We start from the raw sequence: 54,298 nt of genomic DNA on the forward strand, positions 1-54,298 counted from the left end.
GAGCAAGAAAACGAAGAAACCAACACACACACACACAAAGAAACCAACACAAAAATATACAAGAAAATTTCCCAGAACCAAAGGCTATGAGTCTCCAGATTGAAAGGACAGACTTAGGGTCAGAATGATTAATGAATAAAAGCTACAGTGAGGCACATCCTCATGAAATTTCAGAACCAGAGAAAGTGAGAAGATCCCAAAAGCTTCCAGAATAAAGCAAGTCAAATACAAGTTCAAAGCAGAGGGAGAATGGAAACAAATCTGAGGGGAAAAAAAACCAAACAAACAGGTTTCCTTTGTTATCCAAACTTGCATTCCGACTTAGGAAGAAAATAGATTTGAGTGACAAGGGATACATAAATTTCCAACCTAGAATTTTATACCCAGCCAAACTATAATAAAGTTGGAGAATAAAATGAAGATATATTAAGTCATGCAAAAACTCAAAAATCTTTACCTCTTCCTCTCCCTTTTAAGGGAACGACTGGAGCATGTGCTCCAGCAAAATGAAGAGTCAACAAAGAAAGATAGACATGGAATCGAGGAAACAATATCCAACACAGGGAAGTCCAGGATAGCTTAGTGTAGGCCTAGAAAGCATCAAGTCCACATTCAAGTAGGAGAGAGGACTTTAGGAGGGAGGAAAAAAAGCTTGAGTGAGCTGTTAGTAATACGGACGATTCCATGGAACATTTGAAAAAGATTAAGTATAGGTGCAAATAAAATTAAGCAAGTGACAAAGGTAAATTTAATTCTCAAAAATTTAGAAGTTTGTGAAGAGAAAATTCTAATATACTGCATGGCTCTGCAGTGAAAACATATTTACATATCACAACATTTAAAAAACTATTGATTGATATAAAAATTATGATTTCATTGAGGAGAGGGAAAGTAGAGTCAGATTAATAGACCTCAGACCTCATCTACTATACCAGGAAATCAGTAGAGAATGTCTAAAATTGAGAAATCAAGAAATAGCAATGCCAGCACGTTTAGAAACATACAAGAAAATACCAGAGGAAAAAAAAAAAAAAAAAAAAAGAAAATACCAGAGGAAACAGCTATAGCAGTTGAAAGTGGTGGCCTCTGGAAAGCAGATGGGAGTAGGGAGAGGTAGCAGGAGGACTGTTTTTCTTCATTACAAATATCTTAGTACCAGTACCATTTGATTTTTAAAGTGTATTCATGAAAATTAATCGGCAGTGATAGAAGCGGCTACCCCTTATGGGGAGGAGACATGCATATATTGACTGCGAAGAGGCACAGTGGAACTTCTGGATGATTGAGATGTATATCAGCTTTACTCACTAGAACTTTCTGGTATGATGAAAATGTTCTCTATCTGCACTGTCCAAAATGGTAGCCACTAGCCACATGTAGCTACTGAGCACTTGAAAAGTGGCTAGTGTGACTGAGGAATTGAATCCTTAATTTTTATTTAATTTAAATTAATTAAAAATAATTAAAATTCCCACGTGAGCTGTTTTGGACACTGCAGACAATGACAATGTTGAAGTTTTATGATTTGTAAAGAAATACAAATCAGAAGAGAGAAAGGCTTCTGATTTGTCAAAAATCTTCAAGGGGAAGTTTATGAAATAAAAAAGTGGAGAAGAAGCAAAGGAAAATCACTCTTCAGGGTCAGACCCTCAAAAAGTCCACATGGATTTCCAGTAGATAAAGCCCTGTTGAAGATGATCTCACAATGCATAATTTCAATACACATGAGGAAACAAGCCACCGTGAGTGAGAGCCTGCGGACACACCAAACTACAGGAGGAGATGGTACCAAACTTCAGATGATAGAATTATCAGACATTTTATGTCTTTAAGCTTAAGGACGCTTAAAAAGAAGAATCCAAAACATGAAAAAAAGGTCAAGACACTACCAAAAAAAAAAAAAAAAAGCAGCCATATTTGAAAGAGGAAGGATTGGATTCACATGAGGGAAATCCCTTCTAAAGGGGCTACTTTAAGACTGGTTTACCAAAACTAGTAACAATGAGGAGAATTATTAAGTCAGAATGGAGTTCGAAGAGATGGAAGTCAATTTCTGTGCAAACTACCTTTATTTATAATGAAAAACGTCCCCATTCTGTTATAAAACTGGCACTGTGTAAAGGCACTTGACTGGGGAGAGAGGGGGCAGGGATGCTGATAGAGACTAATATGCCTCACCTGGCCCCTGAAGGCTGTTGGTAGAGATAGTGGCGGAGGTGACTCCTGGGAAAATCCAGTGGCGGTGACCCACTCCAGGCTCCGCTGGGATGGTGGGTTGCCTTGTTTTTCGGCGGGGGGGGGGGGGGGGGGCAGTAGGAGCAGGAGGCACTTTGGACAGGATGTGACTTGGCAAATGGTGTGTGTGTGGGGGTCTCTCTTGCCCCCAGTGATTCCCAGCCCCACCACAACCTCCCACAGCTAAGGCAGTTTTCTAAATTTAAGGCTGGGATTCTCCTTCTCCCCAGGGCTTCCAGGGAAGCAGAGAGGTGTTGGCAAGGACCTCGTCCCTGCCAGGATTGGGGGCGCAGAGAGATGCAGCAGTAAAGGGAGGAGGAGTTCTGGAATGAAGGCAGCTGCTGCTTTCTCCTGTCTCCCTTCGAAAAGTCCTTCTCTCCAGCTAGACCTTATTCCTCTGCGGCTTCACCCTGGGGAAGAGCTGAGGGAAGACAGGCTCTTCAGACACCAGGAGCTCCCACCCCTTCATTCCACCCCAAACTTAATACAGTCACCTGATCCACCCCCAAACACGTGGACTGTCTCCATCCTCCCATCCCTTCCTAATGGACCCTCTCAGTATCTCCCAAACCACACCAGAATCCCCTGTCAGCTGCAAGCACCAGCTGGAGCCTTCCAATCGGCAGCTGGCTTGATGAAATGGAGTATTTCCGAGTCTCCCATACGGCCATAAAAAAGACGCCCGCCTCTCCCTACCACCATGGCTGCCTGGTTGGGACCCACCTCCACCTATTCCCCAATTAAAGGAATCATCTTCTCTCCCAGGAATATAATGGGATCTTCCTGGTCTCCTCCCCTAACCTAGTAGCATCTCCCTCAGTTCTACGGCGATTTTATTAATGGATTCGTCCTCACCCTGCCCAAGGCAGTGTAACAAAAGCTTCCATGCCTGTAATACACGATTCTTTAACTGCCCCCATCACCAAGATGGGATTCTTCACGACTCCCCTTGGCTAGAACACATTCTTCTTTACCTCCCCATGAATATTAGGAATAATAAAAATATTTGATTGAGCACGAACCAATCAAATCACTAGGAAGGCAGTACTGGTGAGTACCCCACGAAGTACCACCAGTAAGTGGCTCTTCCTCCCCTAACTAAAAGGGGATCTCCCTTACCTCCCCCGTTATTATAATGGGCTCATCCTCACCTCCCCACAACCGATAATGGACTCTTCTGACCTCCCCTCCTCCCCAATGTAATGCACCGTCTCGCTTGCCCTTTTTCCCGTGGGATCACCCCTTTCCTCACAATATCGCTTCTGGGCTCACCCCGAAGTAGTTACGGGGCACGTAGCCCTCCTGGCCGTGCAGCGCGGCCCACCACCAGTCCGTCTCCTCTGGCCCATCCCTCCGCAGCACGGTGACCGACTCGCCCTCGCGGAAGGACAGCTCGTCTCCAAACTCAGCGCTGTAATTCCAGAGAGCGTACACCACCCCGTTGTACATCAGCCCCATGCTCTGCTCCACGTCTGAAACATGAAACCGCAGGGATCGTCAGCGCCCGGTTCAGGGGGGCCGGGAACACTCAGGGATACGACGCGCTGGGGACAGGGACAGACCCTGAGATTCGGCGCCAGCCTCACCTCGGGGAATGAGCCCCTTGAAAAGTTGTGTACCCCTGTCTGGAGAGGGGGGCCTGAGCTGGAGTCAGCTGCCAGGACTGACAGTCTCTAAAACACTGGGGTGCATCAAGCCGGCCCACCAACCCCCGAGGCAGGGTCATTTCCACTTATATCTGGTTAAGTCCCTGTATCACTCCTAGAAGTGCAGTCGTCTGCACCCCACCCCCCCGTAAGTGGTCCAGTCTCCATAGATGACTCAACTCCTCCTTCAGATGGTTCAGCCCTACTGCTCCCCACAAAGCGGTCCCAACTCCCCCTTTCCAGATGGTGCAGTGCACACTGCGCCCCCTCCCCAAAAGATAGTCTCAAAGAGGATGTGATAATTTTCCAGATAGTATAGGGACCCGAACCCCCCTTTAATCCCATCAAGGATTTAGCCCCCTTTCCAGATGGTACAGTCCACCATGCTCCCCCCCCTTTAATGGTTCAGTCCACCGTGTTCCAGTTTCTCCTCCTCTCCACCACCCCTCCCCCCCCAGCAAGTGTGCTGTTCAATCTCTACTTCATCCTCACAGAACTCTCCAAGTCCAGGCAGGTAGGAGGTACAATCTTCTTATCTCATAGGCCTCATCTACCTGTGACAAAGGTGGTCACAATCCCCCTTCCCAAAGCTTCAGCGGACGGTCTATTTCCCGCCCCAGCGGTCCTGGTCTGCCGCTGCTCACCACTAAGGCAGGTGTTACAGCCCCACGGCTCCCACCCACTTTCTGCCACAGCACAGCAGGCTGTCGTGTAGTCCCTCCAGGCTCACCTCCCAAATACATTGGCCCACCCCCAGGTCCTACAGCCTGCCTTACCCCAACTCTCGGAGGTCCCAACCCCGCCTTATGATAGAGTTGGCCCCTCCAGGTGAGCGCTACAGACGCTAGGCACTTCCCCAGGATACGGCCTACCTAGTTCCTCCCATCACCTGTTTAAGTGATGTGCACCCCCCCCCCCACACCGGAGATATATGGTACAGCCTCCTGTCTCACTAGGAGTGGAAGAGTCCCCAAGCTCCTCCCCAGAAGCCATGGCCTGCTCACCTCTCACCTGTGTGGTGCTGTATTTCCCACAGGTAGCACAGCCCATGTGCCCAGCCCTAGGCCAGGTAGATGGTATAGTTGGAACGTCCAACTCCCCACCCCCGTGGATGAGAAAGCGGCGCAGTCTCCACACCTGCTCTTCTCCCTACAGGTGTCCAGCTTGCGTGGCATAGTTCCCCTGTCCCCCTCTCCCTCGAAGGTGGCACAGTCTGCTGCGCCCACACACCCTTCTTGCACCTGTCAGGTGGGAGGCCCAGTGCCCCACCCCTGCAGGTGGTCCATCCCGCCGGCCCCTCCTCGGTGATGCTGCCACAAGGTTGGTACAGCCCCCCGCGTCCTCTCTCAGGAGCCGCAGTCTGCCGCCTTCCCCCGCCCAACATCTACCAGCTGGGCGTCCCAGTCCCCGCGACGCCCTCCCCCAGAGGTGGCCCAGCCCGCCCACCGAGGCGCCCCAGCCCTGCCTCGCACCTGCCAGGTAAGTGGCGCAGTCGACGTAACCCTCGCGGTAGGGATCGCACTTCTCGATGGCGGTGGCACCGTCACTGAGCGTGGTGGCGAAGATTGCCGCGCCGTGCTGCACCAGCGCCATGCAGATGGCCGTGTCGTTGCAGGACGCCGCGCAGTGCAACGGTGTCCTAGGCGAGGGAGGCAGGCGTGAGAGGCCGCGCTGGGGCCCGCAGCGCCTTCCCCGCCCCACGCCGGCCGCGCGAGGTCAGGACTCACCAGCCGTGGCTGTCGGGTGAGTTGACGTTGGCACCCGCCGCGATTAGGAAGTCCACGATGGGGTAGTTGGCGCCGCAGATGGCGTTATGCAGGGCGGTGATGCCCTCCTCGTTGGGCTGGCTCGGGTCGTTCATCTGGACGGGCCGGGGGACGGAGAGGCTCAGTCCCGCGGCTGCTATCCAGCGTCTGCCGCCCCCACCCCGCCCGCCCTTCTGTCCGGCAGCACTCACCTCCTTCACCGCCTGCTGCACCACGTCCAGCTCCCCGGTCAGCGCGGCGTCCAGCAGCAGCACGAGCGGGCTGAGGCGCGCGCGACGGACCTTGCGCGGGGAGCCGGCCTTCCGCAGCACCGAGCGCATCTCCTGGGGGACAGAACCGGGGCTTCAGTGGCTTGACGGGGATTGCTAATATACCCATTCCTCAGAGCGGGGAAACAGAGGCTCAGGGACCAGGCGGCCACTCCAGGTCATCCAACTAGACAGGGCTGAGCTTGGAACCCAGGAACGTACGTACACATAGCCTGAGTCCAGAGGGCCATGAGAAGGAGGGTCCCTCAGTTCTATAGCCCAAGGTTCCCTGCAACACTCAGGGAATCGGGTGATTTTGGAATCTTGGGCCCTGAGACCTGAGAGGAAGCTTGGAGACCACGAGGTTGATGATTGTGGAAGCCAGATATTCAATCCATAGTTTCATTTCTTTTATGTATTAAAAAAAAATGCTAGGAAGCACACCTGACAAGATGTTACCAAGTGTTAATTTCAGATGTTTGGAATTAGAATATATATTTTTAAATTATGTACTTTTATTTATAGAAATTTATTCTAAAGAGATAATTAGTAATTTCGGAAATTAGAATATTTATCATATTATTCCTTGTGCCTTCTTATTTTTGATTTTCAAGTGTCCTACAAAATTCACTTATTCTGAGCATACAGCATTTGTGATTCTGGTCTTCGATGTCAATGATTTCAAGATTCTGGAATTTGAAGATCCCACGAGCCACCCATTTAAAAATTCTCTGATGCTAATTTTCCAATATGTGTGAGTCCAGAAATGCTAAGTTGCGCCATTTCAAATTGCTGAGGACCCAGGACGTTGCATTCCCAAGATTCTATGATTGAGAACTTGAATATTTCATGGTGAGAATTTCATTCCAAAAGATTGGAAGGAAATACTCAAAATGTTAATCGTGGTTCTCTCTGAATGCTGTTATTTGGGCCTCTTTATTCTACGTTTATCTATTTCTTCCTAGTTACTATGTTTGTGTGTTCCTTTCTAGTGGAAAATGTTCACTTAAAATAAAATTCTGTATTATAACATATTCGTGCACTAATCTATGATTTAAGTTTCAAATGATGAGTCTTTAGTTTTCAGTTCTGGGGACTTCAAGAATCAGTAATAACCAGGGTTTGCGTTACTAACTTCTTAATTCTAAGATCCTGTGCAAACCTTCAGTGTTCTGGAATTCTGAAATTTCACTCTTCTGAGTTTGTGATGTCAGAATTTAATTTTTGAATTCTGTGAGTGTTCAGGTTTCTCTGTGGCCAGAACTTTGTGATTCTGCAATGAGGCAACTTGACCGTTTCAAGACACTGTCATTCTTCCATTCTTGATTTCAAGATCCTGAGCCTCAACATTTCTTGGCTCCACCCTCAGGAGGGCCTGGGAATACGCATGTGGGGGTCCACCTGGCCCCCACGTCTTCTCTGAGAATTGTTCTCCTCCATCTGTCTACCCACACTGAGCAATCAGGATTGTTCCATGTGATTACACCCCGCTCCCTCCAAGCCACGATGCAGAAACCAGACCGAGATCAGCAGGAGAGCAGCCCCCGGTCAAATGATAACAATAATAGTAAAGTGCCAGGCACTATTCTAAGCACTATATTCAGGTATTAAATCCTCACAGCAACCCTGTGCTTATTTTCATCCCCATTCTACAGATGAGGAAACTGAGGCACAGAGAGACTATGTGTCTGGCCCAAGGTTGCACAGCTGATAAGTGCTGTGGAGCTGGGATTTGAACCCAGGCAGCCTAGCTCTGCCACTGGTGCACTTAACTACGACACCCACAACCTCAGAGACCAGAGACTTGTTCTTGAAAATCTGAATGGAAGAAGCTCTGACCAGAGTCAGAGGACACCGTGGACTTGAACTGAGAGGTCATGTTGAGTCAGGGCCGGGTGGGCCATTTCTAACCATGGCACAGGCTTGCTGAGGTGTAAGAGGAGAGAGCAGCTCCCCAGAGAAGGCGGACATGAGAGGCTGTGGCAACTAGGGAGAGAAATGGTGACTGCCTTGATTCAGGCAGGCTTTTCAGACCCCAGAATAAACCCTCTGTCATGCCAAGACAAAGTCATTTCCAGGTTGGAAGACTCTAAGATTCCTGAAGGGAAGCCCTGGGGGGACAGGTTACTGGAGAGGAGCAGAGAAAATCTCGATGTGGCCAAGACTTCTGAATGCCCCTCCATATATGTTCTCCCTTTCTTCTGAGCACAGATACACTTCGATGTAAAACTACATTTCTCAGCTTCCCTTGCAGCTGGGCTCCCGGCCAGTGGAATGCGCCAGACGTGATGTGTGCAATTTCCAGGTTCCGTCCTAAAAGGGAAGGGATGCTTCCACATGCTGAGTCACATACCCCAGTTTCCTCCTCTATTACTTACCATGCTCTGCGGCTGCTCCGGTGGGCTGCTCTGGAGAGGGGCTGGAGGTGGTATGGGAGCTGGTGGGGCTGGAGCAGGGGGCCCTGCCCTGGCCTCAGGTCCCTCAGTGATGGGACACAGCTCAGGCTCGGGCCCCCCAGGCCCACCGTGACGATGGAAGAGGCGGCTGATGATCTGCTGGTACTGCTTCTTGTGGGTGGGGGGCAGGGCTATAGTAGGGCTCTGCTCCATGGAGCCCCTGCGTTTGAGGGGCCGTGGAATTTCTGCCAGCACCCGTGCCACCTCCTCCAGCTCGGGCACTGACTGTGCCTCGGGCGGCAGTGCTGGCTGCAGCCGTGTGGGACTAAGGGGCCGAGTTACAGCGCCTTCATCTGCATCACCAGCCTCCAGCCCTGGTGTCAGCAGCCCCTCCAGCTCCGGCTCAGGCTCCAGCTCAGTGGGAGGTTTGGGGAAGCCTAGAAGGAGCAAGAGCCCCATCAAAGCAGGGGTCCCAAGAGACCCGAGAGACTCCCTCCCCACAACTTCCAGGACTTGCAGCAAACGCCTGATTTGCTGTGTGACCTCAGGGCAGTGCCTTGCTTTCTCTGGGCTAAACTTTCCCTGGGTTGTGAATAATAGACAATTATGACATCCCCCATTTAACAAGCACTTAGCATGTGCCTCGTGCTTTACATGCCTATCACTGAACTCTCACCACTACCTTGTGACGTTGATATGGCTAACATCTCATTATTACAGAAAGGGAAACAGAGTCTCAGAGAAGGCAAGTCAGTTGCCTGAAGCCACACAGCTGGGATTTGAACTCAGTCCTATCTGACTCCAGAATCTCTGCTCCTACCATTATGATAAACTTGACTTTCTAAGATTGTAAGAATTTCCTCTCCTAACATCTCAGGCAGAAAAATTGCTGAGGACTTCCCTGGTGGCGCAGGGGTTAAGAATCTGTCTGCCAATGCAGGGGACACGGTTCAATCCCTGGTCCGGGAAGATCTCACATGCCGTGGAGCAACTAAGCCCGTGCGCCCCAACTACTGAGCCCATGCGCCACAACTACTGGAGCCCGGGCTCGGAATAAGAGAAGCCACCACAGTGAGAAGCCTGCACACCGCCCCTGCTCACTGTCATTAGAGAAAGCCCGCGCGCTGCAAGGAAGACCTGAGGCAGCCAAAAATAAATACAGAAAGAAAGAAAATTGCTGGGACTAGAATCTTGGTACTTGTTGGTCTTTTCTCTCTGTTTCTTGCCTTTCTGTCAGAGCTTCTAAAGCAGGTAGAAATATACAATTTTATATATATATATATATATATATATTTTTTTTTTTTTTTCTGTACGCGGGCCTCTCACTGCTGTGGCCTCTCCTGTTGCAGAGCACAGGCTCCGGACGCGCAGACTCAGCGGCCATGGCTCACGGGCCCAGCCGCTCTGCGGCATGTGGGATCTTCCCGGACCGGGGCACGAACCCGTGTCCCCTGCATCGGCAGGCGGACTCTCAACCACTGCGGCACCAGGGAAGCCCTACAATGATCATTTTATACATGATCTCATTGACTGTCCATCGTAATCTATGAAGTAAATGTTATTAATCTCTCTTCACAGATGAGAAAATGTAAGCGCAGATGGGTTAATTAATTTATCCTCAGTCACACAGCATGTCAATGGTAGAGAGGGGATCAAAACCCACTCTGCTTAAATCCAGGCCCTGCGCTGGTCTCACACCAAAAACTATTAATAATGATTAATATGATAGCTATTGAGGGCTTTCTATACATCAGGCCCTATTTTAAGGACTTCATATGGATTAAATAATCTAGTACCATAACCCAGTAAGGTAGGTTCTATCATTATTCACCTTTTACATTTAAGGAAATTGAGGTCCAGAGAGGTTAACTGACTTGCCAAAGGTCACACAGTGTGGAGCCAGCCAGTCTGACTCCAGGGTCCATGCTTAAGCACTGTGCTATCCCTAGTTCCTGAGCAAATCCCCAAGCTCATGTGGCCTTGCTCTCTGCAGGGACAATGTCTGGAAACAGGTGTTTGGTTGTGATGGGACCCCAAGCTGGTTTGGTCCCCAGCCATCTGCCCTCCCTTCACCCATCCCTCCGGAACCCCCATTGCTGACTCACCTTCACTCACAGCGGACCAAGTCTCTTGGGGGGGTTGGGGGACGGGGGCAAGGGCTTGAAGCTGGGGCTGAGGCTGTAATTGTGGCTGGGACTGTGGAGGCAGCTGGGGCTGGGGAAGCAGCTTAGGCGGGGGAGCTCGAGAGAAGATGGGGGAGCCAGGGAGCATGGCCCTGCTGGCTCCGTGCTCCCAAAAGGCATTCTGCAGCTTGAATATCATGCTGAGGGGGATGGGGCGATGGCGGGGGGCACTTCGGGGCTGGGGGCTGGTAGGAGGCATGGGGATGCGGCTGACAGGCTGCCAGCTTCGGGGCAAAGTGCCTGATGAGCCCGCGGAGCCCAGCGATCGGCGGTAGCTGTCCATATCAGAACGCCTGTCGTTGGTCAGAAGGGAGACCTTGTAATTGCGGGGCAGAGTGGCACTGGTGAAGTTGTCCTGGGGGAGAAAGAGGGAAGGAAGGAAGATAGAAGGGGCTCAGGTGGGAGGAGATAGGCATAAGGGAATGAATGATAAGGGAGTGGAGGAAAGGAGGAGGGAGGTAAAGGCAAAAGGTGGGAAGGGAGAGAAGGAGGGGAGGGAAGACAGAGGGAGGGAAAGGAAAGACGGTCAGGGAGGGGGTGGAAATCCAGGATAAAGGAAGAGCCTGGGGAAGGGTACGGAAACTGCGGGCGCAGCCAGGAGGGGAAGACTAGCCCTGACTCCACCCTTGCCCACCAGCCCCCTCCCCAAGTTCCTCCGGCCCCTCACCTTCCCGGGGGCCCCCAGCCCATCCAGGCTGCTCTCTCTCCAGGGTAACAGCTGCAGGCCTGGTGAAGCAGGCCGCGCGAAGACATCGAGTCCTGTGAGGCGGGAATCATTAGGGTCTGGGGGAGGCCTCTCCGGGTCCCCCACTCCTTTGGCCTCGCACCACTCACGTTCATAGCTCGCCGTCTGCGAGGACTTCTTCTCATATGCCACGTCCAGGTCAGACTCGTTCCAGGCTTTGGGGGGGCGCCGCCGAAGCGTTAGGTCGTCTGCAGGGAGGTTGCCCATGAGGATGTGGGGGGCGGGCGGGGGGGGGGCCGAAGCTGGTCCCGGACCTTGCGCCACTCCCACCCGCCAAGTTCGGCCCCCTGGTTCACCTTGCGCGCGCAGAGGTGGGGCGAAGGCGCTGACGCCAGGGCCCAGCAGGGGGCTCCCAAAGGCAGTCGGCGCATCGTAGGCTGCGGTCGGGATGCGAGGCGAGGGCCCGCGCTCAGGAAAGAAGGCCTGGGGCCCTTCGGCCAGGGGGCTGACACGGGGGGAGCGGGCACGGGCCACGAAGTCAAAGGGCGTGGGGGAACCCTGCTGTCTGAGCGGGCCGGGGCGAGGGGAGGGCGAACGGCCGTGGGGGCTGCCTGCTCCATCGAAGGTGCGGGGCCGGGGTGAGGGCGCGCGGTCCAGGCTGCTGTAGGCATCCGGCTGCAGGTAGAACTGGGTGCGCGGTGACGACGGCCGGCCCTTAGGGGACAGCGAGCTGTAGGGGAGCAGAGCTGGGGCGCTCTCGGAGCGTCCGAACGAGATGTCTGCGCTGTCGGTGGTCGCCTTCCGGGGAGACCCGCGGCAGCCCAAGGGCTCGGGGACAGGGCTGAGGCTGTAACGGGACAGCTGTAGGGAGGTCGGGACATTGAGGGGTCAAAGGAGACAATAGTAGAGGGTTGGTAGGTCAATAGAGGTGATCGAAAATCAACCCTGGAGAGTTGGACGGAGCTAGAGATTCAGGCATAGGGAGCCCTGCAATCAGGGCTGGGGCTCACATGTACTGTGCCTTTGTGCCGCTTAGAAAAAAACCCTTTTCTTCCGAGGGTCCTGACAGACGTCCACTTCCACTGATCCCCACTTCCACTAATCCCACAAGTAGCTTTAAATAGCCCACAGCCTGCACAGCCCCGTGGGACAGGCTTGCCTGAACTCCTGGAGGAAAGAACCTGACTTTGGGGGCTCGGGTGGGGACCAGGGCAAGCAGGCTCACCCTAGCCGGCGCTCTGGCCTGCGAGCCAAGAGACGCCGCCGGCAAGTCTGACCACAGCGACTCCAACTGCTTGGTCAGTTCGTCCACCTTGGCCGCCGCCGTGTCCAGCTCCGCATTCTTCAGGTCCATGTGCTTCGCGGCTAGAGCTGGGCGGCCGGTAGTAGCAGTGAGGACCCGGATTTCTGGGCAGGGCCCAGGTTCCCCCCCAGCCCCGCCCCGAGGGCCCCGCCCCACCAAGCCCCGCCCCCTACCCCAGCTCACACTGGAAGTTCAGGTCCAGAAGGTTCCGCGAGCTCTGGAACGCCTCGCTGTCCATGGTGCCGGCTGGCCGCAGCGGGGCGCCTGCGTTTGGGGAGGGGGAGCGGGGGAGAGCCTGCTCGGAGCCCGCCCACAGGGAACCTGGGGCCTTGAGGAGCGGGACGGGGCCTTTACTCTCCTACTTCCTTCCACTGGAAGCGCTATGACCCACCACTTCCCCTGCTGGGAAACGCCAATTCCTGCGAAGCCCTCCAGGAAGGCTAAGGACGATTCACTCTCTTTACGTGGCTCCGACTCCATCTCTCTATCTCAGCCCTAATAAGACGTGATCATTCCTTCAACAATTATCCATTGACCACCTACTATGTGACAGACATTATAGTGAACAGAGGCTGCAATAATAATAACTATCAATTACTGAATGCCTACTAGGGACCAAGAGACACTGTGCTAGATGCTGGGGATCTTTTCAAAAATAATGACGGTGCTGCCTACTATGTGCCAGGACCTTTGCTAGTTACCCGAGGGTATAATGAAATAAAACAACCATTTATTGAGAGAACACTGCCCCCTAGAATTGTGCCAAGTGCTTTACAGCTAATACCTTATCCCATGATCAAAATCTCCATGGCAGAAAAAGAAAGTGGGGCTCAGAAACATTTGTTCCAGGTCACCCTGCAAGAAGGCGGCATACTAGATTTCACACCTGTACCTAACTTGTTATTCTGGGGCATCTCCGTCAGTCTGGAGGGGCTCCAGAGGACGAGGACCACTCAGCTCTCTCTTCCCAGAGTCCCCACCCAGAGGAGACTCAGCGTGTTCACACAGACCCGGCGTCAACAGGAAGAACAGGGAGTTGGCCAGGGATGGCTGGGCCACTGTGGCCGCCAACGCAGTGGGAAGGAGCCAGGCCACCAGGAACTAGTCAGGCCAGCACCACGCCCATCTCCATGGTAGCCACCACACCCACCAGCTCTGCCACCTCCCCACTACATCAACCGACCACTTAGCTTTGACTTGGGGTGCAGGCGTGGGCAGCAGGGCAGGCTGGGGCATGCTGATTCTGGCCTCAGTCTGGGAAGCCTCGGAACAGAACCTGTTGGGGCTGGTGGCTCATTTGGGTGTGTTAGGATTGTGTGACCTTGGGCTAAGAGTCCCCTCCACTCCTCGGGCCTCAGTTTCCCCAATTGTGAAAGGAGGAGGCAAATCAGCTATTCTGAGAGGCCTCCTCAATCTCTAAGAGGCCTAGATTCTGAAATTATAAGGGCCTTGAGGTTGTAATTAAATTTCGATAGAGGCTAAAACCCTCGACTTGAGAGTCTGTTGTTTCAAAGTTCTCAGTCCCAGATTCTATCTTTGGAACATTCTAGAATTCTCCCCTTTGGCTAGCCTAGATTTCTCTGTCTTCCTGCACTGAGTTCTATCTATCCCAGGATTCCGAAGTCCTAAAAGTCTAGGTGAATGTCTGGTACAGTGGAGTTGCTAAAAGCACAATTAAGGAGGGTTCAAATCTGGTGGCACCATTGTCCCACCCGACCAGACTGCCTCAGTTTCCTGATCTGTAAAATGAGGATAAATAGCAGTCTACCTCAGAGGACAGTTGTGACGATCCAACTGGCCAGAAGGTGCAAGAGGAATCAAGGCTCTGAGAATTGAGGCCTCAACAAGTAGAGACTATAGGGGACTTCCCTGGCGGTGCAGTGGTTAAGACTCTGAGCTCTCACTGCAGGGGGCACAGAGTTCGATCCCTGGTCCAGGTAAGACCCCGCATTAGAATCTCAGAGATACACAGGAAACCGTCTGTGTTCGTTAAAATATAAAAATGAACAATCTATGCTACCTCCAGGGCCAGCATTCTGGTAGCGAATGGTTCTTTTGGAGATTTCATGATCCCCAAATTCTAAGACGCTGACATCCTCTGGGTCTAAGGAAATGCCAAGGCTAGGCGTGGGCCCATCCCGGGTCTGAGGGGGGCGAAACGGGCGTCAGGGCCGCCAGGGGACGCTCCAGGTCACGGCCCGACCGCAGGGGGGCGGACGGACAGCTCCTGAGCTCAGAGCAGGGGAATGCGGGGCGGGCCCGGGCAGGTGCCGCACCTCCCGCGGCAGGGGAGCGGGGGCCCGGCGGGGGGTCAAGGGTGGCGCAGGCCGCGCCTCTGCTCCAGGCCCCTGTCCTCCACCCCCACGTCCTCTCCGCCGGGCTCCCCTCTCCTCCGCCCTTAGGTCTCCCTCCCCGGCATCTTCTGCACCCCAGTCAGGTTCTTTGGGGTTAAAAATCAGGGGCGGGGGGTTCCTGGAGGAATCATCCTGAGTAGGAACAGGGTCAGAGCGCCAGGCTAGTTTGGGAATACCCATATTGGAATCCCCCAGCTCTGTCCGCATAGACAGACGTTGGGAGAGGCTCCACCCTGTCTGGGACTTGGTTTCCCCGCTCTGTGGACGTCTGTACAATGAGCTAGGGCCTTCCCCCTCTTTAAATCTCTACCTTCGGCTATTTAGCTTCTCTGTGCCTCAGTTTCCTTGTGTGTATAATGGGGGAATTAATACCTTCACCTCAAAGAAGTGTGAGGTTTGAATGACATAATTTATGTATAGAGTTTAGAACAGGGAAGGGTACAAAATAAAGTTCACACGTATAAGATTCCTAATTCCCAGGCCTGGAACAGACTGAGGGCTCAAAGCCAAAGTAATTTTTTTCCTCCAAAACAGCCCTTTCAAATCTTTCTGAGATTCTAAAAGCCCTGAGCTTTAACCCCTGGAATCTTGACTTCAGCCCTTGGATCTCAGAATGCTAAATTCTCCCCTGCTTTCCTGAGTTCTAGCCATCCCCAGTGCTGGCCCATTCCAGGGCATAGGAATCCCTGGAAGATTCCAGACAGAAGGTGGCAAAAGCCTAGGGTGTGCGTTGTGCCCGCACTCCAGCCTCAGTTTCCCCATTGGACTAGAAAGAAGTCATTCCCTGGGCTGGGCTCAGCAAACCTCAATGGAAGTGAGACCTTTGGGCAGTTGCCGGAGACTTCTGTAGACAATGGGAACCATCCATTACCTGCCAGCCCTGAGCCTGGCACGCTGTGAGCTCTGTCTTGGCAGCCACAGTTATTATTTTTTATTTCATCTCAGGCTACCACCAAATGCCCTTCAAGCCCAGACATTAGGAAGTTCTTCCCTCTCTCATCAGAACCCCCTGCCCCACCCCTTGTTTAATCCCTTCACATGACTCATGGGGATGGAGAGAAGGGGGAGTCGGGCGGAGGGAGGTGCCAAGCCCTGCCCTCCCCCAGCTTCAAGGACAGACACACACCTCCAGAATTAGCCTCTATCCTCCCTTATCTCCCACACTACCTCAGGTCAGACAGATGGGAGTGGAGGTGACATTTTTCACCTCAGGGTCAGGGCCAGGAGCCCTAGGAGAGAAGTGAGTCAGAAAATCCCGTGGGAGTGGATGGTATCCCGATGCCCAGAGAGTGGCTGTGGAAGGGGGAGGGCAAATCCTGACCCTCAACTCTGCTGCCAGTGTGACCCCTAAGCTTCAGTTTACCTCCGTCCTCTCTGTAATGGCTGTATTGTGCCATCCATGCAAGCCCCCCAGAATCCAACCCCACCTTCTGGAATTCTGCCCTGGATTCTAGAACGCCCTTTGCAAATCCCAGATATCTCCCCCCTTTATGGGACAATAGGAGGTTCCCCACCCCCGCCAGGGGGCGCCCTGGGACGGAGGTCACTCCTCTGCTTAGGCAGGTCTGACGCCCCGGTTAATGACATGTTGGGGATCGCGCAGCAGCACAGGGGAGGTTGGAGATCTGTCCCACTCCCCTCCTGCCATCTTGGCCCCGGCCCCAGAGCCAGAAAGTGGGGGGAATGTCGGGACACAGCCTCCAGAGGGACCCTGGGTGTTTGTTCTGCTTAATTTCAGGAACCCGGGTTCCACTATCCCCACCCCACCCCTAATTCTGCTCGGAGACCTAAAGGCTCGGTCGAGAAGGCAGCTGAAGGGTGGTAGGGATGGCCGCCCATTCCAGAGCCCCAGCAGTTCGAGTCTCCCATTTCTCCCCAAGAGATCTAATACCCCAGTTCTACTCAAGGACTCAGGCGTCCGAGAGCCCCCATTTCGAGGGACTGAAACGTCCCGAGGTTTCCGAACGTCTCCGAACGTCTCCCCGGGACCAAGGTGTCTGAGCCCTCCATTCCAAGAACTCAGGCATCCGAGCCCCTTTTCCTTCTGCCCAGTAAATCTGGCATCCAAGTTCTAGCTTTTAACGTTCTTGGAGTCCCCCAGCTCCGCCCTGGGACCTGGCGTCCGAGTCTCCTCCCGACCCTCCCAGGGACGCCAGTGTCGGGCTCCACCGGGGCTGCTGAACCCCTGGTGGGGGGGTGTAACTCACGGATCCGGGGCAGATCTTGGCACCAGGGGTCCTCCTCCGGCTCCGGCTCCGGCTGCGGAGAGCGGAGGACGGGGCGGGGCAGGCGCCGGGAACAGGTTAGACAACGTGACTCGGACCGGAGGGAGGCGGGTCCCGGAGGGGAGGGGGAGCCGGGGTCGCCTCGAGCACCTTGGGACTTGTAGTCCCGGAGGGGCAGGACGTAGATGGGTACGTTCCCATTTGGATTGACCCAAAGTCCATTTCACAGACCCGAAGGTCGAAAGGCCAAGGGTGACCTGGCTACGTAAATCGTAAATAGAATCCAGACTCTTACCTCGCTGTGGCTGCAGGAGATGAACTCCTGAGTCCCTGCCCCACTCCTCCAGGCTCAGTTTCCCCCTTCTTGAAAGAAGATTTGGACGCCACCAGAGAGGTAGAAGGTTATAGAGTCTGGGGGAGACTCACAAATCCCGCCCCCAAGACGAGAAGAGGGCCTCGCTAAAATCAGTATCCCCTCGGGTCTCTGCGCCTCAATCTCTCCGTCGGTAAAAAGGGTGGTTGGGATCTTTACAGAATTTCCCACCAACGGCTCCCAAAGTTGGAGGCTGGGACTACGATTCCCAGCAGCTTCCACGACCGACGTAGGGCGCCTCCCAACCTCGCGTCCTCTGGGAATTGTAGTCCCGGAGCCCGCAGGGGCAGGGCCCGGGTGTCTCGCCCACGCGCGGGAACTGTCTGGCGATCCCGGGAGGAGACAACACGTCCTCTTCCCCTGACCCTCCTCCTCTCTGAGCAGCCGCTGGCTCGCTGAGAAGGTGGGCGCCCCAGTTCTAAAGTAGGATCCGAAATCTCGGCAGAGGGGGCGGAAATCAGCGCTGACACACCGGTCAGGAATGCAGTCGGATCACCCAGTCTAGCCACCGTCTCGCGGCTCCGCCCGTCCCCCTACGCTGTGCAGTCCCTGTGTGAAGGGGCGTGGGCGTGTCCCCCAAATCTGCGTTCACGTGCCGCTGCTTACACGCACCCCAGGGCAAGGAAGGGGCGCTAGTCAGGACGTCTACTCTCTCTCCCTTCCTCAAGGCCTTTGGAAATGTCCCCCCACGCACGAGACTAAATCCTCGAGGGCATCTACCCGTCTTTTGGGCCACAGCCCCGCCCCTTAGTCGCACCGCCCCACGCGTGTCCAGCTCGGGAGTCCAGAGGCTCCGCCCTGGGATCCACAGGCTCCTCCCCCTATATTTCCCGCTCCCCTGGAGCCCAGAGCCCCGCCCCTGGCTGATAGTTAACGCCCTCGGGAGGAATTACCCCCATTCCTCCGTTTTCCCACCTCTCTCACTCAAGTTCTGAATTTCTGAGGCATCTGGGCCTCCCTAGAAGGGACTGTAACACTGAAAGCACAGTCCTGCCGACCTAGACTCTTACCTGCCTCTCTAAGAATTTCAGTCCAATCGATCTTCCTGTCTCTTTAAGAGTAGGGTCCTGTGAATGTGGCTGCCCCTTTAAGGCAACGTTGGAGCAAATCATGTCTGAGACTGTGGGGATACCCTCCGGGACCTGGTGAGGCTCTAACTCCCGCCAAACAGGCGAGTCGGCTGCTTTTGGGAGCAGACTTTGGGTAAAAGATGGCTTTCTCGGTAGTCTGCTGTGTACAAGTGGAAATTTCCCCCACTTGTGCTCACAGAGCGAGGGGGCTCCGAGCGACACCTCCCGCGCCCTGGTGCCACATGGACGCTCCCAGATGAGGCCCCACCCCTTTGGTTCCACGTGGTCGGCGGTGGGGCCTGAGTGGCTCTGGCTGCTAGGTCTGAGGCGTGGGTCCCGGGATGGCGGGGACCACGTCCGGCGGTGAGTTGCTTCATGGCGGGCCGACGGGGTGCAGAGAGTTGTCTGGCGGGAAGAGAAAAAGGGGTACCCTGGAGCGTTCGGACGGAAAAAGGGACATCCTCGGAGGCAGGATCAGCGGAGAGTGTATCCCCCGGGGGATGGCGGGCAGGGGGGTCGGGGAATTAGAATAGAGAGAAGATATTTTGGTGGGGGGCGGGAACAGCAGTGGAGAGAACAAGGGTTGGGTCGGCGGATATAGGTGCGCCTCTGGTGGACAGACGGGAGAGAGGAAAGTCGCCGTTAGAGGACTGGGACCCTCAGGAAGTTGGGACCAATGGACCAATAGGCGCCCTGGAGGATTGGACCAGCAATTAAGTGTCAGCAGACTCCCGTTTACCCTTCTGCAGGTGCTGCTCGGTTTTCTTGTCCCCCCAACTTTACTGCGACACCCCCAGCCTCAGAGCACACTCATTTCTCTTTGGAGGCGTTGACCGGCCCAGATACAGAACTGTGGCTTATCCAGGCCCCTGTAGACTTCGCCCCAGACTGGTGAGTGGTCCCATGCCACTTAGCAGGAATACTCCTCACCCCAGTGGCTGAACCTGGGGGGAATTTAGAGGGGCTCTCCTGGGGAACCCACAAATGCTGCTTCTCAGCTGCTGCCCCGTCTCACCAAAAGAATCTGACCAAGTTTCTGCCCTCCCCCTTTCTCCCTTCAGCCTCAATGGGCGACTCGTGCCTCTCTCTGGCTCCCGTATCTTGAAGGGCAAGTTGGCAGGCAAGCGGCACCGCTACCGGGTCCTCAGCAGCAGTGGCCCTCAGGCTGGAGGAGGAGCAACCCTGCTGGCCCCGTCAGCAGAGGCGGGAGGGGGACTCACCTCTGCCCCGGCGCTACAGGGCAGCCTGAGGATTTTTGAGGGTCCCCAGGAATCCCTAACAGGGACTGTGCTGCAGCCCATTCCAGCAAATCCCCCACCACAGATCCCCCCTGGCCTGAAGCCTCGGTTCTGTGCCTTTGGAGGCAGCCCACCAGTCACAGGGCCTGGGTCAGTCTTGGCGTTGAAGTCACTGGCTTCCGGGAAGAGGAAAAAGAAGAGGCATGTGCCAGAGGCCTCAGTTCTTCAGGAGGCAGTGAATGAGCCTGGGGCCCTGGAGGTGGACACAGCTTTGAGGTCCTCAGAGGTGGACGTGGGGAAGAAGAAAAAAAAGCAGCAGCTGAAAGACCTGGAGGTGACAGAGCCACTGGCAACAGAGCCTGCTGCTGAGATGTTGGAGCCTCTGGGAGCACTGTCCCCAGCCACCACCAAGAAGAGGAAAAAGAAGCCCAAAGAGGTAGAAATGGTCAAGCCAGAAATGGGGGTGCTGGAGTCAGAAGAAAAGACAGTGGAGCTGGAACTCATGGTTAAAAGTGAGCCTCTGGAAGAGACAGTCCTATCCCCCAGCAAGAAGAGGAAGCAGCAGACGGGGACAGAAGGGATGGAGCCGGTGGAGGGGATAATAGTTGAGCCTCAGCTGCAGATGAAGATGGAGCCACAGGAGGAAGCCATCCCACTGCCGTCCTCGAAGAAGAAGAAAAAAGAAAAGGGGTACAAAGTGATGAGGGAGCCAGGGACTGAGGTTACAGAGCCAGAGATGAAACCTCTGGAGCTCCCGGGGGAGATGATAGAGCCTGAGCTGCCACATGAAGTGGAGCCACAGGCTGAGGCAGTTCTGGCATCCCCCAGAAAGAGAAGGAAGAAAGAAAAACGACAGAATGCAATGATGGAGCCAGGGACAGAGGGGGTGGGGCCACAGGAAGAGGTGATGGAGCCCGAGCCTCAGGCAGCTCTAGCATCCACCAAGAAAAAGAAGAAGAAAGAAAGAGGGCACAAAGCGACAGAGCCAGGGACTGAGATGAGTAACCCACAAGGTGAGATGATGGAGCCTGAGCTGCCACATGAGGGGCAGTCTGAGGCCGGGGCCGATCCGGCATCTACCAAGAAGAAGAAAAAGCGGGGCCGGGAAAGCTGGGTGCCAGAGACAGCATCCCAGGAGGAGATGCCAGAGCCGCTGCTGAACCCCGAGTCTGGGGAGGTGGCTCCCACGGGACAGGAGAGGAAGAGGAAGAAGAAGCCGCAGCAGGATCCCGTGTAAGTCTCCGCCAGCGAAACTGATGACTGCAACTCAGACAAGCTGAAAGTGGCCACCTGGGCCCTCAGAAGGCGAGAGCAGAGAAGACCCCCACTCCCACTGACCACACCAGCACACCAGCCTGAGCCTGGACCAGGAAAGTGCTTTATTGTTACACCAAGGGCCTCCTTGGCAGCAGAGGTCATCGGGGCACTTTCAAGAAGGGCTCGTGTAAGACATCAAACAACCTTCGAGCCTGGAGGGGAGGGAGAAAGAAAAGGAAGCGGTCATTAAATGAGCCATTTGTTTGATACATCAGAGTGGGCTTTTGGTTCTTTTCCTCCTAGCTTGGAGGGGACTCGGGGGGCTAGGAGAGAAGTAGCCTGATCTGGATTCTATCCCAGACTGGCTGTGTGAGGTTGGGCTGGTCCACACCCTCTCTGGGCCTCGGTTTTCCCCATCTGTAGGAGAGGCACTGTGGGCCTTCTGAAACCTCAGAACTTTGAGGTTTGAGGTCCCATTTATTTGGGGCTCCCTCCTGCCCCCAACCCCTCAAGCCCATTCCCAGGGCTCTTACCTTCTGGGGCCCCAGGCCTGGGCACAAGGCCAGATCTTCCCGCGATGCAGCTATGAGCTGTTCCAGAGACTGAGGAAGGTAGGAGCGAACGATCAGGGGAGATGAACACAAAACTCTCCCCTGCCCCAGCTGATGAGGGGTGTAAAATATTCCTGGAAGGAACTGATATCCTGCAGGAAGGATGGGGGAGAGGACAGGGAGGTAGAAGGGACGCAGGGGGCTTCCTCAAAAAGCAAAGGGGGTAGAAATGCCAGTCGGCACAAGGGAATTGTTCGTTACCCCAAAAGTAGTCAGGAGGGTCTGACTGTCCGTTTTGTTGACTGACTTCACGGTGGTCAGACATTCAGTCACCTGGAAGGGAAGGAGGGGGCAGAGGTGGATTGGAAGAAAGGAGAACAAGACTGAGTCTGTGAGGGCGGCACTGGGTCGCTGCTGTATCCCCAGACTGCCCTGCATGCGGGAGGAGCTCAGTAAATGCTTTGGGGGCATGTTTTTTGATTATGTGTTCTGATGATTAAAAGGTCATCTCAGGGACTTCCCTGGTGGCACAGAGGTTAAGAATCCACCTGCCAAGGCAGGGGACATGGGTTCGAGCCCTGGTCCGGGAAGATCCCACATGCCACGGAGCAACTAAGCCCGTGCACCACAACTACTGAGCCTGTGCTCTAGAGCCTGCGAGCCACAACTACTGAAGCCTGCTCACCTAGAGCCCATGCTCTGCAATAAGAGAAGCCACTGCAATGAGAAGCCTGTGCACCACAACGAAGAGTAGCCCCCGCTCGCCGCAACTAGAGAAAGCCCGTGCGTAGCAACAAAGACCCAACACAGCCAAAACTAAATAATAATTAATTTTAAAAAAAAAAGGTCATCTCAGAGTGATCCCCAACTAGCTGAGAGGGTGTTGGTCATGTGATTCGAAGATAAACGCCATTTATCTTGAGTTGGTTCTGCCCTGGGCACAGACCATAGGCTCTGAAGTTGGACCCGAGTTCAAAACCAGGCCCCACTGCTTACTCCCTGTGACACCCTGGGCAAGGGAACTGACCTCTTTGGGCCTCCGTTTGCAGGCAAATGGGGGTCCTCATAGTACCCACCTCAGGGGTGGCTGTGGACATCCTCCATTACTCTATCATTGGAGCCCAGATTCAACAGTTCGTTCAGCAAATATTCCCTGAGCACTCACTGAGTGTTCAGTGGTGCTGGGGACACAGCAGGGATCGAGACAGCCCCAGCCCTGCCCTCCTGGGGCTCCCAGCCCAGTTCGGGAGACAAATCAGTTCCAGACATGGTGACCCAGATAGGGCTGGGACTGAGGGAGCCCAGCGGGGGGCCCTTGACCTGGCCTGGGTATCCGGGAGGACTTCCTGGAGAAGGAAGCATTAGAGCTGAGATGGGGGAAAGATGGGATTAGGCATCTAATCAAGGCAGAGGGAACAGGCACAGAGAAGCGACAGAATGCGGGGGCGGGGGCAGACGGGGCTGCCGGGTCAAATAGGCAAGGCCTTGGAGAGCATGGTGAGGGCACTGGGGAGCCACGGGAGGGTTTTGAGCAGGAAAGGGCAGGATCAGGTTTGTGCTTAGGAAGACCCCTCTCGCTGCTGTTTGGGCAGGAGAAAGGACTGGAAGCTGAGGGTGGGGTCGGGGAGGGAGAGGTATGACTCGAGATCAGAACTGCAGCTCATACCCCCAAGGAGGAGCTAGGGGGAGGCCCAGGCAGGGAGGTGAGGTGGCCTCACCCGGGAGAGGAAGTCCTGCTCCAGCTTTTCCATCAGGAGGTCCGCCGGCTTCTGCTCGTAAGCCTTGTATGTCTCCAGGTACCGCCCGGCCTCCTCAGGGCTGGGGTGAGAGACATTCGGGTCAGGGGAAGGAGGGGTCATGTTTTAGATTAATTTCATTTGCTGACTCCAAGAATTCCAGACTCTAATGTACAGAGGAATGAACGTTCTCAACCTCCCCCAAGATGCCCCCTGGCGGTAACCCTTGCTTGGTGCATCTTAACACATCTTTTCTGACTAAGGGCCAGAGGATGGGAGCCTGACCAGTTAGGTTCAGGCCCCACTTCCCACCTGAGTTACCCTGGGCCAATGGTTTTCATCTCTCTGGGCCTCGGTTTCCTCATCTGTAAAGTGGGGGACAATTGACAATTAAGCTGACAATTAAATGAGTCAACGCTAAGTGCCACGCCTGGCGCTTAGAAGTCTATTTAAGAAATGTTAGCTCTTCTGGGAGGGAGGTCGGTGCACAGAGTTTGGCCGGGTTCGAGAGAGAGAGAAACCAAAAGTACCATTTCTTTTCCCAACCACAGGAAGACAACCTCAGGAAGCAGTCAGCTCCCACTACCAAGAAAAATGGAGCTTTGAAGGTCTTTCACGTAGCGCACCTTCAGAAGGAAAGCGCTCCGGACCCTGACTGCTGAATCTTTTACCACAACTAACCCAACTTCACGATCGCCATTCATTTTCCCATTAGGCACTGGGGTTTTTTTGACACGTAATTAACTGTTTCAAAGGTAGTTGAAACAACTAAATCATTAAAAGGGACTGTCTGTGTGTGGAATAAAGGAACAGGAAAAAGCTGGTCTTTTTTCTCTTTGGAACTCGAGGATATTGAGTTGAGTGGAAATAAATAAAGTATTTGTCTTGAGGCATTTTCTTAGCCTTCAGAGTCTAGCTAGTGAGCAATGTTTGTTGATTAAACGTTGATTTATATTTTTGAAAGGAACACTCAGTTTTCTAATTCTGTGTTTTTTCCATGGGCTTTGTTGCTTTCCTCTCACTGTAGCGGGGATTATTATTGTTATTGTTATTCATCATTTGTTCAGGACACACAAGTTAGCGCGCTGTATCCGCTTCCTTGCTTTCACTTTTGCTCCAAGTACAACCAGGACGTCCTTCCACATCCACAGACGGAGGTCAATCTCATTTACTTAATGGGTCCAAAACATTCCCTAGTTTGGACGTGAAGACATGGGAAATATACCCTGTGTGGGGTCCCAGCTGCATTCCAGGCACTGTCCAAAGCCCTTTATGTTCAGAAGCTCTCCTGAGAGATCCTATAAGGCAGTTATTTTCAATCCATTACGCGGAGGGGGGAAACAGACCAGCATTGCCCAAGATCACACAGCGAGGAGGAGAGACAGCTCCTTCAGTGGGTCTGTCTCACCTGGCTGGGCTCTCTATACTCCACTGTGTTACTTCCCACAGCAAAAAGAGCAATTTTTATACTTGCTTTTGTTTTAATATACAATTAATACATAAATACATTTTTCCAAATAGTCAAACAGTGTAGAGGTAACACACCCCCAGGGAGGGCACAGAATTACAAATACATTTACCCTTTGGCCTAAATACCCATTCCTGGGGTTCAGGGCAGTAGTGGGAGTGTTGCTGGTACCAGCAAAAGCTTGGAAATCCACCCAAGTGTCCACCATTAGGGGGCTACAGAGCTGGTCCATCTACACGGTAGAATATTATACAGCTGAAAATGAAAATACTATATAGCTGAAATAGCAAAAGAATTACCAAGATACGAAAAGACATAGGAGGAACCTTAAAAGCCTATTGCTAGGACTTCCCTGGTGGCGCAGTGGTTAAGAAATCGCCTGCCAGGGCTTCCCTGGTGGCGCAGTGGTTGAGAGTCCGCCTGCCTACACAGGGGACGTGGGTTCATACCCCGGTCCAAGAAGATCCTACATGCCGTGGAGCGGCTGGGCCTGTGAGCCGTGGCCGCTGAGCCTGCACGTCCGGAGCCTGTGTTCTGCAACGGGAGAGGCCACAACAGTGAGAGGCCCGCGTACCGCATAAAAAAAAAAAAAAAAAAAAAAAAGAATCCGTCTGCCAATGCAGGGGACACGGGTTCGAGCCCTGGTCCGGGAAGATCCCACATGCCGCAGAGCAACTGAGCCCGTGTGCCAGACTACTGAGCCTGTGCTCTAGAGCCCGCGAGCCACAACTACTGAAGCCCGTGCTCCGCAACAAGAGAAGCCACCGCAATGAGAAGCCCACACACCGCAACAAAGAGTAGCCCCCGCTCGCCGCAACTAGACCAAGCCCGTGCGCAGCAACGAAGATCCAACGAAGCCAAAAAGGCACAGAGCTCCGAACCCTTGTAAATTCCTAAGTGATAAGAACGCCAGGAGCATCTTTTGTTCCTCTGAGGTGACTCTGGATGGCTCCTGGATGGGGGCTGGTAGCCAGAAAGTCCAAGCCAGGATTAGAAGCTTGGAATTTTCAGCCCCACCCCCGATCCTCCAGAGGGGAGAGGGGCTGGAAATGGAGTTAATAAGTGATCATGCCTACGTGAGAAGCCTCCATAAAATCCCAACACTAGTACCGGGGTTTGGGGAGCTTCCAGGCTGGCGAACACATCCACACCGGGAGAGTGACACACCCCAGCTCCACAGGGGCTCAGGCCCCTCCCAGACCTTGCCCTGTGTACCTCTTCATCCATGTCCTTTATCATATCCTTTAATGAACTGGTAAGCAGAAGTGTTTCCCTGAGTTCTGTGAGCTGCGCTAGCAAAATAATCAAACCTGAGCAAGGGGTCATTGGAGGTCCTGACCTATAGCCGGCTGGTCAGAGCACCTGGGCTTGCGACTGGCGCCTGCAGTGTGTGTGTGATGGGGCAGCGCTGCGAGCCCTTAACCTGTGGGATCTGACGGTATCTCCAGGTAGACAGTGTCAGAACTGAGCTAAACTGTAGGACACCCAGCTGGCAGAGAACTGCTTGGTGTGGGGAAAATCCTCCACATATTTGGTGGCCAGCAGTGAAGGGCTTTGTGTGAGGAGTAAAGGAGACGCACAGGATGAAGAACTGGGCTTTCCAAACACGAGGAGAACTGTGGATTTTTCTATTTCAGCTACATACTGTATGATTCCAACTATATGACATTCTAGAAAAGGCAAAGCTACAGAGACAGTAAAAAGGTCAGAGGTTGCCAGGGGTTGGGGGAAGAAAGGGATGAAAAGGGTGAGCACAGAGGACCTTTCAGGGCAGTGAAATTATTCTGTAAAATAGTAACTATGGACACATCACACCCATAGCATGTAAACACAAAGAGAGAACCCTAATGTAAACTGTGGACTTCAGTTAATAATAACGGTATCTCAATATTAGTTCATCAGTTGTAACAAATGTACCGCACTAATTAATACAAGATATAAATAATTGCACAAACTGTGTGCAGGGGGAGAGGGGGTATGTGGGAACTCTCTGTACTTTCCAATCAATTTTTCTACAAACTTAAAATTTCTCTAAAAAAAAGTCTATTAGTTTTTTTATGTGGACACTATTAGAATACTACACAGCTATAAAAAATAAAAAATAATGAGGCTGCTCTCTACACTGATATAGATATAGATATAGAAATGACACGACCACACAAGGCACAGAACAGTATATATACTAGGCTTACTTCTGTCTAAGAAAGAAAATTAACATGTTTTCACACGTGTTTGTGTTTTATAGAAATGTTGGAAGGAAATAAAGAAACCAACAATAATGGTGACCTGTAAGGGTGAGGGGAGCAGAGTGGGAGGGAAGGGGCAGAAGAGAGAGACTTTTAAGGGCATATACTACCATCTATATATATACTGTATACACATATACAGTATCTGAAAGCAATATAAAAATGGTATATATATATATATATTATATATGCAGTTCAGAACTCAGAAGTGATTATATATCTTAATATATATACTTATATGATAGAGGTATATATTATATATACTTATAAAATATATTATATAACTTATATAAATGTATTATACTTATATATTACTTATGTATATGCTCATATATACTTATATAAACTTATATTTATATACTTACATTTTATAATACTTATACATACTTATATAATATATATACAGTATATATATAATCACCTCTGATTTTTTAACTACATGAACATGCTACCTATTCTTTAACAAAAGAAACTAACCATTTCATGTTCAGAAGAAAAGAGAAGGGCAGAGGATAGAAGTCTCCCTCCCCTCAGGACCTCCCCTTGTGCCATTCCCAAGGTTCAACGCTGTTCACAGCTTGGAGCCCCTGCAGTTTGTTCACATCTGTATCTGTTCATAAACACGGCTCACTTTCCTTCCTTTTATACATAAATTAAACGATCACGCTCTTTGGTCCTGCAGCTCACTGCACGGATGGTGCCAGGAAGGCCCACGCCACTGCGGATCTGCACACCCAGCGAGGGATGATCGAAGCGGAGACATTCCGAGTGGGGGAATTTCTGCGTTGAAGAGTGTGTCTATTTCCTGTTTCAATAGCCAGTGAAGTCTCCTGCCAACCAGACATGCAGGTGCCCCTTTCATATTATCCATCTGATGTTTTCACCAAATTAATGGGTGAAAAATAACACCTCATTCTTTGAAAATTTACTTTTCCTGATAAGCTGTGTGGCTGATAGTTTTTTCATGTGTTCTTGGCAACCTGCGTTAGACTTTTAAAAATCGGGCTTTTTTTTTTTTTACTGAATTGTAAGAGGCTGTTTATATATATATATATATATATATATATATATATATATATATACACACACACATATATACATATATTTGCATATATATGTGTGTATATATATACACATATATATGCAAATATATGTATATATACACGTAAATATGTAATAAATGTTTAAATATACTCCTATGAATATAAACATTTATATATATTTGAACTGTATAAATATAAAATTTATATATACATATATAAATTAGGGATCATAAGTCTTTGTTTTATATATATATAACAAGTATTTTCTCTTAGTTTGTCACTTGTCTTTTAACTTTGTTTACAGTATCTCTTACCATCTGGAAGTTTTAAATTTTTAATTTACTCAAATTGGGTAACCTTTTCCTTTATGGTGTCTAGGTTTTGGGTCTTGTTTTGGAAGACTTTCCCTACCACAGGATCCTAATAAATATATATATATTTTATAAGATTTCTTTGAATACTTTTTCTGTAGTTTTGCTTTTTGTGTCTATAATTATCAAGATTTTGTTCTGATTATGGTGTGAGGAAGGGATGTCTTCTTTTCCCTATTGGAGAGCCAATCAAAATAGTCTTTAGAAACCTAGACTTGAAATTAATTATTCAGCCAGATTTTATGTCTAACTCATAAGTGCCTATATGGTCCTGGGATTTGATGTACGTCAAAGATATTAAGACCCTACTTTACAGATAAAGAAACTGAAGCCCAGAGAGGCAGTGCCTGGACCAGACTCACACAGGGAGTTCGTGGGAGGAAGAAGGGCTGGGAAGATTTGGGGGCAGAAGGGGCAGTAACTCTCAGGATAGAGCCTGACCTGGGAGGGGGGCCTCCATCTCACCTCCAGGCGAGGATCAGGGTGCAGTCGGCCAGGATGCACATCTTAGCCAGTTCCTTGAGGGCCTGCTGAGGGTCTTTCTGAGCAGAGAAGAAAATTAGAATGAGGGATCTGGGAGAAAGCAAAGAATTATAGTCTTGGAAGCAGAGCAGCTTAGGGTGCCAAGAGCCTATCACTCAACTGACACTCCCTAATCTCCAACTGGGTGCCCAGCCTGTGCAGGACCCAGCAGTGACCGGGACAGCCCTGTGCCTTCCTGGGACTCACAGTGTGATGAGGGGGACAGACAGTCCTCAGTCAGTGATGACTCAAGAGTGGCCAGCGCTGGGGTGGGAGAGCCAGAGGAGCGTCTGTCCTACCTGGGGGATTAGGGAGAGCTTCCTAGAGGAGGGGATATCTGAGCTGGGACCTGAAGGAGGATGAGGAGTGAGGGCAACAGAGAGCAGAAAAGGGAATTCCAGGCATAGGGAACAGCGTGTGCAAAGGAAGGGAGGGGAAAGGCTTGAGGAAGTACAATTCACCACTATGGGATGGAGGCTGTGAAATGAAAGGGTGATCACGTGGAAGCTTAGAGATGAACCAGGAGAGCTGGGCAGGGATCGGGTGACACTGGGCCTCACGGGCCATGGAGAGCACTGGGGGATCACGGAGGGGTTGGGACATCAGATCTGTGTGCCAGAAGACCCCTCTGACTACTGCAGGGTCGAAGCTGGAGGCCACAAGACAAGAAAAGAGGCTGGGGCAGGGACCCAGGCAAGAGGGGAAAGGGCCTGGATCAGGGCCCGGCTGTGAGGATAGAATGAAACAGGTTCAAGAAGTATTGAAGTGGCAGAGGGCAGGGCCTGGTTGAAGAGGGAGTGGGGAAGGAGGAGACGGGTAATCTGACCCTCCACCTCCTGGCCAACACAGCTGTCCATCTCAGATGTGAGAAATTCCCCACTGGGGTTCCAACTTGCATTTCTCCTTAGAAGAGATTCAACAGTCTACCAGGCAACCAGGAGGCCCAAGGCTCCCCATTTCACAGATGGGGGCAGTGATGCCCATGGAGGAGTGACCCCTGCTTACCACATCCACCTGGACGAGCAGGACCCGCAGGGCGAAGCTCTTCCCCAGGCTCTGCAGCCGCCCATGGATGTAGTCTGGGTGGAGGCTGTGGTAACGGAGGCTGGGGGGCGGGAGAGGGAGGGTTGGTAGGTCTCCAGCTAAGACACCCCAGAAGCCCTTCTCCCCTCTTGCTGGAAGGCAGAGGGCTTGGGGAGCACAGGCAGATCTGAGGCTCAGAGAGGTTAAGTGACTTGCCCAAGGTCACCCTTCAAGAAAGGGGCATGAGGGGACTGGCAGTGAGGGATGCCTGGCTCTGACTCCCTGGAAGGGTGGACCCCCGGATTCTTCACCTAGGAAGAGAAGGACTTTAGGTTTCAGGTGGAGACCAGGAAACCCTAGAGAGTGTATACCGGGGTCAGGGGGTGGTGCTGCACAGCTGGTCTTGGGAAGCAGGGCCCAGCCCCGGGACAGCCTGCTTTGACCACAGAGGGCGCTGGCACGGACGGGGTGGGGTGGCTTTGCCACCCAGGAACAAAGGGACATCTCTGCTATAGCAGCTCTCATACACTGCAGGGAGGACAAGAACTTAGAAATTTCACTTCCCCTGTCTGGAGAGGGGCCCCCAGGAGTGGAGGGAAACTTATTTAACTGTGGCGACGGTTACAGAAATCCTGGCTCCAGTCCTGGTGTCCAGGACATGAGTCTCCCTCCTCCCGCAGCCCCAGAGTCCAGGCGCCCGGCCCCTCCTCCCTCAGACCCAGGATCCAGACCCCTGGCCCCTCCTCCCTCAGATCCAGGATCCAGACCCCCGGGCCCTCCCCCCTCAGCCCCAGGATCCAGAGCCCCGGCCCCTCCCCCCTCAGCCCCAGGATCCAGGCCCCCGGCCCCTCCCCCCTCAGACCCAGGATCCAGGCCCCCGGCCCCTCCTCCTTCAGCCCCAAGATCCAGGCCCCCGGCCCCTCCTCCCTCAGACCCAGGATCCAGGCCCCCGGCCCCTCCTCCCTCAGACCCAGGATCCAGGCCCCCGGCCCCTCCCCCCTCAGCCCCAGGATCCAGGCCCCCGGCCCCTCCCCCCTCAGCCCCAGGATCCAGACCCCCGGCCCCTCCCCCCTCAGACCCAGGATCCAGGCCCCCGGCCCCTCCTCCCTCAGACCCAGAGTCCGGGGCCCAGCTCTTGCTTCCGACACCTCTAAGACAAGATCTCTGCCTCCCACACAGGGTCACACCCAGGCCCGGGCCGTGCCGAGAACACCCAGAGCACAGCCCTCGCAGGCCATCTTGAGGGTGGGTGGCCCCCAGAGCTCACCTGAGGAAGAGGGCACAGGTGCTCTGGCCCAGCACGTAATCGGGAAGCACATCGCCAAACTCCCAGGGCACGTTGCGCACAAACCTCAGCACGGGGTTGCCCCTCTGGGGGAGGGAGAATGGAAGCCATTAGCAGAGTGACCCTGCTCTGCCCTCCTCCTCTCCCCAGACTCCTCCTCCTCCGCAGCCTGGAATGTTCTTGGTACTGGGGCTCTGACCTAGGCCCCTCCTCCCTGGCCCTAGGCCTTAACTAAAGGGTCCCTGGGTCTCTCTCCAGCTCAGCCCTGTCCCCAGCCCCAGCACGTGTGTCCTTGGTCCACTGGACACCTGTCCCCAGGGATCTACCTCACTGCACTCGGCACTGGCCTCCACACCTGCTCCCCCTCCCAGCCCCAACTCAGGGCCGGCCCCACCATCCAGAGACCCAGGCCTTGTCCTACATGCTTCCCTCTCCCCCTCATCCACCAGGTGGGACATCTACCTTCTAAGCATCCCCCATGAATTCCTCCCCCTCCACTGCCATGGCCTCCACCCCACCTCCTCCTGGTCTCCTGCCCCAGTGGTGTCCCCTCCTGGCCACCCTCCAAACAGGAGCCAGACGGCTCTTCCTAAAGCACAAAGCTGCCCCTCTCCAGCTCTAAGCCCTGCCATGGCTTCCCAGTGCCCTCAGGAGGAAGCTCCTCACCGTGGCCTGCGACCCTCCACAGGGTCAGAGCCCCGAAAGCCTGTTATCTGCCCAGCAGACTCCTCTCTCTAAACACCCCTCACAGACTTTCCTGGTGGCACGGTGGTTAAGAATCCGCCTACCAATACAGGGGACACGCGCTGGATCCCTGGTCCGGGAAGATCCCACAAGCCACGGTGCAACTAAGCCCGCGAGCCACAACTACTGAGCCCATGAGCCACAACTACTGAGCCCATTTGCCACAACTACTGAAGCCCACGCGCCTAGAGCCCGTGCTCTGCAACAAGAGATGTCACTGCAATGAGAAGCCCACGCACCGTGACGAAGAGTAGCCCCCGCTCACCGCAACTAGAGGAAGCCCACGCGCAGCAATGAAGACCCAACGCAGCCAAAAGAAATAAATAAACCCCCGCCTCTTGCTCTACCCTGTAGCCCAAGACCAAAATACTTTGAGCAGGTCAAGCTCTAATCTATTCAAGTATCTGAGTGCCTACTGTGTGTCTAAGTGCTGGGGATACAGCCGTGACCAAGAGGACATAGATCCCTGTCCTTGTGGGGGACACAGACATTAAACAAAAGCATCTCAGGGACGAACATGTAATTACCAAGTGAGGTGGAATTCAGCTCTAATAAGGGTGTGGTATCTGCTCTCGGGGTGGACTGTGGAGTGGTCAGAGCAGCTGGGGTGGGAAGGGTCTGCAGGGGTCCCAAGTCCCACAGGCTCTGGGCCATCTGAACCTGAGCCACTGGGAGCCATGGAAGGGCTTTGGGCAAGGGAGGGGCGGAATCCAATTTTTTTTTTTTTTTTAAATTGAAGCACAGTTGATTTACAATGTCATGTTAATCTCTGCTGTACAGCAAAGTGATTCAGTTATACATATATATATACATTTTTAAATATTCTTTTCCATCACGGTTTATCACAGGATATTGTATATAATTTTCTGTGCTATACAGTAGGACCTTGTTGTTTATCCCAATTTTAATTTTTAAAGAAGTATTTTGTCCACTTCACACCCATTAGAATGACTGAAATCCAAAAGACAGACAATGACAAGTGGTGACGATATGGTGAGAATGGAACCTTCATCCACTGCTGGTGGGAATGTAAAATGATGCAGCCTTTTAGAAGACAGTTGGGGGTACCTGAGAAAGTTAAACATACAGTTACCATACGACCCAGCAAATCCACTCCTAGATAAATACCCAAGAGAACTGGAAACATGTTAACAGCAGTACACAAATGTTCACAGCAGCATTTTCATAATAATTGAGAGATATGAACAACCCGAACGCCCATCAATGGATGAATGGACAAACAAAGTGGCATGTCCATGCAATGGAATACTATTTAGCAACAAAAAGGAATGAAGTACTAATTCGTGCTACAACATGGGTGAACCTTGAGAGCATTATGCTAAGTGAAAACAACTAGTCATCATTTGCTAGACATTTGGGTTGTTTCCACTTTTTGGCTATTGTGAATAATGCTGTTGTGAACGTCTGTGTACTAGATTTTGTGTGGACGTAAGACAGTGGTCCCTCAGTATCCACAGGGGATTGGTCCCAGGACCCCCTGGATATCAAAATCCACAGATGACGTAGTACAGTTGGCCCTCCGTGTCTGCGGGTTTTGTATCCATGGTTGCAGAAGGCTGACCGTATTTTCATTTCTCTTGCATATATACCTAGAGGTGGAACTGCATGGTCATATGATAACTCTATGTTTAAATGTCTGAGGAACTGCCAGGCGGTTTTCCAAAGTGACTGCACCATTTTACATCCCCACCAGCAGCGTATGAGGGCTCCAACTCCTCCAACACTCTCCCCACCCTTGTTATTGTCTATCCTTTTGATTCTAGGGTATGACGTGGTATCTCATTGTGGTTTTGGTTTGCGTTTCCCTGATGGCTAAAAATTTGGGGCATATTTCATGTTCTTGAGTCCCATTATTATCTCTGTACACTGCTGCTCTCTCCTTCCAGAATGCCAGCCCCGTCAATGGCAGAGACTTTATCTGCAATCTCCAGAGCTTAGAACTGCACCAGGTAACCTCTGAAGATATTTATGGATTGTAAGTGGGTGAACCCCCATTTTAAAGGCTCAGAGGGGTTAAGTCACCCAAGATGATGCCCAAGATGACACAGCTACTGTGTGGCAGAGTGGGATTCAAACTTGGGCCTGTGTTCAACTGTTTTTGAATAAATGGACAAACCTGGGAACAGGAAATGTAGCTTCAGGAACACCATCATGCCCCCAACCGTAAGAGTTGGGGTGCTATGGACTGAATGTCTGCGTCTCCCCAAAATTCATAGGTTGAAATACTACCCCCCCAATGTGATGATATTAGGAGGTGAAGGGAGGTGATTAGGTCATGAAGGTGCAGCCCTCACGAATGGGACTAGCACTCTTATAAAAGAGACCCCAGAGAGCTCCCTCACCCTTTCCTACGCTGTGAGGACACAGTGAGAAGATGGCTGTCTATGAACCAGGAAGCGGGTCCTCACTAGACACCGAATCTGCCAGCGCCTTGATCTTGGACTTCTCAGCCTCCAGAACTGTGAGAAATAAATGTTCGGTGTTCAGACCACCAGTCTATGGTATTTTTGTTACAGAAGCCTGAACAGGCTAAGACATGGGGCATATTCAACCCACACACGCTAGTTGAATGGATGAATGGTGCTGTTGAGCGCATAATGGCTAGAACTCAGAACTCCTTCCTTGTCCACTAGAAAGCCCTCCCTATAACCACGTTTCCCACCAGAAACCCCAAAGCCCCACTTCTCCAGCCCCCTCCTCACCTGCCGGGGGCTCACAATGATGCTGTTGGATTTTGCTCCTGGTTTGGGGGCCTGGTTGGGGGTCTCTCCTGCCAGGGGTTCTGGCCCTATGGGGCGTGTGGCTCCAGGCCCTCCTGGAGGTCCTGAGATGGCGTACTCGGCGTACGTCTGAGGAGCCGGCTGGGGTGAGGTCTCCACAGTGGGCAGGCTCCGCGTGGATTTGAATAAGGGCTTGGCCTGTGGGGAGAGGTGTGAGAGGGCATACAAAATCTGAATCTAGCCACTTCTCCCCACCTCCTCGGCCTCTACCCTGGTCCCAACCACCATCTTCTCTCCCTTGGGCCACTGCAGTCACCTCCGCACCAGTTACCTGCCTCTGCCCTTACCTCCCACAGTCTGCTCCCCACACTGAGTCATATCATGTTCCTCTTCTGCTCAGAGCCCTTAGGTGGTTCCTACTCAGAGTAAAAGCCAAAGCTGTCACTTCAGTCCTCAAGCCTCGTAGAGATCTGCCCCTGCCCCCTTGCCTCAAGGACCTCACCTTCTACGCCTTCCGCCTGGCTTTCTCTACCCCAGCCCCACTGGCCTTCCTGCTGCCCTAAAACTTATCAGATTCTCTCTGGCCTCAGGGCCTTTGCACTGGCTGTTCCCTTCCCCCCTGATGTTGCATAGCTCGCTCACTCACTTCTTTCACATTTTGGCAAAGGCATCATCTCCTCCAAGAGGCCCTCCCTTGACTGTTCTATCTAAGGTAGCTCTTCTCCCCCATCACACCCTCTATCCTTAGCCTACTTTCTTTTTCTTCCTAGCACACAGGTGGCAGCCACTACTTATCACCAGGCAATTGTGTTCCTGTAGGATTGAGATCTCTGTGTTGCCAGATGCTTTATTTACCAAAAGATGTCAAAAGTGCAGATTTCTTTAAAATTGCCAAACCTTCCAATTCTCAACTATCAGCAATAAATTCATTCCTTGCAGAACCAGGGTTCTGGCCACGTAAAACGTATCTCAGGACTACTTCCTGGCTGCCAGTTTGCAGCCGCTGCCTTAGCCCTCCTGAACATGACATTTGACTTTTTACAGGAAACTGATACTTGCAGAAGGCAAAAAGACTGTCTTCTCAAAGTGATCCAGGCCCCAACACTTCCTAACCCACCCTGTGGTCCCACAGGCCCCTTCCTGTCCCCCTTCCTCCCAACCACCCCCCAAGCCTCCCAGCAGTCCCCCCATCTCCTAGTCCTACCCCGGGAGGAGGGACCTCATCCTCGTCCACTGGAATGAGGAATTTCTTCCTTGTGGGTGGGCCAGCGGGCTTCTCCACTCTCTCTTCGTCCATCGCAAGGTCCTTCTGGGGGCCTGAAAATAAAGCCGTGGCGTCGGGCGCAAGCGAAGCATCGACAGTCCCCAGAAGGAACCCCCAGACACAGCCGTACCCCCCAAAAAACTCTAGGGGCTCCATCGCGTCCAGGTCCAGACACCCAGGGCCCCAGGTTCTATAAGGCCCCGCCCCATCGAGCCTCCACCTGCGGCTCGCCCCGCCCCTTACCGGGACACACTTTCCTTTCGCCACACCCTTCAGGGTCCCACCTTTCTATTCTCCCCGCCTTCACTGTTCCCCGCCTTCCGTTTGCCAGGCCAGACCACTGTCCCCAACCCTCCGTCCACCCCGCCCCCAAGGCTCGCACCAGGATGCCTTTCCCTCGCTCAAACCTTCCCTCGCTCCACCTTCTCAAACTCTCAGACATTGTAACGATTGATTGACTTCTGCATCTGCCAATCGCCACCGGCGGTCTCAACCCCACGCCCCTCTCAACCCAGCCCCGCGGTCTCAGCGTCCCGAGAACTCACCTCCTCGCTCCCGGGCCGCGAAGGAAAGACAGGAGAGAGATCGAGGCGTCCCACCGCCGGCGCGGCCAGCGTAGCCCCAGGCTGGTCGCACTTCCGGCCTCTCTAGCCCTCCAGCCCGCTCCTGACGTTCCCCAAAGGCGTAGAGCATCGAGAGAGGCGGTTCCTCGCGCAGCTCTCTATGGTTCTGGAGGACTGCGGAGGTTTGGGTTTGGAGAGAGCTGTCCGCCTCTGGCCCTCAGCGTCTCCCGTTGCCGAGCAGTTTGATTTCAGTGCTCTTATTGAGCTCCTCTTGTGTGCCTGGGCTCTGGGCAGGGCTTAGTGGAGAAGGGATGGCGGGTAATCAAACTAGGTTCCTTCTCTCAGTACAGACTTGGGTTTGAATTCCAGCTCTGTCATTGACTTAACCTCAGTTTCCCCATTCGCTCATTCTCTTATTCCACATACATTGCCCCAGATAACGATAGCCCCGCTCCGCCCTTCTGGAGCTCACAACGCATTGGGAGAGACAAACCCTTTCCCAAACAGTGACGATCCAGAGTGGACAGGGCTGGCTAGGAGACCCCAGAGGGCCCGGGAGGGGGGTGGGGCAGGGAACACCTAATCCAGCCCGAGGGCCAGGAAAGAGCTTCTTAGAGAAAGGGACATCTGAGCAGAGACCTGGTTGATGAGTAAATATTAGTCATTTCCTGAAAGGATAGTATCACACTGTTCTAACTTGCAACTCTCAGATTACTAAGGAGAGAACATCTTTCTGTGAGTTTATTGGTCTTTAATAGTTTGTTTTCTGTGGGTTGCTTGCGCATATCCTTTGACCATTTTTTCAATGGTTGTATGCCTTTTTTTATTACTGTTAATGTGTCAGAGTACGTTATGGATTCCAATTCTAATTGTTAGTCAGTTACACATATTCCAAATATTTCCTGCTAGTTTGCACTTTATATTTTAACTTTATTTATTTATTTTTCTTACACAGAAGTTCTTAGTGTTTATTCATACCTATTTATCAATCTATCCTGACTTTTGGTGTGTTTAAGAGGCTTGCCATACCCCAAGGTCATATAGTTTATCATTTCTTTTAATACTTTTCCTAGTTTTGATTTTGTTTCTTTCATCCATATGAGACTTATTTTTGAAAATGTACTAAGGTAGGAATTTATGGTAGATATAGCTAATTGTCCAGATACCATTTATTTTAAAAGCCAGTCCTGGGAACTCCCTGGATGTCCAGTGGTTAGAACTCAGTGTTTTCACTGCTGGGGCCGGGGTTCCATCCCTGATCAGGGAAATAAGACCCCTCAAGTCATGCAGCTGGGAAAAGAAAAAAAAAAGAAGCCAGTCCTTTCCCTGGTTTTGATATTCCACCTTTACCATGTGCCAAATTCCCATGTATACACAGGTCTATCTCTGACATTTCTATTATGTTTCATTGATCTCTGTATCTGTCCCTTGCCTCCATGCCAGTTTAATTATTTCATTTAGATATGTTTTGATATCACATGAGGCAAGTCCCCCACCTGTTCAGTTTCAAATCTGTCTTTACCATTCTTGTCCATTTTCTCTTCTAGATGGATTTTAGCAGCTGCTTTTCTAGTTCCCTGAAAAATCCTATTGCGATTGAGATTGGAATTGCACTGAATTGATGGATTAATTACAAGAAGATTGACATCTTTTTCATACCCATGAACATATTATCTCTGTCTCTCCATTGATTTTGCCTTTTGTTAGAGGCCTACTGTAAAAGATTTTTTTCTAATTAATTTTTATTTATATAATTGGTTCATGGTATTCGTTTCCTAGGGCTGCTGTAAAGAAGTACCAAAAATTGAGTGGCTTAAACCACAGAAAGTTATTCTCACAGTTCTGGAGGCTAGAAGTCCAAATTCAAGGTATTGACAGAGCAATGCGCCCTCTGAACGCACTAGGGAAGGATCTGTTCCAGCCCCCTCTCTTAGCTTCTGGTAGCCTCAGGCATTCCGTGGCTTGTGGATGGCCATCTTCTCCCTGTGTGTCTTCACACTGTCTTTCCTCTGTGCATGTCCGTCTCTGTGTCCAAATTTCCCCATTTTACAAGGACGCCAGTCATATGGGATTAGGGACCACCATAATGACCTCATTTTAACTTGTCTCTGTAAACACCTTATTTCAAAATAAAGTCACATTCTGAAGTAATGGGGGTTAGGACTCAACATATCTTGTGGGGGGACACGAGTCAACCCTTAACAATTTTCTGTTACTTCTTATAAACTTCTTCCTTCTGAATTCATTTTTACTTCTTGCTAGAGTACATTCTCTTCTAACTTTTTCAGAGAACATTCTGGATAGAACATTTCTGAGTCTTGCTCATCTGAAAATGTCTTTATTTGACCCTCACAAATGGAATCTCAAATTCTGGGTTCCTAGTTATCTTTCTTGCAAAGTTAGAAGACACTGGTGCTCCATCTGGGTCACTAATGGGAAGTCTACCATCTCCCTGATTCTCCTTCCTTCATAAGCAGTCTCATCGCTGGGTGTAATTTTTCCCCAGGATCACCTACTAGCAGTGTGACCTGGTGCCAGCAACTCAGTTTCTCTGTGTGCGTCAGTTTGCTCATCTCTAAAATGGGGATAACAATAGCATAACTATTAGGAAGATGAAATGAGTTACGTGTCAAGTCCCTACATCTTTACTTGGCATGCAGTAGGTGAAATATTCAGGTTTGTCATAAAAATAAAATAGTCCTTGACTAAGTGCTGGGCAAGCAGAGGCTGAAGCTGTTGTGGCCACCGCTGTAGCACAGTGTCCAGAAACAAGAAGGGGCTACGGAACCATATGTTGCATGAATGAACAAAGAACAGAAGCAGAATCTGGCAGCAAGCGACTTCACCACTGGGAGCCTCAGTTTTCCCATCTGTAACCGCTGAGCTTGTGAGAATTCCATAAGACCATGGAGCCCCGTCTTGAAATCCATGGTTCATTCATTCCTTGAATAACTACATATTGAGCACCTACGGTGTGGCAGGCACTGGGGACACAGCTGGCAGCAAATTGGACCAGGTCCCTGCCCTGTGGTGCTGATAGTCTCATGGGAGGCAGACCATAAGAAAGAAACCCACAAATAAGAGTTCCAGACAGTCATACACGCTCTGGAGACGATAAAAAACAGTGACGTGAAGTAGATTATGGGGGAGGGGGCCACACGGTCACAGGAAGAGGGGCTCTATAAATAAAAAGTACATATATTACCATCAACTATATACCCATCAAAGCAGATAGATAGCTTACTATGAGCTAAATCCTCACAGTAACCCTCCCCTTAGGTATCAATAGTTCATTTGACAGATGAAGGAACTGAGGCCCCAGTGACATAGAGAAGGACTATGAAAATGTGTCTCTGAATCCAAGGGCAGAGAGAGCTTCTAGAAGGAAGCCAGTCTGGGTGGGACTCAGTTTCTCCCGTTGGGGAATGGGAATTACCAAATAAACCTGCAGAGCGTGCCTTTTCCGCCAGGGGGCGATGGCGCCCCACAAGAGGATTTGGGGTGTAGAGGCGCCGCGGACCGCTGCGCCAGAACCCACCCCGGGGCAAGACCCGTGAGAAGGCGGCGGGCTGCCCTTTCGTTTCTCCCGACTCGTTTCACTATCGCAGAAATGCGGCAAAGGGCCCGCTGAGCGCGGTTCAGGTAACTCTGAGTCTATTTACGTTAGTTAAGGGGGAGAAAAGTTGTCCTCCGTTCTGTAATATATTATATTTCCAAGTTTGATTCCTACACTCTTCCTAAATTTAACTTTCAGATTCCGGATTCGCATCTTTCCGGCTCCCAGAGTTGCGAGTTCGAGTCTAACAGCTGTCCGTACTCTTATTTCCCCGTCCTTCTTCCAAACGCTCCAAGTTCAAATTCCAGTCCCAACCGAAGCTCCCGGGCGACTCCTCGAGTTCAGACCTTGCTCCACTCCCAAACCTTCCCCTAATCCCAACTTCGAGTTTCCTCTGCGCCTCCGAAGGATTGGGGTGGGGATGGAGAATATGGGCACACTTCGCCCCTAATTCCACCCGAGTGACTCTGGGCGGGGGGCATATTGCCGCCGGACCGAAGGCTCTGTTAGCGGGGGCGCGGCCGAGGGGCGCAGTGACCCGGCCGACGTCCGCACCCGCCTCTAAACTTAGCCGCGGTGACGAGCGGCCCGGCGATCGCGGCGGGTCCAGGGGACGCAGGGGCGCCCGAGCGGAGGGGGAACAGCTCTGCTCCGCGAGCCTCTATTTATAGCGCCTGGAGCCCGAAATAGCGCGAAGCCTAGCGGCCGGGATGACGCGGGAGCCGCAGGGGGCTGACTCACCCGGCCCCAAGCGGAGGCCCCCGGATGGGGGACAGTGGAGGCGCTGGACCCGACCCCGCCCCATCCCGGGCACCTCTTATGCTGGGACGTCCCAAGTTTCCACGGGGCACTGTGGATGGATATGCAGCAAAAGGAGGATCTGCAGCATGAGAGACTGAGGTTAGATCAGAGGTGGGACTTCCCTAAAAAGAGCCCAGAATTGAGGAACTAACTTTACACAAGAAGAGGGGTTGGGGGACTTCCCTGGTGGTCCAGTGGCTAAGACTCTGCGCTCCCAATGCAGGGGTCCCGGGTTTGATCCCTGGTCAGGGAACTAGATCCCACATGACGCAACTAAGAGTTCTCATGCTGCAAAGAAGATTCCAGCGTGTCGCAACTAAGACCCGGTGCAGCCAAATAAATAAATATTAAAAAGATGAACCAGATATACACACGTATTTCTCACCAGCAACAGGACTGAGGCATCTTGGGGGCAGAGAAATGGACACAACCGGCCAACCATCAGGCCACAGCTGTCCCCCTCTCCACTTGCCATGTCTCCTTGCATTGCTGTTCCCACTCCCTAGAATGCCTTTCCCTGCCTCCCCAGTCTTAAGAACTCATGCTCCTCAGGGACCTGGTGCTAAAGGCAATGCCTCACAAATGAAAACTCTGTGACCCATTGGACTGGGAACCCCATGAGGGCAGGGCCAGGCCCTTCTCATTCATCACCATGTCCCCAGCACTGCCCAGCACAAGATAGGGCTCTGGAGAAGTTAACTGCATGAATAAGAAGTGTTGGTAATAAAATAAAATGACGTTTCCCAAACTATAATAGCAAGTGTTTATTGTATGCTACATGCCAGGTGTGAGTCAGGGAGTTATCTCCTATGGGTCTCACTACAACCTTAGGAGGGAGGTACTTTTATTATTTTCATCATCACCAACCCCATGTTAGAGATGACGAAACTGAGACTCAGAGAATACCTTGCTTGTAGTCAGAGCTGTCTCTTGAACCAGGTCCCATGGCCCCAGAGGTGTTCAGTTCCCCAGATACTGTCTCTAGGCCCTATAGAACCCAAAGGTAAGGAGTGATTCTTAAAGTGCAGTCCACAGAACCTTGGGGGGTTCCCCAGCACTCTTTCAAGAGGTCCCCAAGGTCAAAATGATTATCATAATAATACTAAGACACCTCCCTTTTTTCACTCTCACTCTCTCCTGAGTGTTCAATGCAACCTGCAACATATCACAACAGACTGAGCACCCAAGCAGAGGTGAAGACCCAGTTATCTTCTGTTGAACCAAACATTAAAGTGGGGGACTTCCCTGGTGGCACAGTGGTTAAGAATCCGCTTGCCAATGCAGGGGACATGGGTTCGTTCGAGCCCTGGTCCGGGAAGATCCCACATGCCAGGCAGCAACTAAGCCCATGTAGCACAACTACTGAGCCCACGTGCCACAACTACTGAAGCCCGCGCACCTAGAGCCTGTGCTCCGCAACAAGAGAAGCCACTGCGATGAGAAGCCCGCGCACCACAACAAAGAGTAGCCCCCACTCACTGCAACTAGAGAAAGCTTGCGCACAGCAACAAAGACCCAACGCAGGCAAAAAATAAATTAATTAAAAAAAACACCTATAATGAGATACTACTTCACATCCATTAGGATGGCTAAAGTTTTAAAAAAATAATTAAATAAAATCTTTTCTAAAAGTAAATAATAAAAATAAAATAAAATATTCTGTTGAGGGACTTTCCTGGCAGTCCAGTGGTTAGGACTCTGCACTTCCACTGCAGGGGGCATGGGTTCGATCCCTGGTCAGGGAACTAAGATCCCACATGCCGGGCAGCGTGGCCAAAAGCATACAAAAAGTTTGTCGATTCTCTTAGTTTTCCTTTGAAATGATCCAAATGTTAGTTTTATGTCTTGCCTTCCCATCTTTACATCTCATTTTTCTTGTCTTATAGCATTTGCAAAGACTTTCAGGACAACGTCAAATGGCAAAGTTGATCAATTCTCACATACTCCATATCACAGCCTTCTGAGATCTTATTTTGTTATCCCTATTTTATAGAAGGAGAAACTGGTTAGTTTCTATTTTATAGAAGGAGAAACTAAACAAGGTTAGTCTCTTGACCAAGGCCACAAAGCAAGGAAGCAAACAAACCAGGACTCCAACAAAAGCTTGTGTTTTCAACCACTGCCTTGAGAGAAAATTCAATAGTCACCCTGTATTTCTTTAACAGGCAAAATACCCTGTGAGTTTCCACAGTGACCCCCGGGTCTGGAATGAGGTTCTGGAGACCTGAATTCTGGTTTTGGCTCTGCCTTCTTTCTGAGCCTGTTTCCTGCTGTGAGACAGAAGCTGAAAGCCACAGAAACTCTGTCTTCAGGGTGGAAGGAGACTGTATTTGTTTCCTGTGGCTGCCTAACAAATTACCACAAACTTCGTGGTTTAAAACAAGAGAAATTTATTCCCTCACAGCTCTGGAGGCCAGAAATCCTAAAGCAAGGTATCAGCAGGGCCACACTCCCTCTGAATTTTCTCGGGGAAGATTCTTCCTTGCCTTTTCCAGCCTCTGGTGGCCCCAGGTGTTCCTGGGTGGCCCCATCACTCCCATCTCTCCCTCCAACTTCACATGGCCATCTCTTCTCCTATCTGTGTCCAATCTCCCTCTGCCTTTCTCTTGTAAGGACACTTGCCATTGGGTTTAGGGCCCACTTGGATAATCCAGGGTGATATCATCTCGAGAGCCTAACCTTAATTATATCCGCAGAGACTCTGTTTCCAAATAAGTTCCCACTGACAGGTCTCAGGTGGACTTATCTTGGGTGGGGGGAAGGGCACACCATTCAACCCACTACACAGATCAAAACAGAAAAATGAGAACAGGACAATACGTGGCAGAGTTTAGACTGGGAGGTGTCCAAAGCTTTGTGATTGCACACACCCGTTCCAGTGGAGAATGTTGAAGCATTTGCCCTTGAGAGCCCAGAGTGGTCTGTGCATCCTACCTGTGGCGGTTAGAAGTCCCGTGTGTCCCCCATGTTCTGGACATCTTCCACAAGGATGGGAAGGCTTTTTTTTTTTTTTTTTTTTTTCCGGTACGCGAGCCTCTCACCACTGTGGCCTCTCCCGTTGCGGAGCACAGGCTCCGGACGCGCAGGCTCAGCGGCCGTGGCTCAGGGACCCAGCCGCTCCGCGGCACGTGGGATCTTCCCGGACTGGGGCACGAAACCGTGTCCCCTGCATCGTCAGGCGGACTCTCAACCACTGCGCCACCAGGGAAGCCCAGGATGGGAAGTCTTTAAGGGAGTTTTTCATTCTTCAACTGTTAATGTGGAGTCGAGAGATTTTCTCTTTCACAAAATGCCAAATAATAATAAAAATCAACACCCATACAGAACTTAATATGTGCCCTGTTCTAAGTGTTTAAATATCTATTAACTCGGGCTTCCCTGGTGGCGCAGTGGTTGAGAGTCCGCTTGCCGATGCAGGGGACACGGGTTCGTGCCCCGGTCCGGGAAGATCCCACATGCCGCGGAGCAGCTGGGCCCCTGAGCCATGGCCCCTGAGCCATGGCCGCTGAGCCTGCGCGTCCGGAGCCTGTGCTCCGCAATGGGAGAGGCCACAACAGTGAGAGGCCCGCGTACCGCAAAAAAAAAAAAATCTATTAACTCCTTTAATCCTCACAAAAACCCCTCTGATGTCTTGCTGGTGATTCTCCTTTCATAGCGGAATAAACTGAGGTGCAGAGAGGCTGGAGTGGCAGTTTGGAAGCTCCAGAGCTTGAACCCCACAGTCTGGCTTCAGAGTCTAGGATCTTGACCTGAAGCCATGCTGTCACCTGGAGGTACACTGTCCCATGTTAAAGCTGGACTTTGAGGAAGCCATACTCCCAGATCCGTGGTCAGGCACCGTCTACTGCTGTGATGTCCAATATGGCAGCCACTTGGCTACACGTGGCTTTTAAGCACTTGAAACATGGCTGGTCCAAAATGAGATGTGTCATGAGTGTAAAATCCACACCAGATTTCATAGACTTAGCGTGATTAAAAAGAATGTAACTATCTCATTTAAAAAACTGCTGAGGGACTTCCCTGGTGGAGCAGTGGTTAAGAATCTGCCTGCCAACGCAGGGGACATGGGTTCGAGCCCTGGTCCGGGAAGATCCCACATGCCACGGAATAACTAAGCCCGTGCGCCACAACTACTGAGCCTGCACTCTACAGCCCACGAGCCACAACTACTGAAGCCCACGTGTCAAGAGCCCGTGCTCCGCAACAAGAGAAGCCACCGCAATAAGAAGCCCGCGCACCACAACGAAGACCCAACGCAGCCATAAATAAATAAATTTATAAAGAAAAAAACTGCTGACATTGAGTATGTATGAAATAATATTTTGCATCTATCTGGTTAAATAAAATACAGGAACAAATTATTTTCACCTGTTTCTTTTGGCTTTTTTTTTTTTTTAGTGTGGCTACTAGGGCATTTAAGCTTGAATATGTGGCTAGTGTCCTATTTCTTGTGGACAGTGCTGGCCCATGGAATTTGCTGTCTCTCCATCTGGGATGACATCAGATGCTGGAGCGCCATGTGTTCCGGGGCCGCTGAGCCTCGCGATTTCTTGGGATGTTCTGGAACGATCCATGTCAGAAGCATATTCAAACAGAGCAACTGATGCTCATGTCAAAACTGTGGCCTTAAAGAACACTCTCAAATCCCTGCCTCCACCAGACCCAGGTGAAGAAGCTACTTAACCGAGAGACCACAGTGCCAGGCAGTACTTTGCGGCCACTTGGTATACGGAGTATATTTTTTATTCATAAATTATATACATGTGTGCCTCTACTGAGAGTGTTATAAAATAAAAACTTCCAAAACAGAGATAAAGTACTCATGGGTGAGCCAGGCTGCGTGAGATCACAAGTTCAAATCCTGACTCTGTCCCCTCCCTAGCTGTGATTCCTTCCAGGAGTCCCAGTTTCTTCATCCAGAAACTGGAAGTGTTTGTCCCTGTGCCCTGAGGGCTGTTGGGGGAACTCAGTGAGACCCTGCGTGCCAAGGGCCCGACATGTGGTCAGGCAGAGAATGAGCTACAACAGCGACCAGGTTTCTTGAGAGGCGGGGGCCCTGCTTAGGTCGGAGGGAGTCATGCCAGGTTTCTCAGCGGAGGGGATAGCTATGTTGTACCTCAAAGCCTGGAAAAACAGTCACTAGGTAGAGAAGGATGGGAAAGGTATTTGGGCAGAGGGAGCCGAATGTTCAAGTCGGGAGGCATGAACGATGCATTTGGGGCAAGGCAAGCTGTTTGAGTACTGTTAGAGGGCAGAGTGAATGTGTGCTGGGGAAAGGGGTGGGGGGCAAGAGATGGGGTTGAAAAAAGCAACAGGCCACGGAAGGCCTCGTAGGTCACAGGACTAGAGCACTGGGAAATCGTAGCAGGCTCTGAGCAGGGGAGAGACCTGACAGGAGTAGGTTTGTGGTTTAGCAAAATCCTTCTAGATGGGAAGGGGCAGAACTGGGGCAGGAAACCAGGGATGAGTATAGACATGAAGGATGAAGCGGGGAAAAGGGACCAAATAGACAACTGGACCAGCGTAAGGAGGGAGAGGAAGGAGAATATATAAAATCTTTAAAAGATAGAATGGAGATGAGTGATGGGTTATGGGAGGTAAGGGGAGGAAGGTACCAGGAGGAGGCCTAGAACTCTGGCCCAGGAGACAGGGTCTATGTGGGACTACGCCTGACCTGGGGACCTGGGAGAAGGAGGCACAGGTGTAGGAGGAAGCTGTTGAGGTCAGGGTGAAAGTCTGTGGGACAACCGGAGGAAGGCATTCAAGAGGCTTCTAGACACATGGGTCTGGAGCACAGGAGAGACGGTGAAGCAGAGGCTGGGAGGCCGACAGAGCTCAGACAGGGCTGAAATCCTGACAGTGGGAGAAAGTGGAAGGTGCAGTAGGGTAACTTCACCATCAGCCAGTGATGACAGCAGAAAGTGGTCCTGGCCGGGACAGTAGCCTTGGTATCAGGTTCTCATCCTGGTCTGTACCTGGGGACAGGAAGATGAGCAGACCCAAAGTCCCCACAGGAGTGCCTGCCCAGTGGGTGGTAGAGGGCACAGATGTATACAAGCAGTACATGCCTCCCTGGGGGCAGTGTGTAATGAATGGGTACTTCAGGGGGTACAGTGATCCATTCCCAAGGACTAGGGGCAGTGGAAAGTGTCAGGACCAGTTCCTGGCGGGGGGGGGGCATAGAGAGGGAAAGCGAATTAACTGGGAGTCTCTCAGTTTCAAATGCAAACTAGTTTAAGGAAATGTATTGGTTCACATGATCAGAAGGTTGAGTACACCAGCTTCAGTTACAGCTTGATCCAGGAGCTCAAATGATGATATGAAGTCACTGTCCCATCTCTGGGTTTCATATTTCTCTGATTTTTTTCCTCAGAAAGACTTTCCTTGAGGTAGCAAAGATAGCCCTAGCAGCTTTAGGCTAACATCTCATCCTCTTAGCCACCCCAAAGGGAAGAAAGTGCTCCTAGCCAATGGTCCCATCATTCGTTGTCCTAAATGGGTCACATGCTCACCTCTGAACCAATCACTGTCGTCAACGGACAGCCCAACTGGAATACTGTGATTGGCTGGGTCTAGGACACATGCCATTCCCTGGAAACAGAGGATGGAGTGAGCCCTAAGACAGCCAGGTGAACTGAAATTGAGAAAGGGGTGGTTTCCCAAAGAACAAGAAGAAGGCCGGCAAAACTGTAGATGCCCATGTGGCTGGGAGGAAAGGAAGGTTGGAAAACAGATTTTCTCATACGTTAATGGGGCGTGGGAATAGTACCTCACCTCTAAGGATTAGGGTGAGGATTCCATGAATTAACGCAGGTGAGACATTTAGTAGACTGCTAGGTAAACAGCAGGTGCTGGATAAAAGGTAGCTATTATTTAAAAACTAGTAATCAGTATTACTACTACTGATGATGAGTGGCTATGCTGGGAGAAATGAGTTCCCAGGCTCAGGAGGAGACCAAACTGGAACTGAACAATTTACGCAGTGAAAGCTCATGTCATCTACACTGTACAAGCTCAGTCCCCAACCGGTTCTTCTCCAGGCTTCTGTCTCCAGGTCTATGAAATGAGATGAGTGAGGGGACTGCATGAAACCAGAAGGTCATTTTAGAATGTCACCTCCTCAGAAAAAGGCCTTCCCTGACTACTCTTACCAAAGTATCCCCTTTATTATAATCTATCCTCCCACTTAATTTCCCTTACAGTGCTTACCCACAATCTGAAATCACCTTATTTATTTACTGTTTGTCTCCCCCATTAGAACGTCAGCCCCACGAGGGCAAGGCTCTCTCTTCTGCCTTGTTCACTGCTGTGTTCCCAGCACCCAGCAAGCCTTTGATAAATACTTGTCGAATGACTAGATAAATACTGCTTATAAAAACAGAGTGCCTAGTTCTCTGATAGGTACTGGGTTCTCCATTAAGGGAAGTGTCCAAGCTGAAACTGAAAGAGCGTACCTTGCAATTCATGATGCAATCCGGTTCCTCTCCAGGCCTCAGTTTCCTCATTTATAAAATGGGTGTGTGGCGGAGGTTGGGGGTCTGGGGGTGTGTGAAGTCTTGGCCCAGCCCCTGCCTGCTATCCCCGCAGGAGCCACCAGAGGGCACAACGCCTCTGCCCAAAAGTCGGCGCTCAGCCGCTTGAGCCCGGTTGGATGCAGCCCGGTTGGATGCAGCCCGGTTGGATGCGTCCCGATAGTCCTGGAATATTCTGAGCCGCGCTGGCTTCCAGGCGTCCAGGAACCCAAGAGTTCGTGCGGATGGGGGCGGGGGGGCGTCCGCGCTCCTCGAAGTGGGGCGGTTGGGCGGGAGGTGACTCAGGCGCGCGGCCCCGGCCCCCAGTTCTCGCGAGGGAGCGCGCACGGCCTCTGGAACTCGCGCGGCGCCGCGTCCATTTTTACCCGAGCGCCGCTAAAAATAGTCCTCGCGCTAGGAGCTGAGCCCGAAATAGCGGCCTCCAGATAAGGCAGTGCGACTCAGCGCTTCCGGGGAGCGGAAGGGGGAGGCAGCGTGGGGCGGGGGGGCTGGGGGTGGGCCTGGGCTCGACTGGGCCTCGCCGCGCAGCCCCGGCCGGACGATCGGCCCCCGCCGTCGCCGCATTGACCCCAACCTGTCACCAGCCTCGAATCAGCACCCCCAATCCTCCATCCCCCCGATCCCCTGTCTCCTGGTACCCCGCATCCTCTGCTTCCCCTCCATTCTTCATCCCTGACCATTATCTACCTCCCCCTTCCCTATCCTAATCTTCACTCCTAGCCCTGCCGCCGCCTCCCCGAGTCCTCAACCTACTCTCCCCGAAGTCCTGTCCCTATTCTCCCTCCCCAGCCACAGCACGAATCTTGCGCCTCTCTGAATCCGCCCCCCCCCTTCCAGTTCTCAGCTCCACTTCTATGGGGGGGGGGGGGAGGATGGGGAGGTCACAGGAAGTCACACCAGACCAGCAAGCAGAGGGCTGGGGATGAGGCTCTGACTCCTTGCTTAGTTTCTACAGTGGATTGAGTGGGCTTAGTTCTGGGTCTTAGCCAGTTTCAGGGCTCATACTGTGCCCAGGATCAGGGATTCAGGCCTGGGCCAGGGTTGGGGCTCAGACTGGGGTCACGCAGGTCTATCACCAAGGTTGGGGTCACCAGAGTCAGGGCTCAGCCTGGCACCCACTGTTTAGTTCAACAAACCCAATTCTACTATGATTCTTCCCTCTCTTGCAAGTCAGTGATGGGACACGACAGCTCCAGGCAGTGGGAACAGCCAGGACCCCTGCTCCCTCTGGGCCTAGGTCTCCCTCTTGCACTTGGATCTTCTGGGCACCTTCCCACTCTGATATCCTGTGACTGTTTCAGTGCCCATTCCAAGTATCAGCCTCAAGGGTCTTATACCGCATTTACCTGAGATTCAAAGTCTGCATCCTTCTAGTCTCTGAAATATCACAGGACAGAAACTGCCCTGACCTGTGTGAACCCCGGGAGCACAGTGTAGTAGACAGATGTTGCTTCGGTGAAAACTCAGGCAGAACTCTTTGGCTGTGGATGGAAGGCAGCCTCAAGTGGTGTCCCTGTCCCTAGTGGACACCAAGCTTTAGCCAGGTGTCCAACTGTTATGTTGTCTGGATGGGACTCGACTGCCAGGCAAAGGGACTGAGCTGGAGGATCCTTTAAGGCAAGAAGAATCATGTAGTTGGATGAAAGAATTAGGAGGCTGGAAAAGTCAGCAAGGACCAGACAGAAATGGGCCCCATGGGCCATGGTGAGGAGCCTGGACACACAGTGAGGAGCTCCCCCAAGGGCACTGGGGAGCCATGGCAGGTTCTGAGCAGGGGAGGGACAGAGGAAGGTTTAAAGACCTTTCTGACTGCTTCCTTGAGGTAGACTGAGGAAGGGAGGGGGAGAGGAGGGGCCTGGACCTAGGTAGGAGTGGGAGGAGGGGAAAGAGGAGGAGAGAACAGATTTGAAAGTCAGTGAAGGGCTCCCCTGGTGGTGCAGTGGTTAAGAATCCGCCTGCCAATGGAGGGGACAGGGGTTCGAGCCCTGATCTGGGAAGATCCCACGCTTTGCAGAGCAAGTAATCTCTTGTGCTACAACTACTGAAGCCTGTGCACCTAGAGCCTGTGCTCCCCAACAAGAGAAGCCAGTGCAATGAGAAGCCTGTGCACTGGAACGAGGAGTAGCCCCTGCTCATCTCAAGTAGAGAGAGCTGGTGTGCAGCAATGAAGACCCAAGGCAGCCAAAAATTAATTAATTAAATGTTTTAAATATTGGGGGAACATGTATTGGCAAATACAAGAGTATACCTTGACAAAGTAAATTCTCTTCCTTCCTCTGATCCCCACTTCTCACTGTTAACTATTTCTTGTGTACCTTGGCCAGTAGGATTCATTGAGCTCTCACGATGTCCCCAGCCTGTGCTAAGCCCGTCACAGAAATGACCTTGCTCAAATCACTCACCACCCAGTGTGTTGGCCAGGCACCATTGCTATACCCATTTTAGAGAAGTGAAGCCTGAGGCTTAGAGAAATGCAGGGATGTGTCCTATCAAGGGCCTGGCTTTGAAGGTTTTTCAAAATTGAAGGTATGGGAGCAGGTGAGATCAGAGAGGAAAAAGTCCAAAGGGCCAGAGCCCAGGGAACTGGAGGGGAGTGGCAGGGAGTTCAAGGGGGCTGCCTGGAGGAGGAGTGAGGAAAGCTAGGAAGGTACCTTCCAGAGCCTTCTGATGAAGGGCTTAGGTGGAAGTAAGTCACTCCGTTTGGGAGGCTGAGGTACCCCTGGCAGCAGGGCAGAACCCTCTCCTCAGGCCCCAGAGGTGTTCATAGGAAGAGACTGAGGCTCATTGATGACATCTCAGGGACACGGTGATAGCACAGCCGGCTGTTATGACGTCTGAGTGATTCGCCACCTGCCTGTTATGACCAGCATCTCTAGTCATGCCCCATGGGGGGGGATGAGGATGGGAGGAAGTGACAGGCCACAGGGGGTGGGGGTGACAGGGATGCAGTCATTTAGAGACCAGGGACTCAGCAGCTGAGAGATGTGTTCTGCCCCCTGCACCAGGGAAAGTTGGGTGAGAGGATCCACGTTTTGGTGTTCTGTTTAGTGAAGAAGGTCTAGTTTCAACAACGTTTGGCTGGGATGGAGTAGGTCTGGGCTCAGAATCAGGGGTCAGCCCAGAGGCTGCTGAGATCAGGGACATCTGTTTTGTTTGCTGCTGGGTCCCCATCACCTAGGACATAACTGGCACACAGTAGGGGCTCAGTACATCTTTGTTGAATGACTGAATCAAATGAAAGGGGTCAGCACTCTCTGGGACTCAGTTTACCTTTTTGCCTAACAGCCCTGGCCATGAGGCCACCTCAGCCAATGGCGTTGCTAGGGATACCCCTCCCCACCTAGGGTCTCAGATCTCAGTCCTCGCTCCCGAGTGGGGTGGGGGTGAGCAAAAAAGGAGTTAGTGCCTCTGATGGACTCCGCCCAAGTGTGATGTCACAAGCCGCTCTGGGATCCCGACCCGTGTCGCTCCCTTGGGATGGGGCGTGGAGAGGAACCCGGGAGTCCTAACTTCCGCCGCTCCCCGGGGCCTGGCACTGTTACATAACCCCCGACGTCGCGTCCCCAGGGATGTCGCCGGACGTCCTGGCCAGGCTGGGGACAATGGGCGGGGAGAGGCCCTCCCGCCAGGAGCCTGGAAGTGGCAAGGGCACCCTCTCCTCTGATTCACCCTTGTTTCCGGCCCGTTTAAGCCTCCTCCTTCTCCTCAAGAATCCCTATCTCCCCCAAACTCTCTACCCTCACATCTTGTCCTCCCTAAATTTCACCTCTTTCCCTGAGCCTGGAAATATGTCCTCTACCCAAACTCCCTGCCCTCACACCAGTCCCCTGTGATTTCTGAATCCCCTAAACGTCCAGTTTCCCACGCCCTCCTTCACTCACCCATCCGCGGGCCCCTCTCCCGGGTCCCTCAAACTAGCCCCCACTTCCTACCCCGCCCCCGCCTTCCTAATCTCCTCCCTTGGCTCCCCCAAACTTCCCCCATCATCTGTCTCCCCGAAACCCCTTCCCACCTCCCTCAAACTGACCCCGAATACTCTTTCTCGTCCCTAATGCCAGCCCTCTCTTGTTTCCCCGAAACTGCCCCAGTATCTCTACTTCATTCCCGCCAAATCGGGTCCCCCATACCCTCCCGGCTCCAGACAGCCGCCGGGTCCCCCGGCCCCAGGCCCCCGGCCGCCCGCGCCCTTCGCCGGCCCGCTCCCAGGCCCGGCTCCGGTTCCCAGGCCGCCCTCCCGCGGTGGCCTAGAGACCCAGTTTGCAGCCGCAAAACATTGGTCTCCGGGCAACAGGCCCCGCCCGCCCCAGGGCGGCCCGCTGCGAGCCCAGCCGCGCCGAGGCCGAGACTGCGCGCGGAGGCGGGGCGGGCTCTCAGGGCAGGGGCCTTCGCCTCCGGAGGCCCGCAGGGCGCAGAAACCCGGGGAGACGGCAACGCGGAAGTAGAGATTCAGGGCCCCGGAGCCAGAAAACCTCGAGAAATTCGTGGAGGCTGAAGCCACAGGGAGCTGTCTGGGGCGCAGTGATAAAGAGACCGCGCGACAAAGCAAACAAGGACCGGGCCCCGAAATAAACTCGGGGATGGCGAGGCTAAACACAGACACCCCACGGGTCCGCAGGGACGCCCCTGAAGGCAGGATAATCTGCCTCAGATCGTCTGGGCCATTGCGCTTCTGTCTCAGGGGCCTCCCTCTCTGACCCTCAGTTTCCGTATTTGTAAAATGGGTAGCGCCCAGCACAGAGGGCTGTCGTGACAATAGGGCTGTCGTAAGGATTCAGTGAATTCACCGACCTGGAGCTCGTGGCACACTCCTGGCACATCCCATCCGTCATTCATTCGTTCAACAGATATTTATCGAGCACCCATTATGTGCCCTGCACTGTGGTAAGTGCTGGGAATTCAACAGAGAGCAAAACAAAGGTCCCTGTCTTCGTGGGAGCTCCCACTTTGGGAGTGGGGAAGGAGGTGATGGACGATATAGAAGCACAAATTAGCACATTATGTAACACACTGGAAAGTGGTCATTGCCGGGGAGGTGGAGAGGGAGGGAGGGTTGGGGCAGCCGTTTTAAATAGGGTGGTCAGAGAAGGCCGACCTGAGAAGGTGATGCTTGAGCAAAGACTGGAAGTTGGTGAGAGAGGAGCCTGCAGATATCCCGGCCAAGAACATGCCCGGGAGGGAGAAGCGGGTGCAAAGGCCTTAAGGTGGGAACATGCCTGGTGTGTTGGAACAGCCGGAGGCCCATGTGGTTGGAGCAGAGAAAGCAAGGAGAGAGGGAGTGTCAGAGACACGGGGCCTGTGGGCCATGGTGAGTGCTTTGGTTTTTATTCTGAGTGAGTTAGGAGCCATGGGAAGGTTTTGAGCAAAAGAGGGACATGGACTGATTTTGATTTAAATAGCATCCCTCTGGCTGTATGTGGGGAATAGACTTTGGGAGGCCAGAGTAGAGGCAGGGAGACCAGTGAGGATCCCCAGGCAATCGTCCAGGCAAGAGGTGATGGTGACTTGGAAGGTGCAGCAGGGATCAGATGCTGGAGGTGTTTGAACATAGAGCTGTAGAATTTGCTGACAGGCACATTCATGGCAAGCCCTCAGTAGATGGCATTAGTTACCATGATGTTAGGGGGTGCTCACAAAATCTTCATAGAAGTCCTTATCATCCCCATTTTACAGATGCAGAAACTGAGGCCCCAGGAGGTCACACAACTTGCCCAAGGACTCAGCTCAGTCTGGCTCCAAAGATGGTACCCCTCTATTAGGTTGGCTATTCCCAAATCCAAAACACCCTCAGAGTCTGGAACTATACCTAAACTTATCCGTGTGGGCCCCAGGACCCCTGGAGCTATATCCTCATCAACCACACCCAGTGGGCGTAG

The 54,298-nt window shown here is 52.2% G+C and overlaps 3 protein-coding genes across 3 annotated transcripts; 1 reads left to right on the forward strand and 2 right to left on the reverse strand.

Moving 5' to 3' along the window:
• Positions 1-1,554: 1,554 nt before the first annotated feature.
• On the reverse strand, positions 1,555-17,062 carry PPP1R13L (protein phosphatase 1 regulatory subunit 13 like). The gene is made up of 13 exons (XM_082863459.1): positions 17,024-17,062; positions 12,646-12,726; positions 12,385-12,530; positions 11,516-12,020; positions 11,309-11,407; positions 11,142-11,233; positions 10,397-10,829; positions 8,274-8,728; positions 5,839-5,970; positions 5,609-5,742; positions 5,354-5,520; positions 3,508-3,707; positions 1,555-2,656 (listed from the first exon to the last, which is right to left on the reverse strand). The coding sequence occupies exons 2-13, from the start codon at positions 12,698-12,700 to the stop codon at positions 2,618-2,620; spliced, it is 2,457 nt and encodes an 818-aa protein (XP_082719585.1). The 5' UTR covers positions 12,701-12,726; positions 17,024-17,062; the 3' UTR covers positions 1,555-2,617.
• A 1,681-nt stretch (positions 17,063-18,743) lies between these two features.
• On the forward strand, positions 18,744-20,966 carry POLR1G (RNA polymerase I subunit G). Its single transcript, XM_082863460.1, has 3 exons — positions 18,744-18,847; positions 19,234-19,375; positions 19,546-20,966. The coding sequence occupies exons 1-3, from the start codon at positions 18,826-18,828 to the stop codon at positions 20,957-20,959; spliced, it is 1,578 nt and encodes a 525-aa protein (XP_082719586.1). The 5' UTR covers positions 18,744-18,825; the 3' UTR covers positions 20,960-20,966.
• A 115-nt stretch (positions 20,967-21,081) lies between these two features.
• ERCC1 (ERCC excision repair 1, endonuclease non-catalytic subunit) lies at positions 21,082-36,666 on the reverse strand (the record flags this gene model as incomplete). Its single annotated transcript, XM_082863461.1, has 10 exons — positions 21,082-21,191; positions 21,513-21,581; positions 21,792-21,863; positions 23,249-23,348; positions 28,860-28,936; positions 29,922-30,021; positions 31,207-31,310; positions 34,692-34,907; positions 35,914-36,026; positions 36,519-36,666. 10 exons carry the CDS (start codon positions 36,664-36,666, stop codon positions 21,138-21,140), a joined length of 1,053 nt encoding a protein of 350 aa, XP_082719587.1. The 3' UTR covers positions 21,082-21,137.
• Between the last annotated feature and the right edge of the window lie 17,632 nt (positions 36,667-54,298).

The sequence above is a fragment of the Leucopleurus acutus genome (genome assembly GCF_964270905.1).
Source record: "Leucopleurus acutus genome assembly, chromosome: 20".
NCBI lineage: Eukaryota > Metazoa > Chordata > Mammalia > Artiodactyla > Delphinidae > Leucopleurus > Leucopleurus acutus.

Excerpts from the sequence above, each read along its gene's own strand:
- PPP1R13L (XM_082863459.1), bottom strand. The coding sequence starts at position 12,700 with ATGGACAGCGAGGCGTTCCAGAGCTCGCGGAACCTTCTGGACCTGAAC. Across the intron at positions 5,743-5,838 it reads TGCAGCAGGCGGTGAAGGAG|ATGAACGACCCGAGCCAGCC; the intron begins GTGAGTGCTGCC and ends CGGCCCGTCCAG. Across the intron at positions 3,708-5,353 it reads CTGCGCCACTTACCTGGCAG|ACGTGGAGCAGAGCATGGGG; the intron begins GTGCGAGGCAGG and ends TTCATGTTTCAG.
- POLR1G (XM_082863460.1), top strand. The coding sequence starts at position 18,826 with ATGGCGGGGACCACGTCCGGCG. Across the intron at positions 18,848-19,233 it reads GGCGGGGACCACGTCCGGCG|GTGCTGCTCGGTTTTCTTGT; the intron begins GTGAGTTGCTTC and ends ACCCTTCTGCAG. Across the intron at positions 19,376-19,545 it reads GTAGACTTCGCCCCAGACTG|CCTCAATGGGCGACTCGTGC; the intron begins GTGAGTGGTCCC and ends TTCTCCCTTCAG.